Below are 56,747 nucleotides of genomic sequence, written 5' to 3'. Positions count from 1 at the left end.
CCCGGCCGACCCCCCCCCGCCCCTCTTTCCTTTCTGCCAACACAAAAGGCTCAGGGTCGTGGTTACGTATTAAGCTGTTTATTTACAACGTGAGCACAAGCTCTTCAGGAGCTGGTGGACCCAGGCCTCTTCTTCTTTCTCTGTCTGGTTTGGAGGGCGCCTTGGGACTGCTCCAAATCGGGGAGTTTCCGCTTGGCAGCTGCCTCCAAGGAAGCCCAGAGTTCATCTGTCTCTGTGTCTTCTGAGGGCACCTTGTTGGGCTCTTGAGGCTCTTGGGGTTCATCCTGGTGAGTGGGAGAAGAGCTTAGGAGTCAGACCCACAGGGAAGGGGAATAATTCCTCCAGGCACCACCCCTTTTATTTCCTGCTCCTGGAAACCATGTTTATCCATGCGCCTATTTCACCCTTGGCAGTAACTCTTTTAGGACTACACTTGGCAGATGGATGCTCAGTCCCGGGTCTGAGTTCCAGCTGCTTCCCTTTCCTCTTCACAGGGAAGTCCTCACACCTGTGCCCTTAGCTCCCACATTCCCAGACCCAATTACTTACCTCCCAGTTATCCCTGCCTGACAGTAGGAGGCAGTTCAGTTGAGATTTGAGGTAAACCTGCAAAAGATGTGGGACCTTAATGGGCCAAGCCTGCAGAAATAGAAACATGAATCCAGGGAACAGGAGGCAGCAGGCTCTCACCTTATGGTCCAGGCCCCGTGGATTCCGGATCCTGTGTACCCTCAAGACTCTGTCCAAGCCACAGGAGGCTAGAAGGGGCTTTGAAGGGTGGCACTGCAACCCTCGGACGCTGCCGGCCAGCCCCTTCAGACAGACCAGTAGGCGCCCTAGAGAAGGCGGTAGGAATCAGTGCTAGTTGGCCAGCCAACAACCATTTATTGAGTGTTTACTGTTCATATCACTTTATGTTTCAACATTTAATCCTCGTTTAACATAATGCTGAGATGGCAATTACCATTAATATCTCCATTTTTCAGGTGAAGGAACTAAGGCATGGAATTGACAAAGTAATTTGTCTAAGGTCACACAGCTTATGGCCGAACCAGGATTTGAACCTGGGCAATCTGGCACCTGAAAGAGGGCTCAACAGCTCCACTGCACCCCGTCAGAGGGAATCCTGCCCTTCCTCCCCACCCCTTCCCCTCCCGCAAGTCTCCCTAGTCCACTCACCCTGCCGAAGGTCAATTTCTGCCAGCTGCCCATGAGTGTTCCCCACAATCACCGAACTGAGGAGATCAGAGGCACATGGGGTCAGCAGGGGCCCCCTGGAGTCCTTCCCAAGCCCCACTTTGCCCTCTAAACACTCACTTGCCCCCAGGAGTGAGGGTCATGGCTGTCAGTGGGTACTCTCCGTAGGTGGCCTCAAGGACCGGCCTGCGCTGGGGGGAGGCTGGATCATAGACACGGACCTGGAGGAAGACTGAGGTATCACCAACAGTACCCGCACTCCACATACCCCCTCTGGCTCCTCCACATCTTCATCCCCTCCTCATACACTGCTTTGCTTACAACCCACTCTTTCAGAGAAACGCATCTGAAATGCACCCCTCTTCTCTGTGTATTGGGGGCTAGGGGAGAGACAGCTGCTAAGGAGCGTGAACATACAGGGCTGAGAAGAGAGGTCCCCCAGCCTGGAGGCGGCAGCATTCCCATGGTCTGCATGCATGAGCATTCCTTCCCCCCCCCCGTACTCCCATCTTGGGATGGAAAAGCAAGTCAGTCCAACTGTCAAGAGTTGCTGAATTTCAAGCAGAGAAAGACGTTAAGTCTCAACAGGGAAGAGAGAGGAAGCCCTCGTATGTGTTCTGAGCAGAGGCGTCTCACCGATAGCAGACTTCAGTATGTAGGAGCAAAGGAAGCATGGCAAATACAGCCACCCAGGCCTGCCTGGGTCTTAGAACTTCCCATAAGACCAGCTGGGAACTCCCTGGCAGTCAGTGGTCAGGACTCCGTGCTTCCACTGTAGGGGGCACGGGTTTGATCCCTGGTCGGGGAATTAAGATCCCGCATGCAGCGCAGGGCAGTCAAAGAGAGAGAGAGAGAGAGAGACAGACAGACCCACTGAAAAGATCCCCATGTGGACCTTTCCCGTAAAGCTGAGGAGCTGAGGCCAGTTAGCAGAGGGTCAGGCTTGGGTCCGAAAGCAAATCAGAGGCTGCATCAGGACCAGAACTCAGTTCTCTTGATACCCAGCCCACGTCTTCTCATGACACCTGAACCATGTGATTCTACTATGAAGGGGACACTCCCTTCTCTTCTCTTCCAGGTGGGAGGAAAAGGAAGAATCACAGTTCAGGGAACTCCTTCCGAGAATGTAGTAAGAGAAGATCACCGGCTCAGCCATTGGGCTGGAACAGACGGGGGAAGTCGTCCTCCTTCTGGGAGCTCAGGGATGGAAGAAGGATGGCAAGCAGGGTGGCTGTGCCAAATGGTGGGGACCAAGGCTGCACAGCAAGGCTGTTTCTCCAGGAGGCTGCTTAAGTCCAGAAAGAGATAGGGGTGGGGTGGGGTGGTGCCTCACCTGGTGGTACCCTGTACAGGTGACGAGCTTCTGTGACTCAGGGAGGAACTGTATGTCCTGGTCCCAGATGGGAACCCGCAGGTCGAGCCAATCATTTCGTACCTGGTAGGGTGGGTAGATGGGGGACAGGGCTGTGGAGGGCTCAGTGTGCCCCCTCCTCCTGCCTTCTACCATTGTCCCCTAAAGCCCAGCTGGTCTCTGACATAGTCAGTGGCCTCAGACTCCCTGGACCTCAGAACCAGCCCCTCCCCGCCCCCCATCACCTCCCCACCCCCCATCACTCACGTTCTTGGCCCTGAACACAGGCTCCTCAGAGCCCTGCAGGTCCCACACCTTCAGAGCATTCTCCTTCCCACCTGTGGCAACCATGTGGTGGCGCACTGGGTCTTGGCGCATTCTACACACCCCAGGGCCCACCCTCAGTTCCAAGAGCTGAAAAGAACGGAAGACGAGAGGGGAGATGAGAGTGGGTTCCAGATCCTTACTCCTCCTCCCGCAAAGCCTTCCTCTGGCTCCTACCCTGGGCCCCACCTCCCCCAACCATCAGGATCAGGACAGGGGAGCCTCACAGGGTCAGAGGATGCCTCCTTATCATTGTCATGCCAGACTCGAAGAATCCCAGAATCCACACATGTGATGAGGGTGCTGCCGGCAAAGGGAGGATAGAGTTAGGGTTAAAAAAAGGAGCAGGGTTGTTCTCTGGCCCCAGTCGACCCACCCCCAAATTCATATGAACTAGACTCCCTCCTACCAGCCCTGTTCCTTTTAAAAAATATATTTATTTATTTGGTTGCCCCGGGTCTTAGTTGCAGCAGGTGGGCTCCTTAGTTGCAGTTCACAGGCTCCTTAGTTGCAGCATGTGAACTCCCAGTTGAGGCATGCACGTGGGATCTAGCTCCCCGTCCAGGGATTGAACCCCGGCCTCCTGCACACAGGCCTGAACGTCCTGTGAGCATCAAGTCCTATCCACTGTGCCACCAGGGAGGTCCCATACCAGTCCTGTTCCTAAGGAAGCCTCTAGGTTACTCGGGTCTGGGCAAGGCTTGATGGCTGTTATTTAATTTCCTCAACAAGGTAAGGGTTTACCAGTCTCATAAGTGAGGAAACTGACGCTCTGAGAAATTAAAAGATTTGCCACTCAGCTATAAATGTCAGCACCAGAGCCGGAAATCAAGTCTGATACTGCAAAGCAGAGCCTTTGCGATTCCACAGCTACGGCTGGGGTCCCTGGCCCTGCTCGTCTTTCTGAACCTTGAGTCAGTCACCAGAGGTCAGGATCAGTAGCTCTGAAGGGATTGAAATGGGACTGTTCTGGATTTAGTGTTCGGCCAAAACCAAACACCAGCTGCTTCTCTCAAGTTTCCTGTTCGGGGTTCCAATCTCTCCCTCAAAGTATGCGTCCCATGAAGCCCAAGCAAGTTTCTCCCCAGTATCGGTATAGTTCAAGCTTATACTCTTTCTCATATCTGCCCACCCTTCCCAACTCGGTTCAGGCTCTAGGCTTGCCTGGGCTGTGGCAACAGTCTCCCAACTGCCCTCTCTCCAATCCATCCTCCACATTCCTGCAGGCTCATAGCTCTGACCACAGCATTTCCTGCTCAAAAACCAGTAACTCCCCACCACCTACAGAAGTGCAGATCTCTAGGCCTGGCACTTAAAGCCCTTTACCTTTAGTCCCAACCTACCTTGCCTATCTCATATTAAAATGCTTCCTCACAAATAATAGGGAAAAAATAAAATAAAAAGGAAAAACGTTGCCTTGGCTTCAACCTTCAAATGCTATTTATCTTCCTTGTGATGTACTCTGTAGCCTAACACCAATCCTTGGCCTCTGCTCAGGCAGGAGCTTCTTTCTAGAATGCCCTTATTCCTTTCTCCACATTTCAAAATTCTACTCATGCTTCAAGGGCCAGTTCCAACTTCTCATCCCCACAAAGCCTTCTTCACCTCACCTGTCAGAATTAACATCACCAAACCTACACAGTCTGCTCACAGCCTCTCTCTTCATCTTCGGAAGGAAGCTAGGCCTGCAACCTTGCACTTTCCTATCTTTTACTTTGGGAGCTTCACGACCTTGTTGGTGGTTGTTAGCCCCCACTGAAAAACATACTCGAACCTATTAAATGACAGGCTCAGGGTCATCCAAAAGATTATGGAGCCAAAAGAAAAACCCTGGAGGCTGCAAACTGTATGAAGGCAGGTACTGTGTCCGGTTGACCTGAAGCCCTTACATTTCGCCCAATGCCTATATACAACCCAGTAGGTGTTCAGTTAATGTTTATTATGGGAATGAATGAACTACGGCAGGACAAAGGCCCCTGTCACGCAGACCCGGCCCGTGTCACCTCAAGGTTATTCGCCATCATTCGGCCGTCCTACGGGAACCTCAAAGCTCTCCCTACGACCTGCGCGTTTCAGCAAGGGGCTCGGTCTTACCCGTCGACTTGGGCGAGGCCTCGGAATATGCCCTCCCCTCCGGAGCAGTGCCTCTGACCCTGGAACCTGCCCTCCTCAGTGCTGAAGTGCTTCACTGTCCCATCCGCACAGCCCACCAGGATCTGCGAGCAGAGGAGGGCAGAATGGCGAGAAGAGGGAGGTGGCCGTGCCCCAGGCCCCTCGCTCCGCCTGCCAGCGGCTTCGCACCTGAGTCTCGCCGCCCGCGCCCCAACACAGGGCGCTCACCGCCTCCTCGCGCCGCGGCTGTCCCGACGGCGTGAAGTTGGCCGCTTGTTTGCGCTGAAGGTTCACGCCTGTGGAACACGGACGTTAGTCGCGCCAGTCCCCAAACGGCGACCCCCCCCTGGTTCCCGCCCCCGCCCCCCACCTTTCAGGATGCCGGTGTCGGTGCCGACCCACACATGATTCCAGCGTGCTGCCGCAGCAGCCATAACTGAGTCCCGGAACCTACGGCTCGCACTTCCGGCGCAGCAGCTGCGTCACCAGCGCGCGCGGAGTCCGAGCCAGTGGAATGCGGTTTCCGGGAGTTAAACCACAACAGTTAAAACAAAAAATCCCTTTGCGCGCCAGTTGCTTTCGCTTTTACGAAAATGAAACCTGGAGATGTTTCTTGTGGAGATCTGAGCAGTAACTTGACCATTTTACACTTCGAGTGAAACGTATCCTAACTGAACCGCGATGCCGGGTCTAGGCATCCGTAGTCCGTTTCCCTACCCCAAAGCATCATGTAATATTTCCTGTACCAGACAAGGTAAGAGACCATTTCAGAAATGATTGAAACGCAAGTGAAGCGGAGGACTTCAACTTCGAGTATGAAAAGACAAAAAGGGGACTTCTGTGGTGGCGCAGTAATCAAACAACCGCCTGTCAATGCAGGGACACAGGTTTGAACCCTACGCCGGGAAAATTCCCACCGGCTATGGAGCAACTAAGCTTGTGTGCCACAACTATTGAGTTTGCGCTCTAGAGTCCGCGTGCCACCACTACTGAAGTCCGCCGCCTGAAGCCCGTGCTCAGCAGCAAAAGAAACTTGAGCAATGAGAAGGCCCCGCACCACAACGAAGAGTAGTTGCCGCTCGCAGCAACGGATGAAAACCTGCGTGCAGCAATGAAAACCCAAAGCAGCGTAAAAGAAAAATAATTAAAGAAGGAAAACACAACACGAATAGTGTTTGGGAAAACGAAAAGAGACACTCTTACGTATATCCTTTCGGAAAAGTAAGGTAGGGCATTTCTCTCCCTCACGTTGAGGTTTGGTGATCGTAAAAATCAACTCACAGTGAAAAAACTACAGAATTAACAACACTTCTCAGAATAAAATGCAACTTAGAAAATAACATAACGACCCCCTTTCTGGAGTGACGTACGGAGAAGTGTTGTTTCCTGAAAGCAAAGCCTTTCAGAAATTTTGCTGTTTTAAACTACGTCGGTAAGAATAAAGCACCCCACTGTGGCCCGGCAGTTTTGACTCCTGAAGAGAGAAGCAATCTTTATTTTCGACTCCGGTAGAGAACTGGCGGTAGGAGTGCGGAGAGTAACACTTCATCATTGCTCTTGGCTTTGCATTACCGAGAAAACAACACTCTCAATCTAGCTCAGTCTAGCTCAACCCAAACCAAAACTCGGTGCTCGGATTCCTCCATTTTGTAGGGAACTTACTGGAATACTTCCTATTCTTTCTGATGGCTTTTTAAAAACTTGCTTTATTTTTGATTGCGTTGCATCTCCACTCCTGCACGCGGACGGTGAGCGAGAATTCTTTGTTGTGAGGGTGGGGTGCGGCCTTCTCATCGCTGTAGTTGCTCTTGCTATGGAGTACGAACTACAGGCGACGCGATTCACCAGTTGCGGCGTTAAGACGAAATCTTTGTGGCCCGTGGGGAGACCTGCGCGGCTTAAGACTCAAACCCCCGTCAGCGGCGGTAGATTTATACTACTGCAATGACAGAAACATCGAAAACAGTTTAAAGAATAATCGCAGTTGTCTCATGATGGTGGGACTACACGGGTTTCCTGCGATACACTTCATGGCACGTAAAACAGAATCTCTCGTAAACACGAGTTCTCAAAAGAAAAAAAAAAAGCAAGCACTTACCTTAGAATTCTTAGAACTACGCACATTTTGTTGTTTATCTCGTATTTTTCGGAGAACTTAGAGCTTCTGCCAAAGGGACTTAAAACAGTATCACCGAGTTTAAATTCTGCACAGCAGCTAACGGACATACGGAAAATATCGCATGGCCCCAGCTTAAAAAAAACCGTATGGGGGCTTCTCTGGTGGCGCAGTGGTTGGGAGTCCGCTTGCCGATGCAGGGGACACGGGTTCGTGCCCCAGTCTGGGAGGATCCCACATGCCGCGGAGCGGCTGGGCCCGTGAGCCATGGCCGCTAAGCCTGCGCGTCCGGAGTCTGCGCTCCGCAATGGGAGAAGCCACAGCAGTGAGAAGCCCACGTACCGCAAAAAAAAAAAAAAAAAACTCGTATGTGTACCTAATACAGAACTATACGAGTCACAAATTTTAACTTGCAAACATCCCGTAAAAACCAGGTAAAACACGTGAATAATTAAACTTTCTTTATAAAGAATTATTTCTATATTACGAACTACCAAACAGTTGAATTATTACATTCTTCTTTTTGACAACAGAAAGTTTCCCCAAAGGGGAGTGCACCGTTCCTGGAAGTACTGCAATACCAGGTCGATGCGTGGAGTGGACGGAGCAAGCTCCTATTCCATCTCCTAGTTCCAAAAATCCATTTAATATATTGTCCTCGGATAGAGGACGTATCAGATATTAAACTGATAAGAACAGATACTACACTTGATCTTAGCCAAAAGGCCGAGAAGCGATACTAGTAAGTTTCACTGCCGGCCAGCCTTACTCTTGCTATAGCTTTTACGGTTGTGGTGACTTTTATGGCCTAATCATTAGACTTTTCTTAATGTGTAATCTTGCTTAAAACCAATTCTTCATTATTTTTGCTTCATAATGATAACTAAATTTTTGGAAATAGACCTTAAATAAGGTTTTTACTGCTTCGCCTTCCTGCTCAAGCTCTGTGTGTTTTGCATAAACCCGCCCCTCTGCTCTTTCTGGGGATTGGTCCACATAACTAGACGTGATATCAATGGCCGCGTCGTCCCTTTGCTCAGAGACTGTGGCGTCCGTCTCCAGCCTTAAGGCTTTTAGGCGCTCCCTGGGGGCGGCAGGGCGGTGGTGTTCATTAGTCTGTGGAAGAAGATGCAGGGCGGGGCCCTTCTCCCGGACATTTACTTGGAAAGGCCGCGGTTCCCGAGCACAGACTTCGGAGTTCAAAGAACCGAGTTGGAATCCATGCTTGCCAGTTCCGGATTTGATGACTCGAGGCATGTTGCTTAGGCTCCCGTCTTCTCCTCTTTTAAATGGAGGAATTAATAACCCGCATTTAAGCGGTGGCTGTGAGAACTGAGGACACGCTGCTCTCGGCCCAGAGGTGACAGTGGAAGTTTGCTTATAGCCTGTGTTCCCCTCTCATCCTGGGGCTCCCGGCTCCCTTCTGCCCCTCCCGCCTCCTCGGCTTATAACATCCACCCCCACCCCACTTACATCTTGCCCTTTGTACCATCCATCACCCACCGTCGGCCCCACAGCGGAGAAAAGATGGCCTGAGAAAGACATTTCGGAGCCGCCTGATTCATAAACCCAGGAACCTGCGGTGGGAGTAGGGGTGAGGCAATGCAGGTCAAATTTAAAAGAAGCGGTACTTTAGAGGCTCACAGCAAAGCCCAGCTGTATGAAAGGGATTAATGTTAGACTCTGGCTGAGAACGGGACTTGAAGTCCTGTTTTCCTGGAAACTGTGTTAATCTGAACGCAGAACGTTCTGTTCGAAACCACCTTAACTGAGCTCTACAGCTGTTTATGTGTCAAAGTGACCAGCCTGGCTGAGATCCTTCAGGCAAGAGTGGGATGTTCTATTCTCACTGATATGATTTCAACTAGCAAAGTCTGATAATCTATGATTTTAGAGAATATGGTTTCTTACAATGTGTCCCTGTGAATAAACAGAAGCAGTTTCTACAAGCTCCCAAAATAAATCCAGAATCTCCAGGAAGAGGCCAAATTAAGGGGATGTGGTAGGCAGAATAATGTCCCTACATGCCCATGTCCTAATTCGTAGAACCTCTCATTATGTTACCTTACATGGCAGGCAAAGTGTACTTTGCAGATATGATTAAATTAAGAGTTTTGAGAAGGACAGATCATTCTGGATTATCTGGTGGGCTCCATGTACGTAATCACAGAGGGAGATAGGAGACTCAGTGTCAGAGTGATGATCTGATGAGCCATCACTGGCTTTGAAGATGGAAGGGAGTCATCAGTCAAGGAATGGAGGTGGCCTCTAGAAGCTAGAAAAGGCAGGAAAACATTCTCCCTTGGAGCCTCCAGAAAGAAATGCAGCCCTGTTAACACAACTTGATTTTAGCCCATTGAGACCCATTTAGGACTTCTGACCTCCAAAACTGTAAGATAATATATTTTTTTGTTTTAAGCCACCAAGTTTGTGGTAACTTGTTACAGCAGCAATAAAAAACAAACAAACAAACAAACAAACAACTAATACAGAAGCAAAAGCAAAATTCAATTTCTTTCAATCCCAACCTTCTCTAAATTCTGCAAGACCCAACCTGGGGCAGGCCACAGCCCCCTGGTGGAGCAGGCTTCAGTCTGTCCAGGCAGGCTGCAGCCAAGCATCCTGAGTGCACAGATCTCTTGGCGGGCTTTTCCCTGTCGGGTCTCAGCTGTCAGGTCCTCCTCTGAAGCAAAGGCAGGTGGGGAGAACTCTGTCACTCTCTTCTACTGTGACCCCCGCCTCTTGCTGCATGGGTGCAGGAGGCTGATAGTGAGGACTCCACAGGAACTTGGAGGTCTATTTATTCACTGGGAGGCCATTTGTCCATTTGTTTATGCTTTTTGCGCAGATACCCCACAATGATGAGCAAAATCAGACATGGACCTTGCCTTCATGACGTTTAAGGTTTACTGGGGAAAAGTGAGAGAAGGCTCCTGTGATCCTCCAGGCAAGAGATGAAAGTGGCTTAGGGGGTGGGGATGGGGTGGCTGTGGTGGCAGAGATGGAGAGAAGTGGAAGAAGTCACAAAGAGTCACTGGCTTTGATAACAAGCAAAGCAAGGCCAAGGGAATATTCTTTCCATGTGGGTACATTTAAATTTTGTAAGTTAATGTTTTATTTTAATGAAAATGGTATAAATTGTCAAGTAGTGTTCAAAGGTTTATAACAACAACTCTCCCCAATTTACAACCCCCTTTTAACTCTTTTTTTTTTTTTGGCCACACCTACAGTGGAAGCTCGGAGTCTTAACCACTGGACCGCCAAGGAAGTCCCCCATATTTATAAATTAATTGAACAATTTTAGACTTTTTTTTGGTGTTCTTGAGAGGAAGATGTTATAAACTTAAAAAACAACATAATGTGAAGCAGGTTGAAGAAATGCTTAGTCAGTCTGAAGAGGTGTTTAATTTTTATTGCATCACCCAACCCTTCTGAGAATCTGTCGAAGCTTTTCCCAAATAAATGCATAGTTGCCTTATACAATTTTGCATACAGTTTCCGAGGAGATTCTTAGAGCCCCCTAAAGCCTGTTCACTAACCTACAAGTTAACAACCACAGCCCAAAAAAGATAGGAGGACCTGTCTGAAGGCATCCAAACACCTAAAAAGAGGCCACATTAAATGGAGGAACAGGATCTGGGGGTCCTGGAAGGCCCTGTGGGCAGGCCCACAGAGAGATAGCCTCGGCTCCCAGACTTAAGACTGGCTCCTCTGGGCCTACATCCCCTTGTGGCAACTCTGGGTTGGAGTCGGGCCAGAAAAGAGGGACCAGCTGACCTCTTGACCACCAACCCTACCCTCTTTGCTGATTTGTATTAGCTCCCTGGCTCCTAGGAATTCAAAATTTCTACTATTTACACTCTCTGCTGAAATGATCTTATCCAGTGCCCTGGCCTTCCCTCCCATCACCTGGTGATGACTGATTCCCATCCTGACTAGTCTATGGTTTCATGCACGATTCCAGGTGCTTTATATGTATTAACAACATTAACAGAATAAGTAGTACTATCATATTCCCTCTTTTACAGATGGAGAAACTGAGGCACAGCAGGTTAGGTGATGTAATTTTTTTTTTAAGATTTTTTTGACGTGGACTTCCCTGGTGGTGTAGTGGTTAAGAATCTGCCTGCCAATTCAGGGGACACAGGTTCGAGGCCTGGTCCGGGAAGATCCCACATGCCGCAGAGCAACTAAGCCCGTGAGCCACAACTACTGAGCCTGAGCTCTAGAGCCCGAGACACAACTACTGAGCCCGCATGCCACAACTACTGAAGCCCGCGTGCCTAGAGCCCATGCTCCGCAACGAGAAGCCACTGCATGAGGAGCCCACGCACAACGAAGAGTAGCCCCCGCTCGCTGCAACTAGAGAAGGCCCACGCACAGCAATTAAGACCTAATGCAGCCAAAAATAAATAAATTTAAAACAGATTTTTTTGATGTGGACCATTTTTTTTTTATTTTTTATTTTTTTCAGTACACGGGCCTCTCACTGTTGTGGCCTCTCCCGTTGCGGGGCACAGGCTCCAGACACAGGCTCATGGGATGAGCCGCTCCGCGGCATGTGGGATCTTCGCGAACCGGCACACGAACCCGTGTCCCCTGCATCGGCAGGTGAACTCTCAACCACTACGCCACCAGGGAAGCCCATGTAGACTATTTTTTAAAGTCTTTATTGAATTTGTTACAATATTGCTTGTTTTATGTTTTGGTTTTTTGGCCGCGAGGCATGTGAGATTATAGCTCCCCAACCAGGGATCTTTTTTTTTGTTTTGGCTGCGTTGGGTCTTCATTTCTGTGCACGGGCTTTCTCTAGTTGCAGTGAGCAGGGGCTACTCTTCGTTGCCATGCGCGGGCTTCTCATTGTGGTGGCTTCTCTTGTTGCAGAGCGCGGGCGGTAGGCTCACGGGTTTAGTTGATCCGTGGCACCCCAGACCAGAGCTTGAACACGTGTCCCCTGCAATTGGCAGGAGGATTCTTAAACCACTGCGCCACCAGGGAAGCCCGACTCCTATTCTTTGTCGGCATTTATTATCTCAGGGTGCCTGAAAACTCAGCACTATTGACATTTTGTTTGGGGAGTTGGGGAGCTGTCCTATGCATTGTAGGGTGTTCAGCAGCATCCTTGGCCTCTACCCACTAGATAGCAGTAGTATAGCCTACCCACCATCCCGCACAAAAAATTGTGACAACCAGAAGTGTCTCCAGACATTTTTTAATGTTCCCCTGGGGGCAAAATCACCCCTGGCTGAGAACCATTCTATTTCAAATAATCTTGTTTGTTGGCTCTCACGCTGCCTCCTCCTCTTCCTCTAGAATGTAACCAAACATCAGTCAGCAAAAGCAAGAGCAGGGCCTTGGCTCTCCCAGTAAGTACACTGCTAGGTTTGGGATGGAGCAGCATGTTGGCACTGCTGACACTTACTGAGGTGGGGAGACTGGAGAGGAATGACATGGAATCAAGGTCTGAATGTCTGACTGGTTATCAGGTCAGGTGCAGGTTGGAGAAGTCCAGGCTAGAAATATCATAGACTTGAGTCATCACTGTATGGAAGGACTATGAGGGTCCCCCTCGTTTTGGAGCTCTCCCCCATTTCTCCAGATTGTCCCAGACTCATTTCTTTCATCTCTTAAATAACTGGGCCTTAATTTGAATTACTATTTGCCACATGGTGAAAATATTGCTTGAGGAAGGCTTCATTATTTACCAAACACCTCTCATGGTGCTCTCTTCCCTCGGGTTTACAGGTCAGCACTGCAGGCTCTCTTACTGCTTGCAGCGCCTCATTCTGGGTTTGTCCTCTGCTGTTCCTCCCACCTTTAAATACAGGTGCTTCCCCAGGCTTCCTGGGTTTGCCTTCTCTCACTTGGACCAACCCTTTCATTCTTGTGGCTATAATTACTGTGTTGACCATTATTATTACTGTATGGCTACCATTTAATTAGCAAAAATGCATTTTCTTTCAGTTAAATTGCCTTTTACTTTACTATACTCCTGACACAAAACGTATTTTATTGAGAAAAGTCTAGTATAAAGTTTCAGGGCACAGCTAAAGGTTAAAGGGTCACCCAAACCCAGCAAATTTTCATATAGAACTCCTTAGCTAAGTACAGAGAGAAGGAAAAACTCCTTAAAGGTGTAAGGAGGCTCCCTGAATGGTTCCCTGGGTTAGACAATTCAGCATTAGGCAGACTGCCAAGCTTAAACAGGGTAAAGCCAGTAACAATCTTTCTGGGATTATCTCCTTCTGTCCAGCTAGACCCACTCAAACACAGGAATCAGTGAAGGTTTAAAAAAACAAAAAGTTTTATTTAGAAAGGCTAAAATGATTGTATGCTAATTTGAACAGGTAGGTTGTATAAAAAAATTCCATTTTTGATATCCTTTGAGAGTTGGACTCCTGTAGAGAAAAAAAAAAGTTGAGTTTTCTTACCATATGGAAAAGTATATACCACATGGGTTTAGAAGGGCTATCCTTTAAACCAGCTAACATTAAAAGAACTGCTTCCAGATACTTTTCTATTTATCATGGTTAGTCTAATAGATACTTACCATTATGTGTGCTTTGTTCTTTCTTCAGACCTGAAGGAAAAAAAAAACACAACCGATTTTCAACCAGTAATTTGTTCCCTCCTTTGCTTTGTTTAGAAATTCTTATGATCCCTCAGACAGTTCCTTCTGGAACAAGCTTTCCTCTTCTCCCCCAGCCAGCCCCAGTGGGTTCACCTTTACAGGCTCTGGGACTAGGACAGGAGGTAAGACATGTGAATATTTCTTCACTGGGAAATTTTAACTTGACCCACCTTGTGTTTACATTTACTCACCTCTTAACTTCAGACTGGAGTTGAACAGAAATATGGCTTACTCCTTTCCCCTGTGAAAGAATGATTGGGAACTAAGTCTCTAAACCACCCCCAGACAAAAGGCACATCTATGGAGGTCTCAACAGACATTTTGATAAAAACCACCACCTAGTCCACAAAGCTTCCTATTGGCTATAAAGCCCACCCAACTTCCCACTATTGTCACCTTTCACTCCAAGGCAAACTCACAGCTCAGAAAATACCTTTCAGTCATAGTGATCAGACTGGGGCGGTACTGAACTCATCACTGGTGAGTGGAAATCTGTCACAGGTGGTTCACAAATGGCCAAAGACAAACTTTGGATTAAACAAGTAATGTCTGCACAGCTATCCAAAGTGCCACAAAAAACCCTGGCAAATTCTATATAGCAGCCACAGATGACAGATTTACCTCAATTCATTCTCAGGCTCCAGACAAGGAGTTGGACCTAAAACAAAAACAAGACTGAATCAGTAAGCTTAATTCCTGCATTAAAAGTTGTTCCCACCTAAGCTATGGTTCCTAGAAAATCAGATTTCCAAGTCTCAACAGCAAATCGTCAGCCGAACGAGATTCCATGTAAGTCATCATACAGACATGCCAAAAAAGGCATTTTTTCCCTACTCAATACACTGTATGCACCAACGCACATGAAAAACACTCACCTTTGAGCAAACAAGCAGGTAACTGGCAATGGTACCTAGGGAACGACAAAGCTGTGAGTGATACAAGTTCCTTACAGACAGTATCCCACTGCTGTCTTCTCCAGTTTCTCAGGTGTTCAGGTCTTCTCATTATTTATAAGTCATAGTGAGCTAGTCTAATTCATCATAGAAACTGTTTACTTGGTGAAATATGCCATACAGACATTAATCAACTAACCTTTCAACTCAGGAGGCTTTCCAGGAGTAATACAGGAACAAGGAACAAGCTGCTCCTGAATAAGAACGTCATGTAATTAGCAACATAGCCAGAATTATTCTAGCTAGGGTTAATGGATAAACCAAGAAAAGCTAAGCAAATGATATCCGCAGGCATTTGCTGCACCTCAGACACTTCCTTATGGAACAAGCTTTCATCCCCTCTCCCAGTTAGCCCCAGTGGGTTCACCATTACTGGCTCTGGGGCTAGAACAGGGGTAAGACAGAATGCTTGCTCTCCTCACTGGCACTGGAAACAAGCTACAACCAGAAAGGTTACAAGTACTCACGATTCTCAACTCTTTCCAGGAGTTTGACCCTGAGCAGATCAAGAGGCATCTAGGAAATCAAGAAAGATATAATAAGAGACTTCGCTGGTGGTCCTGGTGGTGTTGAGAATCTGCCTTCCAATGCAGGGGACAATGGTTTGATCCCTGGTAGGGGGACTGAGATCCCACATGCCGCGGAGCAACTAAGCCCAAGTGCTCTAGAGCCTGTGTGCCACAACTAAGACCCGACACAGCCAAATAAAGAATATTAAAAAAAAAAGAAAGATAAAAGATCAAGGGCTTCCCTGGTGGCGCAGTGGTTGAGAGTCCGCCTGCTGATGCAGGGGACATGGGTTCGTGCCCCAGTCCGGGAAGATCCCACGTGCCGCGGAGCGGCTGGGCCCGTGAGCCATGGCCGCTGAGCCTGCGCGTCCGGAGCCTGTGCTCCGCAACGGGAGAGGCCACAATAGTGAGAGGCCCGCGTACCATTAAAAAAAATAAAAAAAATAAAATCAAGAAACATCACTATAAGGAACAAAGAAACCAAAAAGTTACACGGATCAATCAGGGCTTTTACAACAAACCGCCCCCAGAGTTATCAAGGCTCACATATAACCTAACTTACAACATTTGTCAAAGTAACTTACTGTGAGACAGATGTATACATCACCATGAGGACAACCTGCAAAAGGGCAGCAAATGGTTATTTCAAAATACTAGGATGGAATAAAATTTCTTCATTAACAGAAACTGCCATCAGAACTCTAACATGCTATTAAATGTCGTACCTCACAGAGAATCAGCATTATCATTCAAATCATCTGACAGTGACATGTGGGTGAGGGAAGAGCACACCATCACAAGAACCAGCTGTGCCGCTTGCTGGGTTGCCATCTCCCTCCCCAGGAAAATCATTCCAAGAGGAACAAGCTGGAAGGAGCAAAAAGGCAACACTGCTCCACTGACCATTTGCTCTCCTGGTTGTGGGGAACACCAGACAGACTACACCCTAACCCCCCATTTGCAAAATTACCTGCGTTCACCCTGGGAGGCAGCTGAATTCCTTAGGATTGGTGATGAGATGCTGGAGACAGAAAAGGGAGGCATTATATGTACCTAAGAATAGTCATTCAAGGCCCTTGAGTATTTGGGGCCCACTTCTCAGTAGTAAGATGACATCATTTTTGAGTTCAGGCATATGCTTGTCATTTTACGTTCATCATGGAGTGGCCAGCGCAATCTTAAGTAGCAAGTCTCATCCAGATTCTGTGCCCCTACCCATAATTGCATAAAGCATCGTATACCCACCTGGAGCATCGCCATAATGCTTGATCCACACAGGGACAGGTCTTGTCCCATCCTCCCACCCATTAAGGTTTTTTGATTTAAACCGCATCTGGGAAAAAAACAAACAAACAAAGAACACCCTTCACTTTTATGTCTCGTAGCCTAACTGTCCCACGTCAGTCCCTTAACACCTCAGGGCTAAAGAGCCCAAACATTGGCCACAAACAGTGCTACTCAGAATTTTTATGTTTTCTCCACTAATTCATCAGAAAGAGAGAGTTCAACTTTTGAGATCATCCCCGTAGCACATCCCGGTGGACTTCCGTATATCCAACAATTAAACCAAAAAAATAAAAGTGGTAAAGGCACGCCACGAGCACTTACTGTAACGAGAACTCTTTGCTATCCTTTAGTGCTCGACGCGAGCCCGAACCCTGAAGACAAGAGAACATCAGGTCAGCACTAGGCTATCTCGTAAACGCTTTGTTTTCCGGAGCTAAGACTGCGTCGGCCGTGCAAGGCCTGTCTCCTCAGAGTTTCTTATCCTCACGGAGCTCAGTACAGGTCTGTGAAAAGACTCTCATCACAGGGAGGCCCGTCGGCACCGCCCCCCATCGCCATGTTGTCCTTCACAAAGCCCCTGTCGCTTCAAGGCCTCAATGCCATGGCCATGTTTTTCTCTCCCCTGCCCCACGAACCCAATACATGCAACTAAGAGAGGCCAAGGCGCGGGCACGTTCTCGTAATCATTTTTTTTTTTAAGTGCAATCAAAGACACACACTTACCGAAATCTGTGGAAGAATGAGACAGAAAGCCTACCGAGAGACACTTAAATAGCATCTCGCAGAGGTCCACGGGATTTGGGGGCGGGACTATGACAGGCGCAAGCGCAGAAAGAGAGGGCGTGCGAGCCTGGTGGCTCGTGGGTAAAGATTTCCCGAGGAAGCCCGGGTCGGGTGAGAGGGGGTAGGCTGTGCGTTCCCTGACGCGGCGGCGCGAAAACGGTGCGCATGCGCCTTAAGGAGTGTGCAGGAGCGCTTAACGTGCCGCGGCGGGGGCTCTACTGCGGCTACCTGTGGGACTGAGGCGACGAGTTCCCGGTTTCCCGCGGATCCTGGACTGACGCCCCGTCTCGGTCACAGCTGCGTGTCCCCTCTCCCTTCCCTGAGACTCCCCCCTCTTGCGCACACACACCCTAAACCCGCGTGCAGGGTCCGACACGATGGGCCGCGAACCTTATGAACCCTCGGCCGGCGTCGTCTCGGTTCTACGCCAGCCGCCCAGCGAGCATTCTGGGTCTGGTCCTCAGTGTCCCAGCATGGGGGGCGACTCAGGTACTACTGGGCCCCGGGCCGAGCTCGAGTGGAGGGCCCTTGCGTGGAGCCGTTTCGGTAAAGTGAATCAGGCCGTAGGTGCTTTTGAAATTTTATAACAGTCTTTGGATGTTTTCTCTAACTGGCCACCTCTGTCCTGCTGTCCAGTCCGATTTTACTAGGAGCTTGGCTTGCAGTAGGGCTAACATTAGCTGACATTTGAAGTGCCGTTTTAAGCGCATTACGTGAATTGATTATATTTCAGTTCTCCAGATCCCAAAAGAGAGGTTGGTACAGTACACGCATTTTATAGATGAGGGAATCTAGGTGTAAAGACCTCTTGCAGAGCAGCCTACAACTCCCGCCTGATTGGCGAGGCAGTTCCAGTCACCTGTATACACTTGTTATTGAGGCCAACCAGCCTCAATTTATTAATCGTTTGTGGTGAATACCTAGGGTACATGTGCGTTTTAAAAAATTTTTATACATGTACATTTTATAGTCATTTATTAAGCTCTTACTGTGTGCTCTCCTGTATGACCTCACCTAATACTACAACCCTAGGAGGAGATATTAGGTAATGTTAGGGATGAGGAACCTGAGGTCCAGAGAGGTTAATTAACTTGCTCAGTGTTATCCAGCTAAGAAATATCAGAGCCCACGTACAAATCCAGGCAGTCTGATTCCAGAGCCTGCACTTTGTTTTTTATTTTTGGCTGCGTGGGTCTTTGTTGTTGCGCGTGGACTTTCCTCTGATTGCGGCAAGCGGGCTTCTTATTGCGGTGGCTTCTCTTGTTGAGGAGCACAGCCTCTAGACACATGGGCTCAGTAGTTGTGGCTCGCAGGCTCTAGAGCGCAGGCTCAGTAATTGCAGCGCACAGGCTTAGTTGCTCCGTAGCATGTGGGATCTTCCCGGGCCAGGGCTCAAACCCATGTCCCCTGGGTTGGCAGACGAATTCTTAACCACTGCGCCACCAGGGAAGCCCAAGAGCCTACACTTTTGATCACTCTGCTTTACTGCTGTCCTCACGCTCCTCTGGGAATTTGGGGGGCAAGCAAATACACAGGAATCAAATGGCATGATCCCTGGATACTGTTTCTCAATTGTTTTCATTGTTGTCTTCCCCTCTCCAGGAGCCTTAAAAAGACATTTTCCCCTCTAATCCCAACCATGAAGTTGTAATAACACTGATATACTGTATGTCTGTTTATGTTCCACGGACCTTTGGGGGGCCAGAAACCTTTAAAAAAAATTTTTTTTTAATATCTAGGGTTTTTTGCCCTCTCCCTGCTCTGCAGGAATCCATTTTCACTCCTTTGGGGGCAGTGTTGTCCTCATGCATGTCCCAGCGTAACACAAGTGACAAAACAAGTACTGAAAGAATTCCAGTATGAACAAAGTTATTATAGATGGAATAAATTCATTTATTCAATAACTATTAAGTGCTTGTGCAAGTACATGATTGGAAAGTTGTAACAAAATGTATAGAAAATGGAACAGGTAAGTTATGGAGAATTCAGAAGGTCCAGAGTAGGCAGATAGGTCTAGGGAGATTGTGTGTGGGCATGGAAATTGGGGAATGCTTTATGGAGTGCCTGGGCCTTGAAGGTTAGATAAACAGAACCAGGGAGGGAATTCAAGTTAAAGAAACAATTTGAACAACAGGATTGGAGCTGGAAAAGGAAGTGTATGAATATAGTTCATGAAAGACGGGCTGAAGGGGAATCAGAATATAAAATTGGAAAAGATTTCCTGGGGAAGACCGGATGAGGAGGGCCTGGAATGCAAAGCTAAATAATTTGAACTATAGATAGAAATAAACAGTGAAAGTTCTTGAGTAGGGAGGTGATTAGAAATTGAGGGCTATGATGAGACAAGGACATTAATTAGATTGTCACAGTAGTTTAAGCAGCAGGTAAGTGGATTCTGTACTAACAAGTGTAATGAAAGGGAAATAGGAGAGGATTTACATCAGAAGTCTTCAACTCATACCTAGAGGAATATAAGTAATGCAGTAAGCCGTAGGAACCGGGTGGGGACTCCGGCGATCTAGATAGCTCTGTCTTAGCTCCAGCAGATTGTTGCCTTCCTAGAATACTGTTCTCTGAAAAATCTGATCAAGAGAATCCAGAAATCCAGAATTGTTTATTAATTTACCCATTGAAAAAGTTGGCATTATCGGGACTTCCCTGGCGGTCCAGTGGTTAAGACTCTGCACTTCCAATGGAGGGGGCGTGGGTTTGATCCCTAGTTGGGGAACTAAGATGCCACGTGCCGTGTGGTGCGGCCAAAAAAACCCAAAAAAAACAAAAAAATAATAAAATGTTGGCATCTAACTTAAAAATTTTAAACATTTTCTATGAGCCAATCAAAATATGCCTGTGCACCAAGAGTGTGAATTTTCAGCATCTTTTGTAGTGATATAGAATCCACTAGAAAGAGGGGGGATGTCAAAAACTGGGTATTCTTTTTGTAAGCTGTAAGTGGGTTGAGGGGCTTAAGCACCAAAAACAAAAAAACCAATGTTCTTGGCAGTTGGAGATCACGGGCACAACCTTCGCTTAACGTTTAGTCTACCAATATTATTTATCTGTTGAGCATCTACAAGGCACAGGAGATACAACAGGGAACAAAGCAGACAGTCCCCTTATGCTCCCTTGGAGCTTATATTCTGGTGGAAAACACAGACAAATAATATGTCAAGTGCAGTTAAATGCTGTGGTGAAAATTGGACTTCCCTGGTGGTCCAGTGGTTAAAACTCAGCACTTCCACTGCACGGGGCACAGGTTCGATCCCTGGTTGGGGAAATAAGATCCTGCAGGCCGTGAGGTGTGGCCCAAACCAAAAAACAAAACAAAACCAAAAAACAAAGCTATCGTGAAAATTAAGTAGGGAAGGAGAGAAGGAGTACTGGGGCAGAGGGGGAGGAATTGTCATTTCACTCAGAGAGGGACATTTGTGCAGAACTCTGAAAGAAATGGAGGAGAGAGCGATATGAGGTAGAATGCTCCAAGTAGGACTGCAGCACTGGACTGTGCTTACTGATTTATAGGTTGTGGTTCGGATTTTTAAAACACAACTGGAGAGGTATTATATATGTCAAGGTGAAGTTTGGTAGAAATAATGCAAGTTTCATTACCCATGAAATAAGTGAATGCTGGACATTTTTTCCTTTGAATAATAAGGTTAAAAGAGGATGTTGCACAAGTGAAGAATGTAGTAGTCAAATTAAGTGAAATGTGTGCATGTGTGTCTAAATATATTTGCTTCTTGGTGCAAAAAGGCTGGGGTGTCAAGTAATGGGAATTGAGATAAACAAGGTGAAACAATTGGTGGAGGGTGTTAACATCTATTAAGTGCTTTCCATGACACCTTCCAGGCACTGTACTAAGTGTTTTATATATATTACCTCAATTCAAAAAATAGTAGTTTTTATGGTTACCATCCCCTTTTTACAGATAAGAAAACTGAGTTTTATATAAGTTACTTATCCAAGGATACATAGCTAGTGTGACAGAGCTGTTATTCAAATCCAGTCTCTACTTTTGACCTTGTTAAGAAAAATTATCCAAAACTTGGAAATAGGCAAAAGTTATTACTAGGTGTCCTTTTGACGTAAAGCAGGCCCACCTAGCTTGGGGATTATCTGGTTTTCCAGGGGGTGTGTACCTTTGTTTGATGTCCTTTATACTATTGCTTTGGGTATTTTACAAGTTGATGTTTGCCTTGTAAGACATTACGTGATTTTATATCTATGTATTAGAATGCAAATTCATATCATTCTTGCCTGGACTCTTTTTTTCGTGGTACGCAGGCCTCTCACTGTTGTGGCCTCTCTTGCTGCGGAGCACAGGCTCGGGACGTGCAGGCTCAGTGGCCATGGGTCACGGGCCCAGCCGCTCCGCGGCATGTGGGATCCTCCCAGACCGAACCCGTGTCCCCTGCATCGGCAGGGGGACTCTCAACCACTGCGCCACCAGGGAAGCCCTTGCCTGGACTCTTGACTGATGATACTCTTTTTCTAGAATTCTCTATTGAACCAGTTTTAAATCTTATTCTCTTATTAATTAATAGGTTGAATAAAATCTTTGACATGTGTTTATATTTTTATGAGTCCTGTTTTCATTTTTAAAAATTATAATTTAACAACCCCTGTGGTACACTGTCTTTTGTTGATCCATTTATTTATTCAAAAAATATTTATTGAGGGTCAATTTAAATTCAGGAGGTCTGACTCCCGAATTGGAGCTTTAGACAGTGTGCTAGTGTGGTTCTAACACCATGCCTCCCTCTGGCTAGCATAGTATCTTGCTTCCTCTTTCCAGCAAATGTCTTTTACCTTTAAAGAGCTGGCTACACCTGCATTACCTGGGAGCCTGTTAGAAATGCTAATCTCAGGTCTTTTCACAGGCCAAAAGAATTAGCATTTGCATTTACACAAGATCCCCAGGTGATCTGTATGCAAGCTAAAGTTTTTTTTTTTTTTTTTTGCGGTATGCGGGCCTCTCTCTGTTGTGGCCTCTCCCATTGTGGAGCACAGGCTCCGGACGCACAGGCTCAGTGGGCATGGCTCACGGGCCCAGCCGCTCCTTGGCATGTGGGATCTTCCTGGACCGGGGCACGAATCCGTGTCCCCTGCATCAGCAGGCGGACTCTCAACCACTGCGCTACCAGGGAAGCCCCTGCAAGCTAAAGTTTAAGAAGCACTTGTTCACACAGTGCTGCCCACTTCTTAAGACACTTCAGTCATCCTACTTGATCTCTCAGCAGCACCTTACCCTATTGACCCATTTCCTATTTCTTAAAACACTGTTTCCACAGTGCTTGGGACACTGCCCTCTCCTAGCCTTCCTCTTATGTTTCTGCTAACTTCTTCCTGATCCTTTGAGGTACATCTTCTGGCCCATTCCTCAAACATTAATGTTCCTCCAGTTATGTATTAGGCCCAGCTTTTTACTTACTCTGCCTGGGCCACCTTATCCACTCCCATGATTTTAATGACCACCGTTATGCTTGTAGCTGCAGCCCACGATCTTTTTCCTGAGCTTCAGAGCTGTGCATCCAGTTGCTTTCTGGATGGACATTGTCACATGGTCCACAAACTTAACTTTTCCAAATTGAACTCAACCTGCTTCTCCTGTTTCACTCAATTGTCCAAGCTCCCCCACTGCCACTACCCTAATTGAGGCCTTTGACCCCAAGGTTTTTACAACAGACTTAATCTGACTCCCTGACCCTGGTTTCCTTTCTTTAGTCCATTCTCCATCTTGAAGCTGGAGTGATCTTTCTATATAAAAAATTTGGTCCAGTCTCATGTCTCAGTTCATAACTCTTCAGTGCCCCTCCATAGTCTTTAGGTTATCGTCCAGATCATCATTATGGCCATTGAGACCCCTTTGCCCCTTTCCTCACTGCCACTCCCTCCCCAAGACAGATCCGCTCTGCCTGCCCACCATAAACTCCCTGAGTTTAGAGATCATGTCTGTGTAAATCATCACTGTATCCCTATTGCCTAGCAGAGTAGAGGACACAAAGTAGGATTCAATATATACTAATTTATCCCTATAAATTTTTGAATGATCTTTTTCTAGCCCCAATTCATTGATAACCCTTCTTATCAAATGAGGTGCTTAAAGAGGTCTGGTGATTTTGCCCAGAGAGCAACCCTGCCCCCACCTGGCAGCAAGAGGCACTGCCTCACTTAATGGATGAGGAGGTACTAGTTCTGGGAGATAAGACAGTAACTTAAGTTATTTGATAACAGAATTTCCTGGTCTCTGGGGAAGATGAGGATGTTGATGGTTGTAAGGACATGCTTACAAGCTGTGTTTATGGACCTGAGTGAGAAAAGTTTGGGACAGGAAGAGATGATGGCGAGTTAATACAGATAATATCAATTCTAGGCCTTTTGGCTAAGATGAAGTGTGGTATCTGTTCTTATCAGTTTAGTATCTATGTCCTTTACCTGAGGACAACGTATTACATTGAGTTTTGGAACAAGGAGATAGAATAGGAGCTTCTATTCCTAGAAGGGGTACACTTCTAGGAATAGTGTACCTCTTGGGGGATATTTAGCTGTTAAACAAGAGATTTGTTAGCTATAACTTTGGTGAAATTATGTTTCCCTTAGAAAGAATAAGCATGATAAACTATGGCAACTGGATTCATTAGTAAAGGATTTGGTTATGGACTTGTAAGAGGTACTATAAACCATATGAAGCAGTCCAGAATCAGGCTAACAAGCATATCTGTTAATTCAACAACCAGTAATTACTTTATGTAATGGCAGAATATAGCAGTGGTCACCAAACTTTTTTGATTGCTCCCTATCAGTTAAAAAAAAAACTAGAGGGAATTCCCTGGCAGTCCAGTAGTTGGGACTCTGTGCTTTTGCTGCTGAGGGCCTGGGTTCAATCAATCCCTGCTCCGGCAGCTAGGATCCCGCAAGCTGCGCAGCGCAGCCAAAAAAAAACCCCCCAAAACAAAAAAAACTAGAACACCCTAATATATGAAGATTTTTTAGGGTAAATCATATTTTATGTACATTATCAGTTATTTGAAAAGGTAGAAAATTTTTCAAAGGATGATGAAATATAAATAGAAGTTCACATGTTTTCTTTGTATATCATTGTATTGGCTAAGAGGATGCCTGAAATTAGAATCCTGGGTTCATCTTATGCTTTCTGATGAAGGCCAAGTCATTTTGTCTGTTTGGTGGTTTAGTGCTTCTTTCATGGTGGATTCTTTTTGGTGGACATTAATGTGTGATGCAGAAATCTTTGGCTTTGTGCACTCTCCCATATGTCCATCACCATTCTCTGCCCCAGACCTCATTGCCTTTGATCTTCTAGTCCTTTTACTTCCAGTCTTCTAATCAGATGGCCAGGCCATTGGCCATTGACCTAGAATGTGTATATATTCTCACCTTGGGCTATTTCCCCTTCGACACAAGGTGGATCATCAGGTGTATAGCTGGCAGATTTTCTGTCTCCACTGTCTTTCAAGACCACTTCTGAATGTGGCTGTCATCCATTTTCAGTTGGCACTCATAAGTTAACCCATCTGTAAATCATGCTTGGGCTTTTACTTCCTCCCTTAGCAGGTTATACAAGACATTCCTTATGACTATGGGTTCTTTTGCACAAGGGGTGGGGATGCTTTTAGATGTATGGTGGATAGCAAGAGGTCTGGGCTACCTGCTCATGCAGTTTGCTTGTGTCCTCTAGTTCTGCTTAGTCTTGATTCTGAAGGTACCATTTCTATCTTTTGAAAGACGGCTGCTGGTCTGGTCTGACTGTTTGACTTAACAGGTCCAACTTATAATGGCAGCAGTTCTGACATAACTCATAACTCATAATGGGAGCAAGTCTGACAACCAACTCATAATGGGAGCATTTCATGGTTACTTAGTGTTTCATAATGAAGTATTCCAATAACAGGCTAAGAGTTTTTTCTCAAAAGGCATGTATTTCTCTGCTGTGGACAGCCTGGCCTTGCTCTAGAATTTCAAGCCCCTGCTTTGCCCACTGGGGCTTGCCATAGGCTCCACACTGCATGTTTTCCCACCCTCTTAGGTCTCTTGGATGTTATGGCCTAAATGGCAGGGCTTCGTGCATTGCAGCTTGGACCTGCTGCAGAGCCCTTTCCTACTCTGGGTTGCACTCAAAGTTGGCAACTTACCATGTCATCTGGTATATAGGTGGGAGCTTTATTTCTAGGAGTGGATAAGATAGGCACCATCCACACATCCTTTCTGTCTTTTATGGTGGCACTAATCTCTGTCCCTCTCCCCTTACTCCCTAGTATATGGTAATTTCTTTTTATTTACTATCATGGCTGAAGAGTGGGGGAGTTTCAGAGATTTCTACATTGCCTTTCCCACTATGATAGCTCTTCTCTCTTAGGCTAAGGACCCAAAGTAGAGGTTATACCAACTCATGAGTATATTAGTTCCACTAAACACTTGGGGACTGAAGAAATTACCTCTTCTGATGGGAATCATGATGATGCTTTGGGTCTCTAGGCATCAGTGTCAGCTCAGATCCTGTGTCTAAAATGCTGAAAATATTTGCACATTCTCCTTTTCCAAATGTATAGTCATCTGAATAGATGATGAGTTCCCTTTTGGGAAGAACTGGGAGAGTCATTATAGTTTCATGATCCTTCCCCTAGGGACTTGGTCATCTCCTCAGTAACTGAGTTTTGGATGTGAAAATTGGCTCAGATCCAGGAACTAAGGAAGAGATTTTGGCACCATTTATTTTAAATTTTTTATTTTATTTATTTATTTACACAGCAGGTTCTTATAGTTATCTATTTTATACATATTAGTGTGTATAAGTCAATCCCAATCTCCCAATTCATCCAAGCACCACCACTCCCCGCCGCCACTTTCCCCCCTTGGTGTCCATATGTTTGTTTTCTACATCTGTGTCTCAACTTCTGCCCTGCAAACCGGTTCATCTGTACCATTTTTCTAGGTTCCACATATATGCGTCAATATATGATATATGTTTTTCTCTTTCTGACTTACTTCCCTCTGTATGACAGTCTCTAGATCCATCCACATCTCTACAAATGACCCAATTTCGTTCCTTTTTATGGCTGAGTAATATTCCATTGTATATATGTACCACATCTTTCTCCATTCGTCTGTCGATGGGCATTTACATTGCTTCCATGACCTGGCTATTGTAAATAGTGCTGCAGTGAATATTGGGGTGCATGTGTCTTTTTGAATTATGGTTTTCTCTGGGTATATGCCCAGTAGTGGGATTGCTGGGTCATATGGTAATTCTATTTTTAGTTTTTTAAGGAACCTCCATACTGTTCTCCATAGTGGCTGTATCAATTTACATTCCCACCAACAGTACAAGAGGGTTCCAATTTCTCCACACCCTCTCCAGAATTTGTTGTTTGTAGATTTTCTGATGATGCCCATTCTAACTGGTGTGAGGTGATACCTCATTGTAGTTTTGATTTGCATTTCTCTAATAATTAGTGATGTTGAGCAGCTTTTCATGTGTTTTTTGGCCATCTGTATGTCTTCTTTGGAGAAATGTCTATTTAGGTCTTCTGCCCATTTTTTGATTGGGTTGTTTGTTTTTTTAATATTGAGCTGCATGAGCTGTTTATATATTTTGGAGATCAATCCTTTGTCCATTGATTCGTTTGCAAATATTTTCTCCCATTCTGAGGGTTGTCTTTTTGTCTTGTTTGTAGTTTCCTTTGCTTTGCAAAAGCTTTGAAGTTTCATTAGGTCCCATTTGTTTATTATTTTGACTTATTTATTTATTTATTTCGGTACGTGGGCCTCTCACTGCTGCGGCCTCTCCTGTTGCGGAGCACAGGCTCTGGACGTGCAGGCTCAACAGCCATGGCTCACGGGCCCAGCAGCTCCGCGGCATGCGGGATCTTCCCGGACCGGGGCACGAACCCGTGTCCCCTGCATCGGGCAGTGGATTCTCAACCACTGCGCCACCAGGGAAGCCCTGGAGAGTTTTCATCATAAATGGGTGTTGAATTTTGTCAAAAGCTTTTTCTGCATCTATTGAGATGGTCATGTGGCTTTTATTCTTCACTTTGTTAATATGGTGTATCACATTGATTGATTTGCGTATATTGAAGAATCCTTGCATTCCTGGGATAAACCCCACTTGATCCTTTTAATGTGTTGTTGGATTCTGTTTGCTAGTATTTTGTTGAGGATTTTTGCATCTATCCTCATCAGTGATATTGGTTTATATTTTTCTTTTATTGTAGTATCTTTGTCTGGTTTTGGTGTCAGGGTAATGGTGGCCTCATAGAATGAGTTTGGGAATGTTCCTTCCTCTGCAATTTTTTGGACGAGTTTGAGAAGGATGGGTGTTAGCTCTTCTCTAAATGTTTGATAGAATTCACCTGTGAAGCCATCTGGTCCTGGACTTTTGTTTGTTGCAAGATTTTTAATCACAGTTTCAATCTCATTACTTGTGATTGGTCTGTTCATACTTTCTATTTCTTCCTGGTTCAGTCTTGGAAGGTTATACCTTTCTAAGAATTTGTCCATTTCTTTCAGGTTGTTCATTTTATTGGCATAGAGTTGCCTGTAGTAGTCTCTTAGGATGCTTTGTATTTCTGCATTGTCTGTTGTAACTTCTTCTTTTTCATTCCTAATTTTATTGATTTGAGTTCTCTACCTCTGTTTCTTGATGAGCCTGGCTAATGGTTTATCAATTTTGTTTATCTTCTCAAAGAACCAGCTTTTAGTTGTATTCATCTTTGCTGTTTTCTTTGTTTCTATATCATTTATTTCTGGTCTGATCTTTATGATTTCTTTCCTTCTTCTAACTTTGGGTTTCGTTTGTTCTTCTTTCTCTAGTTCCTTTAGGTGTAAGTTTAGATTGTTTATTTGAGATTTTTCTTGTTTCTTAAGGTAGGCTTGTATTGCTATAAACTTCCTCTTAGAACTGCTTTTGCTGCATCCCGTAGGTTTGGGATTGTTGTGTTTTTGTTGTCATTTGTCTCTAGGTATTTTTTGATTTCCTCTGATTTCTTCAGTGATCTCTTGGTTGTTTAGTAACATATTGTTTAGCATCCATGTGTTTGTGTTTTTTACAATTTTTTCCCTTTAGTTGATTTCTAATCTCATAGTGTTGTGGTCAGAAAAGATGCTTGATATGATTTCAGTTTTCCTAAATTTACCAAGGCTTGATTTGTGACCCAAGATGTGATCTATCCTGGAAAATGTTCCATGTGCACTTGAGAAGAAAGTGTAATCTGCTGTTTTGGGGTGGAATGTCCTATAAATATCAAGTAAATCTCTCTGGTCTATTGTGTCATTTAAAGCTTGTGTTTTCTTATTAATTTTCTGTCTGGAAGATCTGTCCATTGGTGTAAGTGAGGTGTTAAAGTCCTCCACTATTATTGTGTTACTGTTGTTTTCCTTTTTTATGACTGTTAGCAGTTGCCTTATGTATTGAGGTGCTCCTATGTTGGGTGTATATATATTTATAATTGTTATATCTTCTTCTTGGATTGGTCCGTTGATCATTATGTAGTGTCCTTCCTTGTCTCTTGTAACATTATTTTAAAGTCTATTTTATCTGATATGAGTATTGCTATTCCAGCTTTCTTTTGATTTCCATTTGCATGGGATATCTTTTTCCATCCCCTCACTTTCAGTCTGTATGTGTCCTTAGGTCTGAAGTGGGTCTCTCTTTTTTTTTTTTTTTGCGGTACACGGGCCTCTCACTGCGGTGTCCTCTCCCGTTGCAGAGCACAGGCTCCGGACGCGCAGGCTCAGCGGCCATGGCTCACAGGCCCAGCCGCTTCGCGGCATGTGGGATCCTCCTGGACCGGGGCACGAACCTGTGCCCCCCTGCATCGGCACGTGGACTCCCAACCACTGCACCACCAGGGAAGCCCTGAAGTGGGTCTCTTGTACACAGCATATATATGCGTCTTGTTTTGTATCCATTCAGTGAGCCTGTGTCTTTTGGTTGGAGCATTTAATCCATTCACGTTTAAAGTAATTATTGATATGTATGTTCCTATTACCATTTTCTTAAGTGTTATAGGTTTGTTTTTGTAGGCCCTTTTCTTCTCTTGTGTTTTCCACTTAGAGAAGTTCCTTTAGCGTTTGTTGTAGAGCTGGTTTGATGATGCTGAATTCTCTTAGCTTTTGCTTGTCTGTAAAGCTTTTGATTTCTGCATCGAATCTGAATGAGATCCTTGCCTGGTAGAGTAATCTTGGCTGTAGGTTCTTCCCTTTCATCACTTTAAATATATCATGCCACTCCCTTCTGGCTTGTAGAGTTTCTGCTGAGAAATCAGCTGTTAACATTATGGGAGCTCCCTTGTATGTTATTTGTCGTTTTTCCCTTGTTGCTTTCAATAATTTTTCTTTGTCCTTAATGTAAGGTCGGATCTTAACAAACGGCATCGCGCAACAGAGGAAAGCTTCAAGTGAGCTTTATTAGGGAGCACTCCCGGGCGAGGTTCACTGGTCCGAGAGAAAGGAGCCAGAGAAGTCGCGCGCGGGCGAGGGTTTGGTCAGAATTTATAGAGGAAGAAGGGAAAGGGGTGTGGTGAATCTGGGAGGGCTCAGGGTATTCCTTATTTGGTGGTCTCTTCGGGTATCGTGGCAATATCTGGTGCCGGTTGCATCAGCCTTGGGACGGTTAGTCCCGCCCCTCGAAAGGCGGGAAGGCTGGGCGGAGTGGAAAGTCCCTAGGTCAGTTCCTGGAACTGGGTGGTCCGGAAAGTTTTGGTCTGATGCAGCTGTGAGTCTGATTGCGTTCCCCTGCCACGGGCCAGTTGGCCTTACACTTAATTTTTGTCAGTTTGATTACTGTGTGTCTTGGCGTGTTTCTCCTTGGGTTTATCCTGCCTGGGACTCTCTGCACTTCTTGGACTTGGGCGGCTCTTTCCTTTCCCATGTTAGGGAAGTTTTCAAGTATAATCTCTTCAAATATTTTCTCGGGTCTTTTTCTCTCTCTCTTCTCCTTCTGGGGCCCCTATAATGCGAATGTTGTTGCATTTAATGTTGTCCCAGAGGTCTCTTAGGCCATCTTCATTTCCTTTCATTCTTTTTTCTTTATTCTGTTCTGCGGCAGTGAATTCCACCATTCTGTTTTCCAGGTCACTTATCTGTTCTTCTGCCTCAGTTATTCTGCTATTGTTTCCTTCTAGTGTAGTTTTCATTTCAGTTATCGTATTGTTCATCTCTGTTTGTTTGTTCTTTAATTCTTCTAGGTCTTTGTTAAACATTTCTTGCATCTTCTCGATCTTTGCCTCCATTCTTTTTCCGAGGTCCTGGATCATCTTCACTATCATTATTCTGAATTCTTTTTCTGGAATGTTGCCTATCTCCACTTCATTTAGTTGTTTTTCTGGGGTTTTATCTTGTTCCTTCACCTGGTACAGAGTCCTCTGCCTTTTCATTTTGTCTGTCTTTCTGTGAATGTGGTTTTCCTTCCACAGGCTGCAGAACTGTGGTTCTTCTTGCTGGTGGATGAGGCTAAGAGGCTCGTGCAAGCTTCCTCTTGGCTACTATTTATTGTGGTGACTGTATTTAGCCTTCTGCTCCTTTCTTCTTTCTTCAGATTGTAGATGTTCAGCAGCATTCTTGGCTTCCTTGGCTTCCCATCTATTTTTGCCCTAGGGATACCATTGTTTATTTTATCTACAACTGTCTCTGATGGGTCAAGGCCCCAAGGCTAATCCTCCAATCTTGCCATTCTTATGGTAATTACAGCTTTCTGGCTTCTGGCAGTTACGCAGTGCTTCTGTTAAACCTCTTCTGTTTTACTTGATGGGGATGGGCAGGGAGTACCATCCCCATACATCTCATGTTAAGTAGCTCAGCTCTGTGACTTCCTTTCCCCCACCATAGAGGAGAACCACCCCTGAACTTCTTAGTGATGCTGATACCCCTCTCAATAGATGGCCTTGGTGAATATTGTGTCCTCTGGGCCCTTTCTTGGAACACAATTCTCTGGTGGGTCTTCTGGCCTCACCTAACATATCCATTCTGGCATGCCCAGTTTCTTCAGCCTCTGTATTCCTTCCTCTACCACCTTCTAGGGCAAGTCAGGCATACCTGTTTCACTCAGCATAGGCCATTGCTTTCTCAAAGCTTCTGCGAGCCACCATAGCAGTGATTTTGCCCCACCCACTGGAATCCTTGCCAGGGGTTGAGTCCTGGGTCCCAAGAAAGCTCCCTGAAGTCCTTGGATTCTTAACCAGTGATCATATCCCTGGTCCCCAAGTGCTTAATGGGATTGATATACTTGGAGCTGGAGTAACCCCCACATTGAGTCTTTGGCCTAGGAAAGACAAAGTAGAAGTCTTTGAAACTGCTGGGTCCCCACTCCAGCAACTTTCTAACTTCCCATTCTCTCTTCAACCCATTGCACTCAGCGTTCTGTCCTGGATCCACTTATTTTCTCACTCTGCCTAGACCAATTTATCCATGACCATGACTTCATTAACTATACATATTCCACCATCTCCCAAACTTCATCTCAATCCAGGATCTCCTGAACTGCAGACCCTTGTATCTGACTGCCAGACATGTTCACTGGGATGGTTCATCAACATCTGGCTCAACTTGTCCAAAACTGAATTCATCATCTTTCCCCACAAATCTGTTCCTTCTCCAGTGTGCCCTCTTTTACTCAGTTGTCCAAGACAGACATTATCCCCACTGCCTCCATACTGTAAATGCCCTCCAGCTGAAGACTGTCAGGAACGTACTTGTATCAGAGCAGGTTGGATTTATTACTTGTTACAGGAGGAAGAACACACACCATGGGGGGAGGGTGTGAGAAACACAGGATTTGGGCTGGCGTTAGGTGATTTGGGTGAGGGTTTAAGCTCGTGGGGCTTTACTCTGGGTGTTTTCAGTGTTGCGGTCCGGGAGCCACACGCCTGGAGTCGAGTTCCCCAGTAAATGTGACCCGTGTCCCAACCAAGGACACCCGAGAATCACCAACACCAAGTAGAAAGATTAGCAAAGGATTTATACAAGTATAGAAGCTTACACAAACTGTCCGGACAGGGTCCCACTCGGAGAGAAGTGAGTGAGACCCCGACTAACAGTCGGGCGAGGCTTTTATACCCTTCACAGGGCGGGAAGTCCCCAGGGCAGGAGGGAGCTGTTTAATTTTGAATCAGCCAATCAGGAACCCGGTTCTTCCCGCCCCAAGCAAGCAAGCAAGTTTCTTACAGAAGCCAAAATGTGCTGTTAGCCCTGAAGCTGTTCTTCCGTTTCTTTCGTCACATCAGGAATTGGGATCATTTTGTTATTGGCTATCTTAATAAGTCTTATCTAGGAAGAGGGAAGACCTCGATGAGGCTGAATCTGTAACTGGTGAAGTAGCCGCAGTCCCTCATATTCGCCAGGATGGAGAGAGGCTTGGACTTTTGTGATCTGCACAGTGTTCACGTTTTCGTTTGTGTTTAGGACGTGATTATGTGAATGATCTTGTTCTGGTTTTTGCTTCATCCACCATGACCACAGAGTAGCCGTGTCTGATGTTATGTTCAACATGAGAACACCAGGGCCTAGCAGTGAGGGCCAGGCCAGCTTCTGGACATTAGCAGCTACTTTTCTCTTTCTCAGGACCCTAGTTGAAGCCCTTCACCCCTGGATTTCTGCTAGAGATTCCTAACCAGGTTCCCTGGCTCTGACTCTACCCCCTTCTAATCCATTCTCCCCAGGATAGCCAGAGTGATCTTTCCAAATAAAAAAGCTGATCTCAGCTCAGAATCCTCCTCCTTTGCTCTTAAAGTCTGTTCCTACTGTTACCAGGCCCTTTCCAGACTCTTGGACAGCAATACTGTAGAAATGAATATCGCTTCTACAAGACTCTCAGGCAAGCAAAGCTTTTTATTAATAGAGATAGCTTGTGCACAAGGGAGAAGGCAGGAAAAAAAAAAAGAGCCAGCTCCCTGAGTAGAATGGGCGAGTTGCTTTCATAACAAAAGGGAGGGTTTGTCTCATGATGAATGATAATTTCCAGAAATCATCAAAGCTCTTTGATCAGCAGCAGGTGGCTCCAGGTTGGCTGTCAGGAATAGGGAGTGCTTCTGTGAGGGGAAAGAAATGCATGAGAATTTTCTGCAAGAAAGCACAGGAACAGATAAGGTTAAAATTTATAGTTGAGCTTCTTGTCTTGTGGCAGCTAGGTTAGTGTAACAGAGATAAAGTTAATCTTTTATTCCTGTGAGCCTGTTTTTTTTTTTTTTTTTTGGCTGTACGCGGGCCTCTCACTGTTGTGGCCTCTCCCTCCGCGGAGCACAGGCTCCGGACGCGCAGACTCAGTGGCCATGGCTCACGGGCCCAGCCGCTCCGCGGCATGTGGGATTTTCCCGGAGCGGGGCACGAACCCGTGTCCCCTGCATCGGCAGGCGGACTCTCAACCACTGCGCCACCAGGGAAGCCCAAGCCTGGTTTTTGTCTCTGGGACTCAGGGCCCCAGGGCCTTTGTTCTTTAGCTTGAAGGCCTGTTTTGCCCAAGGCCGTTTCCGAAATGGCTGTACTCTTGTCTTCCTGTCTCACTACCAACAGAGCCAGCAAAGCCCAGTTTCCCTTTTCAGTTTCAATAACACCACTCCTTCCCTCCCCGTCGCTCTACCTGACCCCTTTCTGGCATATATTCCCTGAGGTCAGAAATCTTGTCTGAATAATTTATTACTTTATCCCCATCATGTATAACAAGGCATGTCACTAGAATTCATTGATTACCTGCTGTGTGCTATGAAGTAAGCTCCTGAAGAGGTTGTTAGAAGAAATACTTTTGAACTATAAACAGGCTCCTCTAACAGGAATCTTTTTGGGAGGATGGCAGCTGCTCCAGGGAATTGGTCTGCCCTCTCCTGGCAGCAGGAGGCACTGCCTCTACTAGTAGAGGAGTAGGAATAAGCAAATGAGCAAGTGCTCTGCAAGGAGCAGGATAGGATGTTCACCTGGAGGGCAAAAATTCAATCTGAGAACAGAATTTCCTTATTTCCTGAACCGTGGAGGAGTGACAGTGGGAAGCCCTCCCAGGAAAGGATTAGACTGGTTTTTGGAAGTGCCAAATATGTGGAATTTTAAAAGGAACAACTTTAAGGCTGCTTCTATGGCCTTGCGTGAAAGTTTGGGAAGCAAAGCCTGATGAGAACTTTTCTCTTTTTTAATTGAAGTGTAGTTGATTTACAGTGTTGTGTCAGTGAATCACGGCACAGTGATTCAGCTACATGTATACACACACACACCTATACACACACACACACACACACATATCACACACACACATATGCGTAGGTACATTCTTTTCAGATTTTTTCCCTTATAGGTTATTACAAAATATTGAATATAGTTCCCTGTGCTATACAGTAGGTCCTTGTTGGTTAGGGAATCTTAATTATAGGTTGTTTCTTTGTTTTTTGGCCCAAGATCAAGGTTAGTATCTATTCTTATCATTTAACATCTCATAAATCCTCTACCTGAGGATACTTTATTTAATTTATTTATTTTATTTTTGGCTGCGTTGGGTGTTCGTTGCTGTGCACGGGCTTTCTCTAGTTGCGGCGAGCGAGGGCTACTCTTCATTGCGGTGTGTGGGCTCCTCATTGCAGTGTCTTGTCTTGTTGTGGAGCACGGGCTCTAGGCGCCTGGGCTTCAGTACCTGTGGCTCGTGGGCTCTAGAGCGCAGGCTCAGTAGTTATGGCACATGGGCTTAGTTGTTTTGTGGCACGTGGGATCTTCCCAAACCAGGGCTCGAACCCGTGTCCCCTGTGTTGGCAGGCAGATTCTTAAGCAATACACCACCAGGGGAGCCCTGAGGTTACTTTATTAAGTGGAATTTTGGAACAGGGAGATGAACCAGAGGCTTGCTCCGTCCATTCCACAAATCAGTCTGATGTCTCAGTTCCTTCATGAATGGTGTGGTTCTCCATTTTGGGATAGATGTCAATTAAAGTGCAGACTGTTGGACTTCCCTGGTGGCACAGTGGTTAAGAATCTGCCTGCCAGTGCAAGGGACACGGATTTGAGCCCTGGTCCAGGAAGATCCCACATGCCACAGAGCAACTAAGCCCGTGCACCGCAACTCTGAGCCTGCAAGCCACAACTACTGAGACCGTGTGCAACAACTGCTGAAACCCACACGCCTAGAGACCCGTGCTTCGCAACAAGAGAAGGCACCGCAATGAGAAGCCCATGCACTGTGAAGCCCACGCACTGCAACAAAGAGTAGCCCCCTCTTGCCACAGTTAGAGAAAGGCCGCACAGCAACGAAGACCCAACACAGCCAAAAATAAATAAATAAATAAATAAATAAATAAATTTATTAAAAAGAAAATGCAGACTGCTGGTGTCCTGTGTATCATTTACTTTTTGGAAAAAATTTTAAGGTGAAACCTGCTATTTCCCCTTTTTCTTTAACATTATAGTTTTGATGCATTTTTTTCTGTCTTTTGGTGCCCTAGCTCTTTAAGATTTAGTTATAGTACTCTAGTTAGACATTTTCTACAAATTATTTGTCCCCTAGTGATAAACCCTTTTTAAGATTTCCAAGTTTTTACTACTTAACCAGTGCTGCAGTGAAATCCTTTGTGTATTGCTTTGTGCATGTGGATGAGAGTTTCTCTGGGTTATGAATCCAGGAATGACATTTCTGGGTAATAGCTATGAGTATTTTCAATTCTACAGGCTTTTGCAAATTGCTCACTTGGAGAGATTGTACCAGTTAATGTCACTTATGCAATTTCATGTTCTTGTCATCACTTGGTTCAGTCAGATGTTTTAATATTGCCAATCTGATGGACATAAAATTATATTTTGTTGTGATTTTAATTTGCATTTTCTTGATTACTACTAAGGTTATGTAATGTGTCAAGAGTTCACTGGCCATTCTTTTGTGTATCCAATTTTGTGAAATGACTGTTCGTAGTCTGTAAATGTTTTTCTTTTTTTTCCTACCAGGTTGTTGGCTTTTTCCTTACTGGTTTTCAGTGATTTATATGTTTTATGCAAGACTCTGTTGTTTTATTAGTTTCAGATACTATGTCTTTTCCCGTTTGTGGCTTGTCTTTTCAGTTTGTTATGGTCTCGTGATGCACAGGTTTTTCTTGCAGAATTTATCAGTTCTTTTCTTAACGTTTTGTGCTTTTGTGTCTTGTTTAAGAACTCCTTCCTTACCTTGAAGTCAGAAAGATATTCTAATTTTTTTTCTAAAAATTTTAAATATTTGTTTTTCATACTTAGGTCTTTTAATCACTTGGAATATATTATTGTGTTTACCTTTAAATAGTGACCTAATTTTTTTTTTTTCAGCACCATTTGGTGAATTCCTTCTTCCAGTGGTTGTAATATTATCTCTGCATATATTAAGGTTTCAAATATGCATGAGTTTCTTTTAGATTTCATATTCTGTTCTGTTGGTCCATTTGTCCATCCCTGTGGCTATAGCATGCTATTATTATTACTTTAGCATGCTATTATTATTACTTAAGAATATAACATGCTTGGTATATGGTAGCATTTATCTTCAAAAATATTACTTTTTAAAAAAAATATCTTTACTGTTTTTGGCTCTTTTCTCTTACACGTGTTATAGAATCATAAAGTTCCCAAGAACAGATATTCAGATTTGTATTGGAATTGCAGTGGATAGACAGATTGTTCGGGGATGTCAATGAAAAAATTAACCAATAGTCAATCTAAGAAAGAACTGGAAAATTTTATTTAAGCCAACCTGAGGATTATAACCCAGGAGACAGTCTTTCAGAAAGCTCTGAGGACTATTCCTCTGTTAGAGGTTAAAGCACAGTTTTATAAGTTTTTGAGACAAAGGGTCATACATCAAAGTAACATAGTCCAACAAGGCGAGTTGTGAGTTATTGTGACCCCTTACAGAATTGAGAAAGGAATGTTATCTTATCTTCTAAGGAGTTACTTCCTGGTGCCAGGAGGAAATTGCTTTGTTTGTTTGTTTCTTGTTTCTTTTTGCAAGTAGGCATTGCTGTGTGTTCTAAGGGGATCTAGTTAATGCATAATGCAGATGCACAATGCACACTGAAAGGGCAGGGTAGTGGCTCAAACTGCAGAGAAAAATTTTATGTTAAATTTTTCTTATCTTAATTTTATTTCATCAGGGAGCATTAATTTCTTTATGACATCAAATCTTTCTATTCATGAATATGTGACATTTCTCCTTTTGGTCTTTACACTTGCTATTCCCTCACCTAGAAAACTTTCTTTTAGAAAGCTCCCTTGTTTGTTTACCTCCTTGGGTCTTTGCTCAAATGTCACCTCCTCAGAGATGATTTCCTTGAATAAAGTAGTCTCCTTCTCACCCTCCTCTATCTTTTCAAAGCACTTGTAATCATTTGACATATTATGTATGGTTGAGTATTTTTTAATTGTCTTTCTTTCACTCAGTGGAATTAAGCTTCATGAAAGCAGGGTCTCTTTCCTCACTACCACCCCAGCTCATAGAAAAGTGCCTGGCACATACTAGGTACTCAGTGTTTTTTTGTGAATGTGTTTCTGTAGGATATTATCTTTTCCTTCATAAAGAAGTTATCTATTTACTGTTAGATTTTATCTTAGCTCTTAGTTTTCATTGCTAGTGTATATGGCAACTTTAAAAAAAAAAAGACATTTTCTAGTTGTTTGCTACTGGTGTACAGAACAGAATTGTTTTTGTATATTATTTTATGTCTAGTATTTTATTGAACTCTTATTCTAATAGTTTGTCTAGATTCAGTTTGATTTTTCTGTACAGAATTTTATTTTCTATAAGTAAGAAAAACATTTAGGTGTAAGTTTTATTCCCCAAATCAAATTTTAGTTACCTATACAAGTGTTTTGTAAATTATTGATATTACTATTTTAAAGAAACTTGCTCGCTCTTTCCGTGCCTAGCGCAGCCATGGCTCGTGGTCCCAAGAAGCACCTGAAGCGCGTAGCAGCTCCAAAGCATTGGATGCTGGATAAACTGACTGGTGTGTTTGCTCCTCGTCCATCTACCGGTCCCCACAAGCTGAGGGAATGTCTCCCCCTAATTATTTTCCTAAGGAACAGACTTAAATATGCCCTAACAGGAGATGAAGTAAAGAAGATCTGCATGCAGCGTTTCATTAAGATTGATGGCAAGGTCCTCACTGATATAACCTACCCTGCTGGTTTTATGGATGTCATCAGCATGGACAAGACTGGAGAGAATTTTCGTCTGATCCATGACACCAAGGGTCGCTTTGCTGTTCATCGTATTGCACCTGAGGAGGCCAAGTATAAGTTATGCAAAGTGAGAAAGATCTTTGTGGCGACAAAAGGAATCCCTCATCTGGTGACCCATGATGCTCGCACCATCCGCTACCCTGATCCCCTCATCAAGGTGAATTACACCATTCAGATTGATTCGGAGACTGGCAAGATTACTGATTTCATCAAATTTGACCCTGGTAACCCGTGCATGGTGACTGCAGGTGCTAACCTGGGAAGAATTGGTGTGATCACTAACTGGGAGAGACATCCTGGTTCTTTTAATGTAGTTCACGTGGAAGACGCCAACGGCAATAGCTTTGCCACCCAGCTCTCCAACATTTTCGTTATTGGCAAAGGCAACAAACCATGGATCTCTCTTCCTCATGGAAAGGGTATCCGCCTTACCATTGCTGAGGAGAGAGACAAGAGACTGGCAGCCAAACAGAGCAGTGGATAAAATGATCTCTAAGTGATGTGATTGGGAAAGTCTTTGTACTTAGAAATAATGCTACATAATTAAAAGCCTCTTTAGTGTTAAAAAAAAAAAAAAAGAAACTTGCTCTATGGTAACTCAATTCTAATGCTGCTTTCTAATTTGAGGATGAAAAAGGACTCCCCTTTCCAAACTTGCTATAAGATCCATTTTTCTTAGACTTTTGAGTTTTAATTTTCTCTCTAGTCAGCACCTTTAATAGTACAAATTTTTTTCTGTCTTTTTTTTTGCGGTACGCGGGCCTCTCACCATTGTGGCCTCTCCTGTTGCGGAGCACAGGCTCCGGACGCGCAGGTTCAGCGGCCATGGCTCACGGGCCCAGCCACTCCGCGGCATGTGTGATCTTCCCAGACCCACAAACCCGCGTCCCCTGCATCGGCAGGTGGACTCTCAACCACTGCACCACCAGGGAAGCCCAATAGTACACATTTTTGTTTGAGATCATTTACTCTTTTCATGGAAGTGTGATAACCAGAATCTAGATTTCTGCTGTTTAAAAATATCTCTCTAAATGCCTACATTTCCGTAGATATTTTGTACCTTTTCTGTTGAGTGAAATGAGTAAGAAAAAAACTTCCTTAAATAACATTTCCAGATTTGAGTGCGAGGGTCTGTGAGAAGAATCTGCTTTAATGGTCTGTTTACTGCTAACTACCATGATGTTTTCTGCACAGAGTACTTCTGACACTTAATGTGTGGGTTTTCCACCAAGCAATTCTCCAATGCTGTGGGGACACCAACTGGATGTCCTACAGTTTCATTCAGTTGTAAAACTACCTGGGGTTGCACAGACCCCACAGGTTAAGTAAGGGCTCAGTCTCACAGAACGTTCCCCACTTCACACAACAATCTCAAGTAGTGGATCCGCAAGTTACCCGCACTTGTGAGTTGGCTAAAGATTGGGGGTTCCCACAACCCCCTCCTCGGGTTTGAATTTGCTATAACAGCTCATAGAACTCAGGGAAATACTTTACATACTATTATCAGTTCATTATAAAGGATATTATAAAGGATACAAATGAACAGCCACATGAAGAGGTACATAGGGTGAGGTTCCAAGCGCAGGGTCTTAGGACCCTGTGGACTTGAGGTGTGACATCTGCTTGGCAAATGGATGTGTTCATCAGCCTGGAAGCTCTCCAAACTCTGTTGATTAGGATTTGTATGGAGTTTCCATTATATAGGCATGATCACTGGCCATTGGTGATTACTCAGCCTTCAGCTCCTCTCCCCTCTGGAGGCCGAGGGGTGGCGCTGAAAGTTCCAAACTCCTAATTACTCAGGTTCTTCTGGCAACAAGTCTTCATCCTGGAACCCACCCACCCCCACCCAGGTTACCTTGTTAACATACAAAATGACACTCTTTACTCTAGAGATTCCAAAGGTTTTAGAAGCTCTTGTGCCAGGAAAGAGGGATGAAGACCAAATTCCTTCCTTGTTTCCTTCTGTTGGCCGCACCGCATATGGGTTCTTAGTTCCCTGAGGAGGGGATTGAACCCGTGCTCCCTGCAGGGGAAGTGCGGAGTCATAACCACTGGACCACCCGGGAAGTCCCAAATACATATTTCTTATATCGCGATATCACAGCCTGGTATTGCAGCACCTCTGGGAACATGTGTTACTGGGGACTTATAATGGTTCAAAAGAAGCTGTGAAAATCAGGCTGTGGTAATCACTGATTGTAAGGAAAAAGTTTATTTCCTTTCTCAGATTGGTTACATTCTAGTTAGCATTTCATTAGTGTAACAGTTTCTATTTTGAAATAGAAAAGAGGGTTTCCCTTCTTAGTGATGTATTTTACTTTTTTTTTTTTTTAATTTGTCTTTAGTTTATCTGTAGTCCAAATTATTTTACAGAGAGTTGTTGAAATTAACCACTTTAGGTCCAGAGTGAGTGGTTATTTCAAATTCAGGTTTCTATTATATTCCATACTTGTCCCTAAATGTCTACTTCTCAACACTATATACCGCCTTTTCACCTTACTGAATATAAAAAAATTTTTTTTAATGTAGTCAGGCATCTATTTCCCTGCATGGAGCCCTAAGAGGATTTTTCCTATAATTGACCCAAAAGGGAGCACAGGGGGCTTCCCTGGTGGCGCAGTGGTTGAGAGTCCTCCTGCCGATGCAGGGGGCGCGGGGTCGTGCCCGGGTCTGGGAAGATCCCACATGCCGCGGAGCGGCTGGGCCCGTGAGCCATGGCCGCTGAGCCTGCGCGTCCGGAGCCTGTGCTCCGCAACGGGAGAGGCCACAACAGTGAGAGGCCCGCGTACCGCAAAAAAACCCCCCCCAAAAAACAAAAAAAAAGCAAAAGGGTGCACAGGTAGGAGCAGGGGCAGATGTGGGCGGAGCTATTCAAATACCGAGTCACTTGCCTTGAGGGAATGAAGGAAGAGTTTATGTTCAGGAAGTGCATATTGAAATCTAAGATCCCAACGTCTCATTATGTGTCTTTAGGATTGTATTTTTGGAAAGCTCTGGTAACATTTAGCCATTTTGAATGCCTGTGAAAATCAAAAGTGCTTGAGAGCTTCGTTTATTTATTAATACATTTGCTTATGCAAATATATTAATACACTGTCTTATATTAAATACAAATATATTTATTTGTATAAATACATTTATAAGACAGAATTTGAAATACTGAATGCAGGAGCAAGAGCTGGCACATTTTAAGTCTGGATGGAGACTTGGAACCTTTTCCAACTTGTTTAGAGAATTGTGTGATAGCAGGCAGCAGAAGTTTCTGTTTTTCTTTAGGTAGAGATACTGTAATTACATTAATCAGGCTACAGAGTTTATACCAGCATCTAGCTGGACAGGGAGGATAGGGAGATGTAAGAGCTAAGAAAATTGCCCAAGTGCTTCTGGCCTAGAAAACTGGAAGAATGCCAGTGTCACTCACTGATCTGTGATACTGAGCAGGGGGATTGAGGAGGAGAGGCTATAGGGGATTGTGGGAATGGCAAGATAAGATTAATTTTGAATAAGTAGAAATATAGAACTAACTATAGATGAACAAAGATTTGGGGGTCATTTAGTAGACTTAAGAATAAATGGGGTCCTTGAGGGACTGAGGACATGTACAGCGTTTTACTATTACCAGTTTATTATAAAGGATACAACTCAGGAACAGCCAAATGGAAGAATGCACAGGGCAAGGAGTGGGGGTGTTTGTGCCACCTCACCCGCACCCTGATGTGTTGACCAGCTCGGAAACTGTGAACCCTGTCATTTAGGGGTTTTTAATGGAGGTTTCATTATGTAGGTATGAGTGATTAAATCATTGCCATTGGTGATTAACCCAGTCTCTAGCCCCTCTCCCCTTCCCAGAGGTTGGGGGGTGGGACTGAAAGTTCCAACCTTCCAATCATGCCTTTCTGATAACCAGCCCCCATCCTCAAGCTTTCTAGAAGTCCACCAAGAGCGCCTCATTAAAACAAAAGACATTCCTATCACCCACGAGATTCTAAGGGATTTAGGAGCTCTCTGTCAGGAACTAGGGACAAAGACCCTATATATATATATATATATATATATATGTATGTATGTATGTATTTTAATTGTGTTACAGTTACCCATGTGGGAAAAAAATGAGATAGGCTCTCTACCTTATGCCATAAGTAAACATAAACTAAAGATTGATTAAGGATTGCAATGTCAAAAATAAAACAAACCTTCCTTTTTTTGTGTAGAAAATATAGATGAGTATCTTTCAGGCCTTGAAGTAAGGAAAGATTTAAAAAATAGGACATTAAAGTCCATTGACAGATGAATAGATAAAGAAGATGTGGCACATATATACAATAGAATATTACTCAGCCATAAAAAGAAACGAAATTGAGTTATTTGTAGTGAGGTGGCTGGACCTAGAATCTGTCATACAGAGTGAAGTAAGTCAGAAAGAGAAAAACAAATACCATATGCTAACACATATATATGGAATCTAAAAAAAAAAAAAAAAAAAAGGTTCTGAAGAACCTAGGGGGAGGACAGGAATAAAGACGCAGATGTAGAGAATGAACTTAAGAACAAGGGGAGGGGGCAAGCTGGGACGAAGTGAGAGTGTGGCATTGATATATATACACTACCAAATGTAATATAACTAGTGGGAAGCAGCTGCATAGCACAGGGAGGTCAGCTCGGTGCTTTGTGACCACGTAGAGGGTTGGTGTAGGGAGGGTGGGAGGGAGATGCAAGAGGGAGAGGATGTGGGGATATAAGTATACTTATAGCTGATTCACTTGGTTATACAGCAGAAACTAACACAACAATGTAAAGCAATTATACTCCAATAAAGATGTTAAAAAAAATAGGACACTAAAACCCCCCAAAACCAGAGTATACAAGAAAAGACTATATATAATATATATATATAATTTTTTTTTGGCCGCTCCGTGTATCTTGTGGGGTCTTAGTTCCTTGACTAGGGATCGCACTCACGCTGTCAGCAGTGAAAGTGCAGAGTCCTAACCACTGGACTGCCAGGGAATTCCCAAGACTGATATACATGTATATATTTAATAATATATAAATATATAACTGATATATATTTAATATATACATATATTTATTAAATAATACAGGCCCTTTATTTATTTGCTTTTTTAATATTTTATTTATTTATTTATTTGGCTGCTCCGGGTCTTAGTTGTGGCATGTGGGATCTTTTAGTTGCGGCATGTGGGATCTTCAGTTGTGGCACGCAGGATCTAGTTCACTGAGCAGGTATCGAACCTGGGCCCCCTGCATTGGGAGTGTGGAGTCTTAACCACTGGATCACCAGGGAAGTCCCGAGACTGAATATATATATATATATATATATATATATATATATGTTTTAATTTATTTTATTTTATTGATTTATTTTTGGCTGCGTTGGGTCTTCGTTGCTACACATGGGCTTTCTCTGGTTGCGGCAAGTGGGAGCTACTCTTCGTTGCAGTGCAGGGGCTTCTCATTGCAGTGGCCTCTCTTGTTGTGGAGCATGGGCTCTAGGTGCGTGGGCTTTGGTAGTTGTGTCTCGTGGGCTCAGCAGTTGTGGCTTGCAGGCTCTAGAGCGCAGGCTCAGTAGTTGTGGCGCACGGGCTTAGTTGCTTCATGGCATGTGGGATCTTCTGGGACCAGGGCTCGAACCCGTGGCCCCTGCATTGGCAGGCAGATTACCGAGACTGATATATTTTTGATGGATAACTTTTGTTCATCAAAGGACACCTGAGGGACTTCCATGGTGGTGCAGTGGTTAAGAATCTGCCTGCAATGCCGGGGATACGGTTTGAGCCCTGGTCCCGGAAGATCCCACATGCCGCGGAGTAACTAAGCCCGGGCAACACAGCTACTGAGCCTGCGCTCTGGAGACCGCGAGCCACAACTACTGAGCCCACGTTTCACAACTACTGAAGCCAGCGTGCCTAGAGCCTGTGCTCTGCAATAGGAGAAGCCACCCAATGAGAAGCCTGCGCACCGCAACAAAGAGTAGCCCCTGCTCACCGCAACTAGGGAGTGCCCGTGCGCAGCAACGAAGACCCAACGCAGCCAATAAATAAATAAATAAAATTATTAAAAAAAAAAAAGACATCTGAGTGCCCATATCTTGATTTCTAATACTATTCTCCAATAAAAGGGACCAGGGCTCCTTGGAGAAATGGCTGATTCTAGGGCTGGGGCCCTAGAGAATATACAAGATGAACCTGGAGCATCTTGCGGTGCCAGAAAGCAGAGAAGTGCTACAAAAAGAGGGTGCGGGGGAAGGGGGAATGTATTAAAAGGACACAGTGGCCAGACTGAAAGAGCTCGCAGTGGCCAAAGCTGGAATAATTTGAGCAGCAAAGCAATATAGTGTTGGATTCTAACCCAAAGTATAAAATAAGTATCCAAGAATACATACATATGTTGACTTATACTGATATAAATAAATGAATAGATAAATAAATAAATGAGGGAAAAGAGACAAATCTTCCATACAGAAAAATCCCAAATAATTTATGAAGATACTCCCAGCTCTGGGAGGCAGAGCTTAACTTCATACCTCTTGAGTGTGGTTACACTTAGTGACTTTTTTCCAAAGAATGTGATGATAGAAAGTTTTGAGGAGCACCTGAGATGGGGAAGATGACAATACCCACCAGTATTGTGTGACTAGGACTACAGAAGGAGCTGACGTTGGAGTACTTTGGTGATCATTTAAGGAATCATTTAATCTCTTATTACCAGTTAGCCTTTTGATGAGATCAGTATTCTGTCTCTGATCAGTTGAATATCTTTTTTTTAAAGTTGAGATTTATTTTTTTTTTAAGTTGAGTTTGTTTTTTGGCTGCGTTGGGTGTTTGTTGCTGCGTGTGGGCTTTCTCTAGTTGCGGTGGGCGGGGGCCACTCTGTTGTGGTGCACGGGCTTCTCATTGTGGTGGCTTTTCTTGTTGCGGAGCATGGGCTCTAGGAGCGCGGGCTTCAGTAGTTGTGGCTCGCGGGCTCTAGAGCGCAGGCTCAGTAGTTGTGGCGCCGGGCTTAGTTGCTCCGCGGCATGTGGGATCTTCCTGGACCAGAGCTGGAACCCGTGTCCCCTGCATTGTCAGGCAGATTCTTAACCACTGCGCCACCAGTGGTTGAGAAACTGATCAGGGAAGTCCTGATCAATTGAATATATGACATCATCGATCCAAGGGTAATATGTTAAAAGTACTTCTCTAGCTCTTCCATAACTTGATCTGCTGTGTCTCTGGTGTTTCTCTTTTAATACTAGGTTGCATTAGAGAGAACGGCTTGCTGCAGTGTTGTTCATTTGTCCATTGTGAGTATGAGATACTTTCCAGGTGTTTTCATTTCTCTTCTTCTAAGAGAAGGCTTTGGTTGGCGTTTCCTTTACCCTTTCTGGCTTTTATCCCCCGTCACGTTCCTCACCCTTCACTAAGACAGCTCTGACAGTTCTCTTCAGCAGCCAGTGCCCCTTCTGCAGGATTTGTAGTAAAGTAATATTTCAACATCGCTTCTTCTAATAACAGCTGCCAAGTGGGCCCCTTTGGTTGGGGTCAGCCTCCTTCTCTGCTTTCATCTCAGCTGCACTTTGGCTTCCAGATGCTTGGTTCCTTAACTTCAGCCGTCATCCATTTTTCAAATGGCTAAACTCAAGGCTGATGGGTAGTTTAGAGGCAGAGCCTGAATGCTTTTTTTCTGGGTTTTTTGGAATTATGCCTTCAGCTTTGGCAGCGTTGCCGTGTCTGTTGGACGGTCTCCTAAGTTTCTAACTATCCTCCCATCTTTGCTCTGTCTTTGGAATTCTTTTTTTTACACACTGAGGGGAAAAAACTTCCATATCTTTTGGCTAAGATCAAGTAATCCTCACTTGTTGGGAAACAGGTGACATGAATTTTTTCAACAGGGGATTAGCAAGGAACTTTCTCTGTACACTTGGCCCTCTGAACTTCAGGGCCCCACCCCCATCTTCTGAGTGAGTGTAAAGTCCTGAAGGCTTGTGGCCTCATTATTTGTCCTTATTGGCCTCTGGACTCTTGAACTGCTTTTTTCTTTGCTTTGTCCCAGCCTTTTCTTGAAGGCTAAATTCTTCTTGAACACATTATACACTTTGAATTCTATAATAAATACTAAGTTTTATATTTAGCAACATACATTGTAGAATCTGAGGATCCCTAGTCACCTTCAGCCCTCTTCTCTGCAGTCTTGCCCGGTTGCTTTTCTGTCCTCTCCTTCACCCAGATTTATTCTTTGTTTTATTTGGTTGAACAGTTACAAGTTTTGGTTTGTTTTCCTACGTAAACAGCTTCATCTTGATACCATACAGTGTTGTTTAAATTCCTTTTCACTTTTATCCCTTTACCTTCACATGCTACTTTTGTTTTTGCATTTTATTATTTATTTATTTATTTATTTATTTTGCGGTACACGGGCCTCTCACTGTTGTGGCCTCTCCCTCCGCGGAGCACAGGCTCCGGATGCACAGGCTCAGCGGCCATGGCTCACGGGCCCAGCCACTCTGCGGCATGTGGGATCTTCCCGAGACGGGGCACGGACCCATGTCCCCTGCATCGGCAGGCGGACTCTCAACCACTACGCCACCAGGGAAGCCCTGCATTTTATTTTTTTAATTAAAAAAATTTAATACAATTTTAAAGGTTACTTTCCATTTCAGCTATTACAAAATATTGGCTATATTCCCCATGTTGTATAGTACATCCTGGAGCCTATCTTATACCCAGTAGTTTGTATCTCCTGCTCCCTCACCCCTATATTGCCCCTCACCGCCACTGGTAACCATGTTTGTTTTCTCTGTCTGTGAGTCTGCTTCTTTTTTGTTGTATAATATTTACTAGTTTGTTGTATATTTTAGATTCCACATATAAGTGATATCATACAGTATTTTTCTTTTTCTGACTTATTTCACGTAGCATAATGCCCTCCAAGTTCCATCCATGTTGCTGCAAATGGCAAAATTTCCTTCTTTCTTATGGCTGAGTAGTATTCCATTATGTGTGTATATATGTATATATCACATCTTCTTTATCCATTTATCTGTTGATGACACTTAGGTTGCTTCCATATCTTTGCAATTGTAAATAATGCTGCTGTGAACACTGAGGTGCACATTTCTTTTCAAATACATGCTACTTCTGTTGAATTATTTCTAAGAAGGGAGCAATTTGGGTTTGATTGATAATAGTTCATCCACTCGTTTACCAAACACTTACAAAGTGCCTACTATGTGCTACCCCTGAGCAGGCACGTCCATCAACAAATAGCACAAGGCCCCTGCCACTTGTCTTGAAGTGCCGACACTCAGACAAGGAAATGTAATGAACAAATGAGACGTGAATTGTAGAAGAGATCGGTGCACAGTGGCTGGAAAGTAATCCTTTCGGGGGAGTTGAGAAAAGCTATCATTCGAGCTAGGTCTGGAAGGAATTGGAGCTTATGAGGCAGAGTGGCAGAACAGGAAGGGCAGAACACAGAGGGAATGGCATGTACAAAGATGCAGAGGCCTGACAAAGCTGGGTGTGTTGTGGGACTAACAGGTATTTGAAGGCTGATGTTGCTGGAGGGTGGTCCCTGTGGCAGGTGTGGTGGGTGATAAACTTGGGAAGGTAAGTTGTTAGCTTATTTACCGCATGCAGGAGGGATTTGTTTCATCTTTCTGGAGCCATGGGGGGCTGTGAGTGAGATACTATGTGTATGTATGGGGGTGTTATGTTGGACTATCTCAAGGAGAGTGTCTGACCCCACAGTTCTTAACTTTGAGCTTTCATGCTGGTGATAAAGTCTGTTCACAGCTCCTGGTTGGCACTTACTGGCATGCCCAGGGCACCCTGGACTTCTTATCATCATTGAGCACAGGTCTGAACTCCAACCTCTACCCGCTTGCCTGGGGTGAGGGATGGGGATGGGCTCTGGTACGAAGAAGGAAGGGGAATGGCACGGGATGAGCCTTTTCACTCTCTTGGCTCTCCTTTGGTACCTTTTCTATTTCTTCAGATCTTGGCTTCTGCTTTCTTCCAAACACACAGCTATCTTGGCTTCCAGCCCAGGTGGGAGAGGGAGAAAGAACTTATTTCCTTCAGCGCCTCTCTGAAAATAACCCAGCTGGCACTGCTCAGGAACAAGAAGTTCCTGAGAGTGTTGGCACCTCATGGTGTTGATGTCCGGCAGTCCCTGCTGTGAATTGTCTCATTCTCAATCCAAGGACCTCTGTGGGGAGAAGTTGGGTGGTTTTCAAGGCCTCTGCAGTGCCAGCTGCTTCCAAGGCCTAGCATAGTGAAGGGGTAAGGGAGGTAAGGGAACCATGGCACCGTGGGGAGATTGGGCTAATGTGTGGGAGGCCCTGCAAGGTGGGGAAGATTCAGGCCATGGCAATCTTCTGATCTGGTGTAAGGAAAAGGTGGGTGCCTCTAACTGAGGCCCAGCCCCAGAATGTTGTCAGCCCTGAGGCTGTCCATCCATCTCTTTTGGATGTCAGATTCCTAGCTGCCTGACATCCTGGGGCCAGAAAGTGGGGGTGGGGTAGGGTAAGATGGGGAGTGTCAGCAACTGTCCTGTCCAAACAGATTTATCATAAAATATCATGGGGAAGGCTAGATTAGGGTTAATTCACTAAAGTTAATAAAGCACAGTACTGTAGTGGGCACTCAGTAAATAGTTGCCGCATGATGAATTAATTGAACTAAATTCAAGATACCTTGAAAGAGTGGGAGTAGCCCTGCGGGGGAATCGGAGGTCTAGCGCCAAGTCCCAGAGGCCCGACAAGACAAGGTCTGGTGGGGGAAAGGGCTGAGTTGAGTTTGAATGGCTCTGAGAGTACAAGTGGCCTTGCGAAGTTGGGAAGACCAGGCGGTGGCCTGAGCCCTGGGCCAGGGGCAAATGGAGGGTGGTGTCCAGGGAAGTCACAAACCTTCGGAGTGGGCAAAGAAGGGCCTCGGGACCCCCCCGCAGTGCTGGATATCCCCTTTAGCCCACTTTCCGGCAGCGCCAGGGACCAGCGGGGACCTGAGGCAGGACAAAGCACAGACCCCGCCCACCTAAAGGTGGTTCCGTGCTCAGCCTTCTTTGTGTCCGAACCTTAGGGCTAGACTGTTCGAGGTGAGGAATTGGACCACACGGCCGTCGGAAGCGAGTTCCCAACATTATTCCCTCGGCCGCCGCCCACCCTTTCAGTGCCTGGAAGAGCAATCCAGGATGTTCCACTTTAAAGGGCGGGCTGGGGCGGGGCTCCCGTGCCTAGTCCCAGAGACCGCGCCCGCCCGCCAGCAGACGCGGTCGCGGAAGCTGAGCGGAGTCACAGAAACCTGGGAGACTGTTCTGGGGCTGGGAGGTCCGGGCAGCTATCCAGCCACCAGCTGACCGCAGGCTGCGTCGTGTTGCCGGTTTCGCAGGCACCATGAGCCAGGACGCCGAGGTGGACATGAAGGAAGTGGAGCTGAACGAGCTGGAACCCGAGAAGCAGCCGATGAACGCGGCGTCGGGTGCGGCTGTGGCCGTGGCCGTGGCGGGCGGCACCGAGAAGAATGGTCTGGTGAAGATCAAGGTGGCCGACGACGAGGCGGACGCGGCGGCCGCGGTCAAGTTCACAGGCCTGTCTAAAGAGGAGCTACTGAAGGTGGCAGGCAGGCCCGGCTGGGTACGCACCCGCTGGGCGCTGCTGCTGCTCTTCTGGCTCGGCTGGCTGGGCATGCTGGCGGGCGCCGTGGTCATCATTGTTCGGGCGCCGCGCTGCCGCGAGCTGCCCGCAATGAGCTGGTGGCACAAGGGCGCCCTCTACCGCATTGGCGACCTTCAGGCCTTCCAGGGCCGCGACGCAGGCGACCTAGTGGGTGAGTCCGGGGCTCCCTCACCCCCACCCCCACCCCCACCCCGCGCTCCCCTGGTTTAACTGGTCACCGGCTTCGACCCCTGTGCCCAGATTGACCCAGGTGGTTCTCCACCCTTCCTGGTACTGGTGACCGCCCCCTGGGACGTAGCCCCTCCTTCTTTCTTCGAAGGAAACCGCCCCCCACTCCCTCTTTCCTGAGGGTGGCTGACTCAGCATCCTCCCTTCCCCCTCCCGGCGCCAGGAGCCTATCGCTGCAGGTTTCTGAAGCAATGTGCTAGTCTCCTTACAACAGCTTCTCTCGTGATCCAGCCAAACCGCTCCCCCCCCCCCCCCCCTCCTGACTGCTGCGGCCAGGCCAGTGGGCCCCCTCTGCAGCTGTTCCCCCCTGCCCTCCCTTTGTTTAGCAGGAGGGGAGCCAGATGGGACTGGGGGGGGGTGGGTGACGGGATGTACCCTCACCATTGTTGGAAGAACAACAGTGACAGTAAACCCTTTCCTAGGGACCTGTCTTGCAGTGTAGCCCCAGGCTCTGTTTATGGAATTTAAAAATTTTAATTTTTAGAGCCAACTTAACACAATAAAATAGGATTAAAATTAGCATGATAAGGTTCGGTGAGGAGAGGACAGCTGCCATTAGTTTCGGTGGGAAGTTTTGGCAACACCCCAAGTGCGTGGACACACACAGATGCGCACACAGCTATGTGGACACAAAACATGCCCCCGCGCACTTCGTCTCGGGGAGAATAGGGGCGATCAGGGGCCTCAGGGAGGCGTCACTTTAAACTCTGCTTCTCCATTTCAGGCCTGAAGGGGCGGCTTGATTACTTGAGCACCCTGAAGGTAAAAGGTTTTGTGTTGGGCCCAATTCACCAGAACCAGAAGGATGACCTCACAGGAACCAACTTGGAACAGATCGCCCCCGCTTTTGGCTCCAAGGAAGATTTTGACAGTCTCCTGCAATCGGCCAAGAAAAAGAGTGGGTGTCCTAGAGCTCGCAAGGAAGCAGCTAGGAAGGGCTTGGCCTTCTGGCCAGAGGAAAGGCCGGATAGCTTTATTGTCTGGTTTATTGCTGAGTGGCTCAGAGTTTTCCTAAGGCAGGTACAGGGGAGGTTTGTTAGGCTTCAGCCTAAAATGGACTTGTCATGTGGTTCAGAGGCTTTCTATACTTGGATGTGCAGTTATTTAACTTCTGGGCTTCAGTGCCCTTATTTGCAAAATGAAGGTTTTTGCTAAATCAGTGGTTTTAAAACTTGTAAAAGAGTGGGTCCTTTTGAAAAAAAATCCAAGTAAAATCTTTTCTTACATTGAACAGGGTTCGCTTTGGGGGTCAGGGGCCCAGGGCCTCATAAGCTCAGCCTTCTCTGTTACACGACCCTCCCCCCGCCTCCCACCCTGCCACTTGCTCATATCTGTTTCAATGGAATGAGTTTTGCCAGGGTTCAAATCTAAGCTTTTGTACCAATACGTAGGAAATACTGTGCCGACTTATATTTGTTGATTTCCTCCTTTCCCCTCCCCCCAGAGTCTTTCTATCAACCGCCTCCCCCTCCATTGTTCTAGGCATCCGGGTCATCCTAGACCTCACTCCCAACTACAAGGGCCAGAACTTGTGGTTCCACTCCACTCAGATTGATACTGTGGCCACCAAAGTGAAGGTGAGTTGTGTTGGTGCTTATGGCATGTGGGAGCGGGATGCTGGGGCTGTTCGGTCCTTTCATAGTAAGTTCTATAAACGTAGCCCGGTGCCAGCCAAGGGGCCCCTTGCTCCTTGGAGCCAAGCAGGTGTGCTCCTCCCACAGGCAGAAGGATAGGCAAGCATTGCACCCCTATTTTTGTTTGTTCCTTTTCTGACCACTCATTTTCCTTGTTTCCCTGACTCTGAGGGTGACAGTGCCAGGAAGGGAATTTCTCAGATGTGAATTTTCTTCCTTTTGGGAGAGGAAGCCCTTTCTCTATGGGAATTCTGTCCTGTCTGGTTTCCCTTTTCTTATTTGATGTGTTTTGGAGTGGAGCCCAGTCTGAAATCTTAAGCATTGGGGTCTTCCTATGTGTCTGGGAGTATGTTGAGTACTTTATATACCTTCTTTAATCCCCTATATAACCAAGCAAGGTCCCTGTCAGTGTCCCTAATCTGTAAATGAGGAAGCTAAGGTTCACAGGTCTTTAATGTGCCCTGGGATTTGATGTTCCAACTAGTCTTATCTCTCTAATCTGCCTACTCTGAAGGCCTAGGCTCAAACTCTGTACCCTGCAGGCTGGGAGTGGGGCTTTGAATGTCATCCCAGCTCCTAATGCCTGGGTTCTAGGACACTGACCAGTTCAGAAAGAGTAGAACAAAAATGGAGGCAGACTCTGACACTTTGCTTGCCAGCCGTGATTCTGAGGTAGAATTCTGTAGTCCCAGTTGACTGATTTCAGTTGACTCTTGGGGTCATTCGGTTCATTCCTTGCTACTTGCTGGAAGACCTTTTAAAAGTTACTGAGAAGGGAATGTTTTCAGATGGTGTGGCATGAGGTGTTGTAGCCTCAGATGAAGATGGAGACTAGAGGAGAGAGCACATGGATCAGAGAGAGAAAGAGGAAGAGAGGGGCAGCAGGAGTGGGGTTCCATGTCATGTGCCCCATGAATGCCAGGGCTTCAGGCCTGGGCCTGTTCTGCAGAGCTGGCTTCTCTTTTCAAATCTTTGGCTAAACTGCCCTGGGGCTGTGCTTTGAATTTCACTTTTTTATCCTTGGTCTTGTCTCTGACTAGCTCTTTTACTTACACCCTCCCCAGGCTCCAGGAAACTGGGAGAGGAGTAAGTATACTCTTCTTGGGATCTCCGTTAGCATTTTCGGTCCCATCTCTGCTGCTCTCTGATTGTGGCCTTGGGCACGCCTCCTTGCTTCTCTGACATTGTTTCCTTATCTGTAAAATGAGTATACCAGCATTCCACACATGCTAAGTGTTAAATGAAGTTACATGTATGAACACACTTTTCTCAGTCTTTTCTGTAGGGGTCAAAGGTAAAGCTTAAAAAAAAAAAAAAAGGTAAAGCTTTGTGATTCCCCATGAGGAGGAGTAGAGAAATAGAGCGTTATGTCACTAAGAGAATCAATGATAGGTTAGAATGGAAGGGAACTAAAGGCTACCTACAGGTTTATAATAGAGGCAAGAAAGTGAGACCGTTCAAAGCAAGTGACTCTCCAGAGGCCACAGGAGAGTGCATGGTAGGCAAGATTTAGTGTGGGCTGAGCCTTTGCATCAGTGTTGATATCTTTCCTCTGTTCCTTTGCCTCCCTCCTATAGGAAGCTCTGAGGTTTTGGCTGCAGGCTGGTGTGGATGGGTTCCAGGTCCGGGATGTGGGGAATCTGACAGTGAGTACCCTTTCCACGCGAGAAGCAGAGCCTGGGTGAGAACAGAAGCACCCGCCAGGGCCTGATAGTGTTCCCTGCTTCTTGCCTCTGCTCTTTTCCTTCTAGGATGCGTCTTCATTCTTGGCTGAGTGGCAGAACATCACTAAGAGCTTCAGTGAAGACAGGTGGGTACCAGACCCTGGCTCCCCTAACTCAGCTCCTTTGTGGGAAACCCTCAGTGGAGTGCTAGCCCCAGGAAGCAGAGTTCCTAGTCCAGAAAACCTTCCTTCCTTGTCCTGTACTACCCTTGACTCGTGCTCTGCTCTGTGCAGGCTCTTGATTGCAGGCACAGACTCCTCCGACCTTCAGCAGATCCTCAGCCTGCTCGAATCCACCGAGGACCTGTTGTTGACCAGCTCTTACCTGTCAACCTCCAGTTTCACTGGGAAGCATACAAATTTCCTGGTCACCCAGTATTTGGACGCCTTTGGCAGCCGCTGGTGCAGCTGGAGTGTGAGTACCACAGTGGTAGGAGAGGGGGCAGGAGGCCTCCTGGAAGAAAGGAGTGGAGGCAGAGGCAGGCCTTGGGGCTCACTGGTGCTTCCATTCCTGCAGTTGTCTCAGTCGGGGCTCCTGACTTCCTTCGTGCCGCCTCAGCTCCTCCGACTCTACCAGCTGCTGCTCTTCACCCTGCCAGGGACCCCAGTTTTCAGCTATGGAGACGAGATTGGCCTAGAGGAAGCTGCCCTTCCTGGACAGGTATCGCTTGCTGCCTGCCCAGCACAGTGGGGGAGGCTGCATTCGTCCGTCACGGTGGTTCTGTGGCTGGCGGTGGACGGGCAAGAGCCTTGGGGAGGAACCTGCGTTGGATTGCTAGTCAGCCACCTGGGCAGTTGCTGTGTGGCCTTGGCAGGTTATTTCACTTCTCTGACTCTTGGTCATCTCTGCGTGATACTATTTTTTTATAGGGTAGTCAGGACTGAATGAGGGTGTATTTTAAAATGCAATACCTGGCTCCTGGTAGGAGTTCAGTATGGTAGCCATCACTCAGTAATTCATTCATTCACTGGACAGCGGGTACTCTGTGTTAGGCTCTGCTCTCCAGGAACTCAGTTGCGTGGGGGAACCAGATGAGTAAGAGCAGTACGTGCAGCGAGTGCCTTGGTGGGGTAAGACCATGAAGGCACCCGGTTAGCTTTAGCCACGGGGTTGGAGGTTAACACCTAAGCTGATATTTATAGAACCTGTCATCCACTTATTCCACAAAGCTTTATGCAGTAATTCCTATATGCTATGCGTGGAGGAAACAAAAATACAGCGGTGCACAAAAGAGCTGGAGGTGGTGAAATTAGATAGTAAGCACATATTGATAAAGATGCCAGGTGCTGATATGTGGGCTTCCCTGGTGGTGCAGTGGTTGAGAGTCCGCCTGCTGATGCAGGGGACACGGGTTCGTGCCCCGGTCCGGGAAGATCCCACATGCCGCGGAGCGGCTGGGCCTGTAAGCCATGGCCGCTGAGCGCCTGCGGGTCCGGAGCCTGTGCTCCGCAACGGGAGAGGCCACAACAGTGAGAGGCCCGCGTACCACAAAAAAAAAAAAAGATGCCAGGTGCTGATATGTGCAAGAAAGCAGGGTAAGGGGCCTAGAGAGTGGGGACGTGGGTGGTTTTATATCAAATGGCCACAGGAAACCCGATGGAGGCACCTGAGCAGGGACCGGCAGGCAGTGAGGGGCTAGCGTGTGGCTGTCTGTGAGAAGCGCCCTCTAGGCTAGGGGACAGTGTGTGTGAGGCCCTGAGGTGGGGGACGTTGTACTTCTGTGGGGCTGGAAGCGGGAGGAGGAGTTGGAGAGCGGCCCAGGTCTTTCCAAGTCCTATTCTCCCTGCCTCTTAGCCTGTGAAGGCCCCGGTCATGCTGTGGGATGAATCCAGCTTTCCCAACACTTCAGGACCTGTAAACACCACCATGACTGTGAAGGTAAGGGTTTTAGATGGGCAGGGCCTGATCGGCAAGGGGTGAGGGCAGGTGGCCGGTGGGAGTTCGTGCCCCGGGGAGCCCTCCACCCCTTTCTGCTGTATCTTTATCACTTTACCCTTTGCAGGGCCAGAGCGAAGACCCTGGCTCCCTCCTCTCCCTGTTCCGATGGCTGAGTGATCAGCGGGGTAAGGAGCGCTCCCTGCTGCACGGAGATTTCCACGCGCTCTCCTTGGGGCCCGACCTCTTCGCCTATATCCGGCAGTGGGACCAGAATGAGCGTTTCCTCATAGTACTCAACTTCGGGGATGTGCGCCAGCCTGCCAGGCTGGGGGCCTCCAGCCTGCCTGCCGGCACCAGCCTGCCAGCCAGTGTGGATCTGCTGCTCAGCACACAGCCAGGCCACAAGGAGGGCGCCCCTCTTGAGCTGGAGCACCTGAACCTGGAGCCCCACGAGGGGCTGCTGCTCCGCTTCCCCTACCTGGCCTGACCTGGGCCCACTACCCTTCCCCTCCCCTCCCCTCCCCAGGCCCTTTGAGTTCTGGTTTCTCTCTCTCTCTCTTTTTTTTAAACTGTTACAGATGAACCCCCGAATAGGGTGTTTTCTGGTTTCAAATAAAAGTCACCCCTACCTGGTATGGCCTTGTCTTCCCTCTACCCGCTGTCAACAGCAGGAAATTCTTTCCCCTTCTTCCCCTCTCCCCCACTGGACCGCCCCCACCCCCCACAAGTGATCAGGACCAGGGAGGAAGGGGCCTGTCGAGGTCACAACAGCAAGGTGGTGTCAGGACGAACTAGCAACCCGGCTCCCACCGGGCCCGGAGGTCTCAGCTCCTGCTGACTCTTCCTTACCTCCTCAGCAGTGGTCTCCAGCCAAGCGTGGTCACTTTCCTGTTCTGCAGACTTCACCTTTCTGGGAGAAAAAGTGGGAGTGGGGTGGCCTGTTTTCTAAAAGGTACTTCTAAAAGATGCTTCAGGTTCTTCATTCAACAAGAATTTATTGTGTGCCCAGCATGTGCCAGGAGCTGTTCTCGTCCTGGGGTCACAGGAAGGAACAGAGTACAAAGATCCCTGTCTCCTTGGGGCTTATATTCTTGTGAGGAGATGGAGAAGAAAGATGTATAAAATTAAGCGTATGGTGGACATGGTGGTGTTCAAAG

At 46.1% G+C, this 56,747-nt stretch overlaps 2 protein-coding genes and 1 pseudogene across 4 annotated transcripts; 2 read left to right on the top strand and 1 right to left on the bottom strand.

Moving 5' to 3' along the window:
- Positions 1–62: 62 nt before the first annotated feature.
- Positions 63–5,501, bottom strand: WDR74 (WD repeat domain 74). 2 transcript variants are annotated; one of them, XM_007462120.1, is made up of 11 exons: positions 5,355–5,501; positions 5,174–5,280; positions 4,967–5,088; positions 3,100–3,175; positions 2,816–2,962; positions 2,531–2,632; positions 1,318–1,418; positions 1,180–1,235; positions 691–836; positions 550–606; positions 63–284 (listed from the first exon to the last, which is right to left on the bottom strand). In XM_007462120.1, the coding sequence occupies exons 1-11, from the start codon at positions 5,416–5,418 to the stop codon at positions 105–107; spliced, it is 1,158 nt and encodes a 385-aa protein (XP_007462182.1). In that variant the 5' UTR covers positions 5,419–5,501; the 3' UTR covers positions 63–104. The 2 variants fall into 2 exon arrangements, with proteins under 2 accessions (XP_007462182.1, XP_007462183.1); XM_007462121.1 differs by lacking the exon at positions 550–606 and having other exon boundaries at positions 67–284; positions 5,355–5,421.
- An 11,956-nt stretch (positions 5,502–17,457) lies between these two features.
- Positions 17,458–56,224, top strand: SLC3A2 (solute carrier family 3 member 2). Its single transcript, XM_007462119.1, has 10 exons — positions 17,458–17,752; positions 49,840–50,277; positions 51,079–51,252; positions 51,837–51,931; positions 53,566–53,634; positions 53,740–53,798; positions 53,946–54,126; positions 54,229–54,372; positions 55,507–55,590; positions 55,715–56,224. The coding sequence occupies exons 1-10, from the start codon at positions 17,641–17,643 to the stop codon at positions 56,075–56,077; spliced, it is 1,719 nt and encodes a 572-aa protein (XP_007462181.1). The 5' UTR covers positions 17,458–17,640; the 3' UTR covers positions 56,078–56,224.
- On the top strand, positions 38,122–39,003 carry LOC103071129 (40S ribosomal protein S4, X isoform pseudogene; annotated as a pseudogene). The gene has a single exon (XR_014368661.1). The product of XR_014368661.1 is annotated as a 40S ribosomal protein S4, X isoform pseudogene (transcript).
- Positions 56,225–56,747: the final 523 nt, after the last annotated feature.

This window comes from Lipotes vexillifer, unplaced genomic scaffold (assembly GCF_000442215.2).
Source record: "Lipotes vexillifer unplaced genomic scaffold, Lipotes_vexillifer_v1.1 scaffold1129, whole genome shotgun sequence".
NCBI classification, from domain to species: Eukaryota; Metazoa; Chordata; class Mammalia; order Artiodactyla; family Lipotidae; genus Lipotes; species Lipotes vexillifer.
The sequence above is the reverse complement of the archived record's forward strand: the minus strand, read 5'-3'. Positions and strand labels throughout refer to the sequence as shown.

What these genes read in the sequence shown, in the direction of transcription:
- WDR74 (XM_007462120.1), bottom strand. Translation starts at nt 5,418, where the DNA reads ATGGCTGCTGCGGCAGCACGCTGGAATCATGTGTGGGTCGGCACCGAC. An exon ending in CTGTGTTCAGGGCCAAGAAC is followed by an intron (nt 2,633 to 2,815) that starts GTGAGTGATGGG and finishes CCACCCTACCAG; the next exon opens with GTACGAAATGATTGGCTCGA. An exon ending in CACGGGGCCTGGACCATAAG is followed by an intron (nt 607 to 690) that starts GTGAGAGCCTGC and finishes CATCTTTTGCAG; the next exon opens with GTTTACCTCAAATCTCAACT.
- SLC3A2 (XM_007462119.1), top strand. Translation starts at nt 17,641, where the DNA reads ATGGGCCGCGAACCTTATGAACCCTCGGCCGGCGTCGTCTCGGTTCTA. An exon ending in CTGTGGCCACCAAAGTGAAG is followed by an intron (nt 51,932 to 53,565) that starts GTGAGTTGTGTT and finishes TCCCTCCTATAG; the next exon opens with GAAGCTCTGAGGTTTTGGCT. An exon ending in GGGATGTGGGGAATCTGACA is followed by an intron (nt 53,635 to 53,739) that starts GTGAGTACCCTT and finishes TTTTCCTTCTAG; the next exon opens with GATGCGTCTTCATTCTTGGC.